We start from the raw sequence: 72,089 nt of genomic DNA, 5'->3' as shown, positions 1-72,089 counted from the left end.
ACTTCGTGAGTTCCTCGTCAGATATGATTAATTAGAAAAGAAAAATTATACATATTAATCAATTTATTATATATTTATTTTATTTAAAATTCATTCATTTTAGCCCAAACTTCCTCATCCCAGAGCTTTTCGTCCCCAAGATCGCGCTCATCCTGAAGCTCCCATTCATCTAGAAGTTGATGTTCATCCCGAAGCTCCCGCTCTGTTTGTTTTGATGGAGGATATGTGGAATGAATTGAGAAAATTTCAGGCGATCGTCTTGCAAGCTTTGAGTACGAACAGTCGTAGACTAGAGAGAATGAGGCGGGACCAAGTATGAATACTTTTACTATAAATTTTTCTTAGTCATTACTTTCTATAAATGATTAGTTTCTTAATAAAACATTTAGTGTCTTCAACTTATAGCTTGCCATGTAAGAGAGGGTCGGCTACATCTTTGAGGAAGTGATAGGTATACCTTCGGGGCCGTTACCAATAACACAAGCTGGCGTACGTCAACGTCAATTGCGTAGTCCTCCTCCTCCTCCCCCTTCCCAGCCGTCATCTTCTTCAAAGTTGACATCTTCTTCTCCGAAGAGTAGCTGTTCGTGACGCGAAGGTGTATAAAAAAAGCTACTCCAACTTACTAAGCCAATTATGAAGAAATACGGAAGTGACTCACAATGAACACTATATCACTGACCCGACGCGGCAAAAGTACTCAGGAGAGTGGATCTCGTCGTTCAAGCTCTTGAAGGTACCAAACTTTGTCGCTTTTAATGAGTTTGTCAAGTGGACACGTACTATGAAACATAATAGAAGATTAATGGAGAAAATTTACATCGCTGACGTTTCTACCGACTTCTTCAAGGTGCTTTTGGAGAATGGAAAATGGCAAACCGATGAGATACGTTGAATTAAGCTCTATTTTAATACGTATTTTAATTAAAAATTAATTAATATATTTGTTATTCCATACATGTTGACATCATATTGATGATATTCTGCATATGCTTTAGAGACGCCAAAGTCATTTCATTGAATATCGTCAAGACGTCCGCATCATGGATACTCGATGGGTCCAAAACGTATACGATCAATATACAAAGCAAGATGAGAACAAGAAAAGAGCCGTTGAAGAAGGCACATAGCTCGCAGTTTTGGAATGGGATCAGAGATCCGTGTTGACACCGATGACTGGGTATGAAAATTTGACAATCTTGCCATGAACGCGTGCGCGAGAAATATTGTCCGCAGTCAACTTTAAGAACCTTCATTGGTTAACCTTCCGGTCAACTTAGAAGAGTGTACCATTACCGTAATGGATTACCTAAGGAGTTTGTCGAGATGAAATCACATTCAAACGCTTTCACTGAGATGATGGATGTTAGTAAAATTCGAAATATTACTTAATCATGTTAACCAGTTATTGTTATTTACTTGCGTTACTTTAATAATGTAGAATCAGATTCGAGCTTTATCTTCGATTATGGTCTAGATTGGATTTTTTAGCGAGCATCATAGGTCATGTCGAGAGATAGAGGGCAGCGAAGTTACACTTCCACCATTCACATGAGGACGTTTAGGAAGAAATGATGTACCGACTTATTTTATTAGGAGACTCAGTGAGATCTTCTGTATCACATTTTGTTTTGGATATGATATATAAAAAAATTAGGATTTTTTTATATGATTCGTCAAGAAATCGGGATTTTGTTTTGGATATGTATGAATATAAAAGTTCTAAAATTCATAAAAAAAAAATCAAAATAAAAAGTTCTAACTTTGTAAAAATAAAAATTCAAAAGTTCTAAACTTCATAAAAAAAATATAAAAGTTCTAAACTTCATAAAAAAAAAACCACATTTTCCTCATTTTTGGTGGATAACAACTTTTTCGCCTTGAAATGGGTATCGATTGACCCTCGCCTTCCTTGTTTACTTTTCTTCGGTCGACTGGCTTGTTTCTTTTCAACCGGTACATCAATCGTCATATTTTTTTTTTATCTCATTCGAAACGTTCCACTATTCTTCATTCCCAACATGATACATGGCTTCCTTGTACATCTCAATATAAGTCTTCTTCAAATAGAAGTGACTACGTAACGAGCAAACATCGACACATATTTGTTGGGCAGATGCAATGGCATGCTCGCACGATATGCCCAAATGTTGTAGTAGTCTGCAAATGCATGTTTTAGCCATCAAATCTACATCCAAATCTCCTTTTATTTTACGTCTTTGATATGAGACTCATATAGACCAAGTCTATACGCATTGACGTATATGCCTTGTTATTTAGATTTGCGAGATCACTTTGCCACGTTGGTGTCAATTTTGTGTTCAATTTGTGAGCGATCTCTTCTTGATCGAAAGGCCAAGTTTGGAGTGTGAATTGAATGAACTCAAGCAACATCGTAATTGGACACATTCTAGCATTCATCTTTTTTTTTTTCGTTGAAGCTTTCTGCATTTTCGCTTGTTATTAGGTCGTACCCATAAAATAACAACTTCTGTATAGTTAACAAATTTATAAGATTAAGAAAAAAAATATATATTGACAAAGGTAGAGTAGAGTTTTACCGTTTTTAAAGGAAAGAATACTCTCACTCACCGATCAAAATTCACTTCCTCGAGATACTTTGCCATCTCAACATCTTTCCGTCTCAATTGTCTAAAGTGAGCTTCAAATTCTGTTTTTCTGAAGGCGTAAGCAGCGTCCTGGAGCTCAATGTGACAATGATCAGTCTTGTATATTATACATTCATTTGTAAATGATGGTAGCATGCCCCTTGAGGGATATAAGGGAACACAACTTCGACACCATGTCTAATACTAATCGGATATGAACGCCAAATCTGGTACGTCTTCACCGATAACTTCTCCCAACTTCCTCAAAAACTAAATCCACGAAGCATGACACTCGCTGTCTACAACCCCAAATGCAAGTGGATATAATTGTGAATCCGCATTCATTGCAATTGCACAGAGTAATTGTCCACCATATTTTGTCTTAAAAGATGCACCGTCCAATGATATGACCGGCCGATATGAGTTGAATCATCTACAACACGTCTCAATATAAAAGAAAGCGTACTTGAATTTGTCACCATCTTTTACAAAGTTAGTCAAAGTCCCATGATTCTTTTGCTGCAACATGTATATCCAAGATGGTAACTTCTGATAAGATTGTTCCGATGAACCCCTCACATACACAAAGCTTTCTCCCTTAATCTCCTAGCTTTCAGGTACGATATGCTAACATCTTATCTTGTCTTGATGGCCATTTGTTCGATGCCCATGGTGCAGCTCCTTGATGGCCATTTGTTCGAGCAAGAGTGTTTACTCTCATAAGACGTAATATGCCACATATCATATTACTGCACAACACCCCTCGGCTTCCACGTATCATTTCGAAGAAGATTTCACTTTAAATTCAAAATTATTTTCTTAGACTGCATAGGTGGATCACTTTAAATCATCAGATTTTTTCCTTTAGCTACTCCTTGTTATGCACTTGACGCTATGATTTCTTTCAATACCAAGCTTACATAAGGTAGAAATCTCTTATGATTTTTATGCTTCATATAATACGAAATGTCGTCATCATTCTTCAAAATAACATGAGCATCGAAAGCGTACTCAGTGCGTATGAGACTTCAAGATTTAAGTCGAACGTGAATCTATCTACATCGATCGTCTCGTACACTAACACTAACTTAGTGTAGGTTATGTCTTTCGAAACATCAATAACAAATGTAGCTGCATACTGAACAACCATAAGTGTTCTTCTTTCTCCCACGTGCCGTTAAAAAAGATAAAAAAAAAATGCAAAAACACAAAAAACTCATCAAAATCATAAAACATTTGGAATTCATCTGAACTTGTCAGAAACTATCGGAACTAATCGGAATTAATATGAAATTATCGAAATCAATCAGAAATAATCGATTTTTTTTCTTTTCTATTTCTACACGATTGTCATCACATGTAATAGTTAAATTTCATCATAAACTATCGAATTTCATCATAAATAACATGAAATTCCATAACGTTTTTTCATAGATCTACCATCTTATTTGATTTCCCTCAAAACATATCACTAAATAGATTTAAAATAATTAAATATGTGAACTTACTCATTTTTCAGCGAATTCTACCAAATAGATTGAGGATTTGAAAGTAGAGATACAGAGAGAACACAGAAAATTAGAGAAAATGAGAGAAATATGGTTAAATGGGCTTAAATGACATTTTTGTTCGAAATTGGGTCAAAAATCCAATCTTGGATATTTTTGAACTAGTGAGTTTAGCTTTGTTATTCACTTTTGAGGTCTACAAAATTAAATTTCTCCTTTAAATCACATGCTTTAAAAACGGACGGTTGACTACAAATTTAATTATTCGTTAATATTTTTTTTCCGAAAAATAATATGATTATTTAAATAAAGGGAAAAATAAAAAGCAAGTGTTTGGTTTAATAACCACATCATTAGAATAGGTTATTTAAACAACAAAAAAAAAATTTGAACCGTTGACTATATTGCAATTCCAACGTTTCAAATGGCTTATGTCATACAATGTTATAGGAAAAAAATAAGAATAAATTTCACTTTTTCCCCCTGAACTATGACCTCGGTAACAATTTGCCCCTGCTATTCTGATTTGTGTCAACTGTTTACCTTGAACTTATGTTTTTTATCATAAGTAATCCTTCCGTTAATTTTTGCACTCGTCTGTTAGTTTTTTGATGACGTGGACAGTATACTTCCATTATAAAAAAATTAATAAATAAAAACAACTGAAAGGATTAATGTCCACGTCATTGCGGGCGTGTTGTGTGCCATTGTCTCTCATCCCGTCGATAATCTCGTGTGTGTCCTTCCTCAACAACGCCAAAGGAGCTACTGTCGGCGATGTAAGTGCATTATCACAGCGTCGTGTTTGATCTGCGCATGTAATGATGGGTTTTTTTTTTTGCAAACTAAGAAGGCTGTAAAGAATACTCATTCTACGTGCATTCCAGAGAATGCTCGTTACTTCAATTTCATTCCACCACACTATGGATACAATGACCATTCCAGGATACAATGAACAACCCTCTGTCGCGATGTCAAACAGAACTCTCCGTCGCCTCGGCGGCAGTGAGGAATGATCGGGCGCACCGGCGGAGAGGGCCCATGTTGGAAGTTTTTTTTTTTTTTTTTTTTTTTTTCTGATATGGTGGAGGTGTATTGGTCTGTGTTTTTTATTCAAAAGTGTTTTGGTCTGTTATAAACGAAGAAGAAGAGAGTGACAATATTTTGAAAATTTGAAAACATAACAAGGGTCTTTTCGTCAAATCCACTTTGATTCTTTTCCACGTTTTTTTTTTATTTAAAATACCAAACCAAACAATTGAAATACATTGCCAATATACTGTCCACGTCATCAAAAAACTAACAGACCAGTGCAAAATTAACGGAAGGATTACTTCTGATATAAAACATAAGTTCAAGGTAAAAAGTTGACACAAATCATAATAGCAGGAGCAAATTGTTACCGAGGTAATAGTTCAGGGGGAAAAAGTGAAATTTATTCAAAAAATAATTAAAAATTCTATTTGAGATATTATTAAAATAGCAATCCAGTTATGATATTTTACTATTTTGAAGTTATAAACTTATAGTAATATGAAATTTCTCAAACAAAAACTATCCAATATAAAGAGCATTTTATAATATTAAGTTGGTTTAAAAAAAAAATTGATATTATTAATTGTGTTTAATTTTGGCCAGTAAAATAAAATTGTAAAATTAGAGTAGGGGACAGAGTTTACAAACCCCAGAGCCACAACTCACAACACTAGCAGGAAAGCAACAAAAGCAGGAAAGCTTTAAGCTGATTGGGTCAGATTGTTTTCTTGAGCTCTGTGTCAGATTAAACGTTTTCAGTTCACATCCCAATATCACAAACGAATATATCAAATACGTACATAATCCAACGACTAGGATTTTTTGCGTTTTTATCTTCTTCTGATTTCTGAATATCTCTCTCTCTCTCTCTCTCTGTCTCGTGTCGTTTGCAACTTTGTTCTGCCATTGAGAGAGACAAGATCATGGTATCTGCATGTTTTCATTGTTTTGCCTTCTTTATTACTATAACATAATAAAATAAAACGATTATCCTCTGCAAGCAAATTGCCCATCTCACATCATGCAAATCCCCTCTCCCACCCTCGCTGTTGTATACGTTACTATTTAAAACAGGGCAGGTCAGGTATCTAGCATAAATTGACTATCATTTTTAAAATTCTAGCCAAACTATCACAAAATTTAAGTAACTAGCCCAATTCACAACCAAACATTATAATATTCCAATACTACCCTTCGTTCAAATAATACACCGTCAAACACAATTTCGTTACCCTCATTCGAAACTCAAACCACTCCGCCAAATAGAATTTCTTTTCCCCTCATTCGCGGACACTGAAACCTTCAATCCCTCAGTCGATTTTGAATCCGTCGATCTCTCCCCTTTTGAGCCGACGAAGAAAAAATGGTGAGTAACTCAACCTTCAATCTCTGTCAATTTCAAATCCTTCAATCTCTCCACTTCCGGCGCCGACGAAGTAAATATGTTAGTAAATATTATTAACAATTCTTTGCAATCACATAAAACACCTAAACTGAAACCCTAGACCTCATCCCCGTTCACTTTTGTGTTAGATTAACCATTAAATTGTAAGTAAATATTATTAACTGAACCCTAGACGTCATCTCCGAACGATTTTGGGTTAGATTATTCATAAAAATGATAAGTAAATATTATTTACAAATCGCCGTTCGATAGTAAATAATATTTACAAATCGCCGTTTGATAGTAAATAATATTTACAAATCGCCGTTCGATAGTAAATAATATTTACCATTTGAAAAAACCAACATACCTGTCTCAGATCGACGACCTAGGAATTCTGGCGGAGAGAGCGTAGACGGCGGCGATTATGCAATTGAAGAGCGTGAAGATGAAGAGGTGGCTCCGGAAGATCGCGACGGTCTCGCGGAGGAGATCGGCGAAAATCGGGATAAAGTAATCGGAGGACTGAGCGAGGACGAAGCTACGTTCTGTTGCTGGAGGTTCTGATGGCGGTCGGAGCGAGCGTCGGCGGAGAGACGATGGAAACGTCGACGGCTCTGGCGGCGGAGTGGCAGAGGAAGATGGACGCGGCGGACGAGGACAAAAGCTTGTGATGGGAGGAGAATCGTCATTGCAGCTCCATCTATGGTGTCTGTGAACTTTCCTTCACGAAGATGGCCATCGAAGATTTGGGCAAAATGGATACGGTTATGTAGGGATGAGGGCATTTTTGGTAACCTAATTTCACTTTGGCTATTCTTTTAAATAAGTTAATAGATTGGCTATAATTTTAAATTACCCCTTATAAACAGGTTAGTTGTTAACAAATCTAAATAAGGTAAAATTACATGTACATATATATATACAATATATTTTAGTAAAATATCGAGGTTAACTTTTAGTTTTCAATAATGTCGGATTAATACCATTTGTTTAATTAAAATGATGAAATTATATCATGAAATAGATAACAATGTTATAAATTTTCATTTAATTCTTATATAAGAAAAACAAATCAAATCCAAACCAATACCTGGACTTCCAAATTCCCAATTTTGAAATAAAAAATAGCCTTAATCAAAATTAAATAATGAAATTCATATCTCCCAAGAGATTACTTCATTCTGTGTTCGAATTGCAACTCTGAATCTTGGATTCTGTGTTCGAATCTGTAATGTTAATAACTATCAACTGTCGATTTTTACCTCTTACCTCTTTCTATGTTCTCAAATTCAGAGACTATTGTTTGTTTTTTTCGTTTATAAATAAATTACATATATGTCGCGAATGAATAAAGATAATTGGTGTTTACATATAAATATTATAGTCAACGCTACTGAAAAATCAATAAAAAGAAGATTTGTGGCACTGTTATCTATTTCAAATTATAATTTCGTCAGTTTAGTTTAGGAGAGGGTATAAACTCGACATTTCACTAAAACACATGATATATATGTGTGTCATTTTCCCTAAATAAATCCGTGTGAACTGTAAGATAATCAAAGATGCAGAGATTAAAACTCAATCCCTAACAGCATCTCGAATTCATTAACTCAAAACTCTATGAATAAAATAAAATATCTCCAATGTTAAAAACTTCAAAACTTCAAATATTAGTTTACTGTTTTAACTCTACTTAACTTTATTTATTATTTTATAAATGTTACACTTATAAAATATTAATGCTTGAAATGATGTAAAACACACACTATTTTATAAAGGGAAAATATCAAGAGTATCCCTCGTGTTTAATCGAAATGCGAGATTTATTCCCTCTATTTCTAGAAATATCAGACATATCATTCAGTTTAATATAAATGACATATACATCGCCTAAAAAAATGTTATATCACCCTTTTTCGTTTATTTTTTACAAAAAAATAATTTGAACTCCCCAAAATACCAGAAATAATTTTTTATTTTCTATTCTATATACAAAAAAATTAAATTAAAAAATTTCTCTATAAAAAGTTATGGATTTTTTTTATAAAGAGAGATTTTGATTTTTCTTTATAATAAAATAGTAAATAAATATTTATTATATTAAGGGTATTTTGGGGAGTTCAAATTATTTTTTTGTAAAAAAATAAACGAAAATGGTGATATTTGTAATATAACATTTTTTTTAGGGGAGGTATATGTCATTTATATTAAACTGAATGGATATGTCTGATATTTCTATAAATAAATGGGATAAATCTCGCATTTCGATTAAATACGAGAGATACTCTTAATATTTTCCCTTTTATAAATGTTACACTTATAAAATACTATTATGTAATTTTCCGTTCTCACAACACAATTAACCCATATAAAAGGTTAAAAGAGAAAAAAAAATATGTTATGCATTGATATAAGATCGGTTCTGGAAGTAACTTACTATTTCATTCCAAATCGAAACATGTTGGAAATTGAGCTAAATAATTAGGTGTTTTAATTATTTAAAGTTTAATTTAATTCGTTCACTAAAAGACGAAATAGTGTGTTGTTGATTGAGAGAATTTATTTTTGTGTGGGAAAGAGTCTCACATGGATTAAACACTAAAGTGAAGAGCACCTTATATATATGTTGCACTCAATTACCATGAGTAAACAAGTGGATGAGAGGAGAGTGTACCATGTGGATGTGAGGTGGAGGTGAGGTGGCGGACCTATGCTTCATTTCATGTTCACACCCGCCCTCGCCGGTGTCGCCACCGGCGTCCAACTCCGGCTCGTGCGTAGAGGCGTTAGTGGCGCTTTGAAGGCGCACTTTGGCACTTCGGCACGCCGGTCACGTGTCGAGTCCGACGAAACGGGGCGGACTTCTCGCGGTGATTCTCGCCATCGGTCGCGCTTCTCTATTCGGTGGTTATTTTTTGTTAACGTTCGAGTAGACAGTCACGTCGTTTCGGAAACGAACGGTCGTTTGGGGCTGTAACTGTCGTTTGAACGAAACAGTACGTCTGTTCGTCGAACCTCTTCACGAACGGGTAAAATTTCTTATGTAGTCCAACTTCGGATTCAGAAATTAACACAGGTTTTCTAACCTACATTCTCTGTTCCCGAAACACTGATCCAGAAGCACCGTTCTTGCTTTTATTCGGATTTCACTCTGTCTTGGTGCAGTCTGAATTTAGGCTTGTCGTATCCTGCGGTATTCTTGTACAGAACCTTAAGACAATTACAGGGTACTCGAAATACTACAAGGAACGCGTTTTCATGCGTGATTCAAGCCTGAAAGTGATGAGCCAGGACTTCGTCAAGTTGGATCGCTTGGACGGCACCAACTTCACCCGCTGGTAGGATAAGATGCGGTTCTTTCTCACCGCCATGAAGATCTTATACGTGCTAGACCCGACGTTGGAGCCCATCCCGGAGCCAACGGACAATGATGATGAAGAACTCTAGGCGGACCGGAAGAAGCGTCAAGATGACGAGTTGCTGTGCCGGGGACACATTCCGAACACACTGTCGGACCGACTCTACGATCTCTACACCGACAATCTATCGGCGGTCGAGATATGGAAGGCTCTCGAGTACAAGTTCAAGGCGGAAGAAGAAGCTACCAAAAATTTCCTTATCTCAAGTTACTTTGATTTCAAGATGTTTGATGACAAGTCTATACTCGCTCAAGTTCATGAATTGCAAGTTATCGTCAACAAATTGAGGACATTGAAGATAGATGTTCCAGAGACTTTCCAAGTTGGTGCGATTATTGCGAAGTTACCCATTTTGTGGAAAGGCTATCGGAAGAAACTTCTTCACAACACCGAGGACTTCTCTTTGGAGCAAATCCAGAAACATCTTCGAATCGAGGAGGAATCGAGGACGAGAGAGAAGACGACGGATGCCGGTACTTCCAAAGCCAATGCGGTGAGCGCTAAAGGCAAGAGGAAGAAGAATGACAAGGAAGGATCTTCGGGTTCCAAAAAAGACTCGAAGAAATTCAAGCATTCCGGCAAATCCACGTCCGGTAACAAGCCCGTGTCCAAGGGGTCCAAAGGGGGTTGCTATGTGTGTGGCAAACCCGGTCACTATGCTCGAGATTGTCAACACCTCAAGACGGATGAGAAAGAAGTCGACGCCACTATGACCAATGCTAACATAGTCGCTACGTTGAGCGAACTCATGGCGGTCAACGGCAAGGTTCAAGGGTGGTGGTACGACACTTGTGCTACCATTCACGTCACCTATGATAGGGCTGCCTTCAAAACCTATTCTGATGTCAACGATGGACAAGCGGTTCAGATGGGAAATGAGCATCACTCTCAAGTTGTCGGCATCGGAAACGTGGATCTCAACTTCACCTCCGGGAAGACGGTCACTTTGACCAATGTTCTCCATGTTCCGGAAATGTGTAGAAACCTAGTTAGTGGTGATCTCCTATGCAAACCGGGGATCAAATCTGTGTATGAGTCGGGCAAGCTTATCTTGACCCGTAATGATGTATTTGTTGGCAAATGCTATTCCATTGAAGAGATGGTCAAACTATGTATTATTGACAATGTTATTAATGAAATTTCTCCTTCCGCTTATATGCTTGATTCCGTTTCTTTATGGCATAGTAGATTAGCATATATTGGTTTTAGCACTATGGAAAGATTAATTAAATGTGGTTTAATTTCGTGCAAATCTGACAAATTAGATAAATGTGAAATATGTGTGAAATCTAAAATGATAAAGAAACCGTTTTATAGTATAGAAAGAAATTATAAGTTGTTAGATCTTATACACTCTGATTTATGTGAATTTAATGGCATGTTAACCCGAGGGGGAAATAGGTACTTTATTACCTTTATTGATGACTGCTCTAGATTTACATATGTGTATTTATTGAAACATAAAGATGATGCTTTTAATGCTTTTAAGGTGTATAAGGCCGAAGTAGAAAATCATTTAGGAATTGATATTAAAGTCCTTAGAAGTGATAGGGGTGGTGAATATTTTCCTAGTGATTTTAATGCGTTTTGTGAAGAAAATGGTATTGTTCATGAATGTTCTGCACCTAGAACACCACAACAAAACGATTTAGCCGAACGTAAAAATAGGACACTTCAAGAGATGATAAATGCCATGTTAATGCATTCTGAATTACATTTTAGTTTGTGGGGTGAATATTTACTTTCCGCATGTCATATTTCAAACCGTATTCCTTTAAAGAAAACCCAAATATCTCCGTACGAGGTATGGAAAGGGCGAAAACTGAATATTGGGTATTTCAAAGTGTGGGGGTGTCTAGCCTACTACAAAAACATGGATCATAAAGGGACCAAGTTGGGTCCTCGAGGGATACAAGGTGTTTTTGTTGGCTATGCTACCAATAGCAAGGCATATAGTCTTCTAAACTTAGATTCTAATGTCAGAGTAGAATCCCGAGATGTGGAATTCTTTAAGAATCTAAACTCGAAAGAAAAAGAATCTCAAAATTCCACTAATGAAGAACCTCGAGAGGAAAGGTCTTCTAGGGTAGTTGTAGAACAACCCGAACTTCGGATAAGCAAAAGAGTCCATAAGACTAAGGATTTAGGACCTAACGAAATAGATTCTCGACTTATTTCTTTTTACATAGTAGAAGAAAATATAGAGAGTTTTGCTCGAAAGATTTCTATTATTCTTCTTGTTGAAGATGATCCTAAGACTTATAATGAAGCCGTGACTTCTCGAGACTCCGCCTTTTGGAAGGATGCTATCCAAGATGAAATGGATTCTATTATGTCAAACCACACTTGGGAGATTGTCGATCTGCCCAAAGGGTCGAGACCTATTGGGTGTAAGTGGGTGTTCCGAAAGAAGTACCATAGTCATGGTACTCTTAACACTTACAAGGCTAGATTAGTAGCCAAAGGATTTCGACAACGGGAAGGAATTGATTACTTTGACACAGATGCACCGGTAGCAAGGACAACAACAATTAGAGTGTCGTTTGCCTTGGCTTCTTTGTATAACCTCAATGTTCATCAAATGGATGTCAAGACGACATTCTTAAATGGAGATCTTGATAATGAGATTTACATGGAGAAGCCGGAAGGTTATGTGCTTCCGGGTAATGAACAAAAGGTTTGCAAACTTGTTAAATCCTTATATGGATTAAAACAAGCACCCAAACAATGGCATCAAAAGTTTGACCCAGTCATACTTTCGAATGGATTTGTTCCTAACGTTTGTGACAAGTGTTTGTACACAAAAGTGCGTGGTAACCTTGTGATCTTCCTATGTCTCTATGTTGATGATATGTTGATCATTAGCAATGAGATGAAAGGAATATTAGAAATGAAGAGGTTTCTATCTTCCACTTTCAAAATGAAAGATCTTGGACAAGTTGATACTATTTTGGGTATCAAGGTTCGTAGAACCAGTGGGGGTTATGAACTTAGTCAATCACACTATGTTGAAAAAGTGCTTGATAAGTTCAAACATTTAAAGTTCAAAGAGGTGAACACCCCATTTGATCCAGGTGTAAAACTTGAAAAGAATGATGGAAGGGCTGTGGCTCAATTGGAATATGCTAGTGCTGTTGGTTGCCTTATGTACTCGACCAGACATAGCATTCGCCGTTAGTAAAATGAGTAGATTTACTAGCAATCCAAGTGCCGAGCATTGGAAGGCCATTATGAGAATTTTTAGATTTCTTTTGAAAACCAATCAATACGGTCAGTTTCCTGCCGTACTAGAAGGATATACTGACGCAAGTTGGATATCGAGTGTCGGAGATAACAAGTCTACGACAGGATGGGCGTTTACCCTTACTGGTGAGGCAGTTTCTTGGAAATCAAAGAAACAAACTTGTATCACTCATTCGACCATTGAATCAGAGTTCGTGGCTCTGGCTTCCGCAAGTCAAGAGGCTGAATGGTTGAGGGATCTTCTTTTAGAAGTTCCATTGGCTAAAGACAATATATCAACCGTGTCGATACATTGTGATAGTCAATCAACTTTAGCTAGAGCATACAGTGAAGTGTATAATGGAAAGTATAGACATATTAGTCTTAGACATGACTATGTGAGGAAATTGATCAAAGATGGAATCATTTCGCTCACATATGTGAGATCAAGCTTTAATATTGCTGATCCGTTCACTAAACTTCTTGCAAGAGATTTGGTGAAATCAACCTCGAGAGGTATGAGTCTTAAACTCCTTGAGTAGTTATCTGACAATGATGGCAACCCAACCTAAGGTTAGGAAATGACTAACATTAGCTTCAATGGGTACGAACAAGACATTGATTTGGATATTCGTAACATTATATAATAATGTTGACTGTTACAATCGGGAGGTTGAGTTTCTTAACTCCTAATGAAGTTCAGTCTTGAGGACAAGTATCTATAAGTAACAGAGATGCTGTAAGAACTTCACCTATGTGAATTTCGGGATGGTGTCGTTCCAAAGTGAGAGTTGGAGTTTCTCTCATGAAAAATTCACGAGACAGGATGAGCACATGGCCATTAACGGTGCTAAGCGTGTGATATAAGCAAAGAACACTAAAGGGTGTGTGTTGAGTAACACCGATTTTATCACAAGGAAAATAGGTTCAAAGCCTAGCTACCTAATTTCCGATAAAGTCTTGTGTTGCTTATACTAAGGATAAGTTCAAATCGAAAGATACTTATCTGTACTAACACTCTTTATTTCTTTTCTGGATTCTATTTTGTATTTTCTAAACAAGTGGGGGATTGTTGGAAATTGAGCTAAATAATTAGGAGTTTTAATTATTTAAAGCTTAATTTAATTTGTTCACTAAAAGACGAAATAGTGTGTTGTTGATTGAGAGAGTTTGTTTTTGTGTGGGAAAGAGTCTCACATGGAACAAACACTAAGGTGAAGAGCACCTTATATATGTTGCACTCAATTACCATGAGTAAACAAGTGGATGAGAGGAGAGTGTACCATGTGGATGTGAGGTGGAGGTGAGGTGGCGGACCTATGCTTCATTTCATGTTCACACCCGCCCTCGCCGGTGTCGCCACCGGCGTCCGACTCGGGCTCGGGCTCGGGCGTAGAGGCGTTAGTGGCGCTTTGTAGGCGCACTTTGGCACTTCGGCACGCCGGTCACGTGGCGAGTCCGGCGAAATGGCGTGGACTTCTCGCGGCGATTCTCGCCATCGGTCGCGCCTCCTCATTCGGTGGTTATTTTTGCTTACCGTTCGAGTAGACAATCACGTCGTTTTGGAAACGAACGGTCGTTTGGCCAACGGTCGTGTCGTTTGGGGCTGTAACTGTCGTTTGAACGAAACAGTGCGTCTGTTCGTCGAACCTCTTCACGAACGGGTACAATTTCTTAGGCTTGTCGTATCCTGCGGTATTCTTGTACAGAACCTTAAGACAATTCTGGGGTACTCGAAATACTATAAGGAAAACGTTTCCATGTGTGATTCAAATCTCGACGTCTTCAATTTCGAAGAATTCTCAAACAAAACATTTATATCATTTGTACAATGGTGGAACATAATTTTTGTTCCATCCGATGACTGTTATGAAAATGTTAACAAAATAAAAATGTTGAGCATATTTAATTTTTATTTATTTTTATAATAACACCCAAAATATAATTATACTTTGATATTGGCCAAAATTCTGGCCATCTGCGGAATTAGAACATTTTGTTATGTTACGAACTTGGTATAATATTAATGTGTATGTCCCCTACTTAATAGAAGTAAAAGAATAATGCAATTATTATTCTATTCAATAATCTAACTAATTATTATACCATTATTGTTTCTCTAATTATTCTCTATTCAATATCTTATTCAACAACAACTCCATTTTCATCCATATTATTGAAGAATATATTGAATTTTAGTATGATTTAATTAGATTTCATCTCATCTCATCTCATTGCATCATATTTAGTTAAATTACTAGCTCGGGCTTCCTAGTTGCATATTTACAAAACATGATTTTGACATGTTTTTTGTATGAAAATATTTGTTTCTTCATAAAATCTCCCCCTCTTTTTTGTTTTTTTGTTTTTTTTTTTTTTTTGTTTTTTTGTTTTTTTTTTTTTTGTTTTTTTGTTTTTTTGTTTTTTTGTTTTTTTTTTTTTTCATTTTCATCTATATTATTAAAGAAGATGTTGAATATCATGATGATATTTGAGCCTTAAATTTTAATTCGGCGAGTTGTGATAAAATCCGATGAGTTTCGATGAAATTCAAATTTGTTAAAAAAATAAATAAGGATAATTAATTCTAAAACACGCAAAAATTCTAATTTTGCAACTACCAAGCCTAGGTAATTAGTTTAGCAAACAATGAGGTCTAGAAAGTAAACTTTCATTATTTTCTATGCTCATGTTCCTTCGCAACTCATTTATTTACGTTCATAATTTTGGAGTATATTTTTAACACGCTTTGAACATCGATTTCTCATTCATTAACTATGATTTTTATCAAATAAGTACTATAGAAGAAATAATAATCTGCTATAAAATTTTAGTTTTGATTCACATGAATATTTGCTAAAAAGACCACTCAATTTTATATTAAATATTATTTTTTATTGATGTTGTGAGGAATTTTCCTTTACAAAAAAAGTGAAGGTACAACTTAAGAAACGGGAAAAGAGGATCACTGAGTCCGGCCCAATAAGAGTTCATGCATCTTAACGGAGCATGTCCGAAGAAAAAGTCGGGGAGATGAGGAGGACATGGGCTACCCTCGTCGTGACCTTTCGCCTACAAGACCGTCCGTCCCCAGACGGGTCGTCCCTTCGACATGATCGCTCGACAACGTCGCCCCCTCCCCCCTCGGCGAGGTCGTCCATGCGGCAGGACCACTCGGCGACGGCACCTTCCTCTCTACGCAGTCATCCCTTTGACAGGTCTGCCTGGCGACGTCGAGCTCCCTCGATGGGGTCGCCCTTTTGACAGGATCGCCCGACGATGGCGCCCCGAATCGACAGAGACTTACCTTCGACAGGATTGCCCTACGACGTCGCCCCCCCTTGACGGGGTCGTCTCATCAACAGGATCGTCTGGCGAGGTCACCCCCCTTCGACGAGGTCGTACCTTCGACAAGACCGCCTGGCAACGTCGGCCCCCCTCGATGGGATCGTCCTTTCAATAGTATTGTCCGACGACAGCGCCCCCACTCAACGTAGACGTCCCTTCAATAGGACCACCCTGTGACGTCGCCCCGTCCTCGACGTGATTGTCCCTTCAACATGACCGACTGCCGATGTCACCCCCATTCAACGGGGTCGTCCCTTCAACAAGACAACTTGGCAACGTCGCCCCCCCTCGATGGGGTCGCTCTTTTGATAGGATCGCCTCTGACAAAGGTGCCCCCACTTGACGAAGATGTCCCTTCGACATGACTGCCATGTGACGTTGCGCCCCTCGACTGGACTGGCTGGCAAAAACAAAGAAGCGTGGCAAGTCCGACCCAAGAAACAAAAGAAAAAGTTCAAAGACTTAACCGAAGGGCTGAAGGAGGGAGCGTAACTCGCCTTCACCCCCGTAATAGGCAACGCCCATTCCATCTCAACAAATCAGGCTTGCCTTCAACCCTGCAAAAGGCAATGCTCATTCAATATCAACAATCAGGCTCGCATTCATTCCCGCAAAAGGCGACGCCCTTTCCATCTCGACAACATAGGTCGCTCTCTAGCCCACTTCCATCTCGACAAAAGGGGTCGACCTCTACCCCCATTCCATCTCGACAACATGAGCCGACCTCTACCCCCATTCCATCTAGGCGACGGGATCGATCTCTACCCCCATTCCATCTTGGCAACAGGGGCCGAACTCTAACCCATTCCATCTATCTTGGCAACAAGGGATGACGTCTACCCCCATTCCATCTCGGCGACATGGGTCGACCTCTACCCATTTTTCTATCTCGACAAGCAAGGTCCCTCTCTACCCCAAACTTGAAAAGAGGACTTAAGTAAATGACAATTTTACCCTGACTCATCACATCTGTAAAAAGAGAAGTTTTAGTTCCACTTCCGGATCAATTTCTGTTCAATAACAATTAGTTTGATAAAGTGACAAATAAAACTACAATAATATCTATCATGCACAGAATAAATATATATATATATATATATATATATATATATATATATATATATAGATATTCATAATTTTAAAATTCCGAGGGTCTATTAAAAAATATATGAAACAAAGTGATGATGGCATGATGCCAATCAAATAATATAGGGGAAAAAAACTATTATAACCATATCGTCACCGTGCTTTGCTTTGCTTCATCAGTTCAAGTTCAACAAAACAAACCTTGCGTTTATTTTATATTTTTTTTATAATTTTATCATCTGATTGCGTGTGTTACGCTCTAATTCCGTTCCTGTTTTGGGGCCCGGGCTTCTATGAGTGAAGTGGAATCTCTCGTTCTTTGGTTATTTTCTCTCTCTTCCAATTTATTTAATTTGACAATCTTTTTCACTTTAAGCTCAACTCTCTCATCTCAAGTTCAACCCCTCTTGCTCTCTTCACCTTGTAAAAACTCGAAAGCTCTCTCTTGTAAGTTGTAACTTGTTCATTTTCATCTTCAAAAGTGAGAAAAAAAGAGAGAAAGAAAAGGAAAGAAAAGAAAAACACAACAAGAAGCGTGCTCTTAAAAAGCACAACAACAAGGTCTTATCCTATATTATTTTTTTTCTTTCGTTTCCTTCCTCTTGGTGGGTTTCTTTTTGGGCACCAATACATCGTGTTTTTAAGGAACTTATTGGGTCATTTTTATATCATTTATTTTCTTCAAAAAAAGAAAAAAGAAATGCCGAGCTTAGAAGAAAGCAGGGAATATCTCTATATAATATATAAACAACATATATGACCCTTTCCTTTCCCTCATCTACCATCTCTCTCTTTCTCTCTCTCTTCTTCAACCCTTTTGCTTATCGAGCTTTGACTTTAAAATTTCTCTAGCGACTCACGGAAAAAGGAGAGGAAGAAATCAGTAGTTAGAAATTCGCATTGGAATGGAAGGAAACAGAGGAGAAAGAGGAGATGAGGTTGGTCCTCAGCTCCTGGATTTGATCCCCAAAGACTCTGAGTGGGTTTTCAACAGAAGAGACGACACGGTCGCCGGAGAGGCAAGGAAGCTCGAGCTCAGCCTGGGCCTGGGCCCACCAGGCTCTGCTCCCGCCACCAAAACGTCGTCGTTTCTTCACAGCACGACGACACAGGCCATGAACATTAAGAAGAAGCCAACGGCTTCACCACCACCACATGAAAACCCTCACAAAAGGTTTGTTTGTGGTCCATAAATATTTCTGCTTTTGTCCAAAATAGATGGCACCAGAAATGTTTTTGGTTTATTATTTAATTTTAATCGAGTAAAAAAAAATGTGCAGGAGCGGACAAGCACAAGTGGTGGGCTGGCCTCCAATCCGGTCATCGAGGAAGAATCTGTCGACAAGCTCTTCAAAGCCCATCTCAACCGAATCGCCACAGAATGTTAAAAACGACATTGTAAATAATAAAACTAATTATAATAATAAGAACGACAACAATAATAATGGTGGTGAGAAAAGAGGGATGTTTGTGAAGATCAATATGGAGGGTGTCCCGATCGGGAGGAAGTTGGATCTCAACGCGTACGACAACTATCACACCCTTGAAGATGTCGTTGATCACCTCTTCCGTGGCCTTCTTGCAGGTTGTTTGTTTATTCAATTGTATAATTGATTTTATTTAACTTTATTTTGTATAATTATACGGAGAATAAATATATGTAAATATTGTAGCGCAAAGGGATTCGAGTGAAGAGAAAGCCATAAGGGGATTACTGGACGGAAGTGGAGAATATACTCTTGTTTATGAAGATAACGAAGGTGACAGAATGCTTGTTGGTGATGTTCCTTGGAAGTAAGCAATTTATTCTTTTATTTATTATGTCCATAGTTTTTTTTTTTTTTTTTTTTTTTTTAAATTTAAATTGAAATCCTCATAAATTTTGTGTCCTTTTGTAGCATGTTTGTGTCCACTGTGAAGAGGCTGCGAGTGCTCAAGAGCTCTGAACTCTCCTCTCTTAGTCGTGAGTGTACTTAAGACATTAATAATTTGCTATTTTACTTCATTATTTACATAAATGTGGATTAACATGTTTTTAATTTTATTTAAACTCTTTTTGGCAGTTGTTAGCAAGGCGACAACATGAAGTGAAATGGAAATTTTTATCTGGAAAAATCTCCGACTTAAGCTAGAAACGAATTCTTCTTTTTGTTATTACTTAGTAATTTCACATTATGCTTTTGTAATATTATTTTTTTCTCTCTCTGTCGGAAAAAAAAAATCGTGTAATGATCCCGGATTGATTTTGTTGAATCTGTCTTCCTCCTTTTTTGTAGAAAAAAATGGTGTTTCTTCTTTGATATATATGCCTGTGATAATTGGAATGGCTTTAATGTGTAAAAAGGGTAATGAAGCAAATCTTTTTGTAAGATTCTTACGGTTATTTAAGACACTTTTAAATAATTAATAAAATTAACTTCTTGTTGGCTTGTAGTTTTGTACCTAAAAACTATTTTAGCCAATCGTATATTTTCTTTTTCTTTTTCTTTTTTTATGTTTTTTTTTTCTGATGCATGAACTAGCTAAAAAGCAAGCCGACCAATTATGCAATTCTATAATATATAACAGTTATCCACACCAGTAACCAGTGTACCTTTGATGAATTATAATGTTTGTGTTGTAACTTTATTTTATTCCGCACCACCTCTAAGTGAATTTATTGGTTTCACTTTAAAACTTGCACCAAAATAAGAAAGAGAAAACTACGCTTCTTGCGTTTTAGTGAAATATCGAGTTAACATTCGATTTTTAAAAATATCGAGTTTATTTTTGGTTTAATTAAATAACGAAATTATACCATAATATAGATAATAGTGTCACCAATATTCTTTTATTAACTTTTCATTGGATAAAATACTCTAAATACAAATAGAGAAAATGGATAAAAAATCGAGAATCGAAAGTCATCAAAATCAATGATTCGTGCATGGAGTTCAGAGTTGCAATTCGAACACGGATGAAAGTCATCCCTTGGGAGGTATAAATTTTATTAGTCTATTCCAATTTAGCGCTATTTTTTTTTTTATTTCAAAATGAAAATTGAGGGTTAGAGTAGTAGTTTGGAGTTTGATTCGGTTTCTTATATAAGAGTCAATATATATGAAATTTAATAAAAGGAAGATTCGTAACATTATTACTTATTTTAGGGTATAATTATGTCATTTTAATCAAACAGAAAATGTGGTAGCTAGTTTGGTCTAGTGACAATCTCATCCATACCTCGATTGAGAAGTCTTGAGTTCGAACTCTTTGGGCTGCGAAAATTCATGTCCCTTATATTAAATTATCAAATCTTGATCAATAGTGCGACATGCGCTTGCACTGTTATAATATATGACATAATTTTGGCTTATAGTGTCCTTTAAAAAAATCAAACCAGAAAATATAAATTCGACATTTTTTAAAACTAAAGTTAAATTCGATATTTTACTAAAATACATAGTATATATGTGTCATTTTCTCACTATAAAATAATGTCGTCGAAGAAAATACAAAAAAGGGGAAAAAACATGCATTTAGTGGAGACTTTTTGACGTTTTGTCCAGACAAGCTTCAACAAAAATGTTACTCATTTACCTAACTTATGCTTTGGATTTTCTTTTTCTTATGTATTTGATTGGCAAAACTTCACACTAAAATTAGACATTTTATTATTCAATAATTGAGGAGTTGGATTTAAAATTGACTGTTCACTCGCACACACTCTTATCAGTTCTCTTCTCACACCAAATTGTAAGAAGTATCAGAGCTGTAAAGAGCCTACACTTTCTTTCACTTTTTCACTTAAAAAAAAAAAAATTAAATACAAAAAAATAAGTATAATGTACAAGCACATGAGCACTGTAGAAAGAGGCTTTGGGTAGTGAGAAAGTAGATAGATATGCGTTTCCTTTCCCTTCTATTTGAAAGAACTCAAATCATCTACACAACCCTAACACTGACCTGATAGTGATCTCTCCTTTAGCCATTCACTCATAATTCAATAATCTCAACCCCAAAATTATATTTTTAACAGATAACAAATGTGGATCCCTCTAGCTTTTTGGGGTTACATTTCAAAGGTTAAATACTTACTAAATTAAAGCAAAACGCGGGTTCACACACAATAATAGAAATCACACAACAAATATCATGTAATTTAATTAATGTTATGTACTCTCCTTATTATAAGCATAATTTTGGTTATATTTTATATTGTATTTTTTTTGCTGATGTAGGATAGTATGTAATTTAATTAGTAGTATGTTATTTACTCTTATTTTAGTTAATGATATGTAATTTACTTTTAATAAACAACTAAGCTGAGGTCAAATTTGTGAATTATAATTTTAGGGGATGACGCGAATATCATAATTTTAAAATGTATGATATTTACATAAATTTACGTGTGTAAATACATGGACGTGATTATTTATCTAAGATTTACGAAACGTTGTCTATATAACAATGTTAAAAAATAAATATGACTATACCTAATGGACCATACTATTTATGATACATAACACGACATTAAATTTGGTGAAAATTATAGTGTTCGTTGGAGGACATTCGACGTCAAAAGCATCACATTTTACTCCAAATTGGTGAGCGTTAGAGAAGCTCAAACTCGTACATCAAAACTCATCAAATCAACCACAAAACATAGGTATTGTAAGCAAGGTTAAACTATACTTTCTCTCTCCTCTTTCTTTTTCTCTCTACAAAAAACTTTAGAGTTTCTTGGTTCTCAACCATCCTCCTCCCTCTAGGAAGTGCGACACAACTTTCTGGTATTTATGATCTAAAGAGAGATGGGGGTTTTGATTATCTTCTTTAAACCATCACTTTTGGAGCATTTAGCGCCATTCTCCCCGGATTCTGCCTCGTTCATCCCGTCGAACTCCACCTCCCCCATCTCGACGGTGCTCAGATTCAGTATCATCTTCACCGCTTTCATCTTCAACCCTCTCGGCGACGTCCTTACGGTCTTCCTCTCCCTCCGCCTCCCCCGACTCTGTGACCCATTCTGGTGCGATCCCCCGGTGCGTTTGTGGTGTTTGTTGTTTCATGTGGCGTATTTTTTTATAGAGAAAATGTTAGTTTTAGCTTAGTTTATCTTTTGCATTATTTAAGATGTTTAAGCTTTGATGCTTTGTCCACTACACTAGATTGGTTTTTGTGTTCCAAAGATTACTTAGTCATCTATTTGGTACTTAGCTCGAGTTTTTTTTTGTTAGGCTTTTGACGGTACAAACACTCGAACGTCTTTTTCCACAGTTTGTGGTCCTCGAGCACTTTAGTTCGTTCACTAACCTTTGAGAGTTTTTTGAAAGAGCCAATGAGTTACTTGAATTTAGTGTGATCTATATTCCAGTCATCGAAAGTTCCCCACACAACGAGCTTTCATCCGATTCTAGAATTGAATCATTGTTATCTTGAGGTCTCATTATATTCTGTTAAGATATGTAAGATGTTTGTACTTTTGAGTTTCATACCCATTATCTATTGAAAGGCTTTGAAAACTTTTATATAAAAAAAGAAGCACGGTTAAACTCTCAGTGTTGACAATTAGATTTTATGAAAATGATGCTCGTTGATTAAATTGACCCAATTTTTTTTAGAAAAATATGAAACGAAAAAAAGTTTTCGGCTGAGAATAACGTCATAGAAAATGTTGATTACTTCCCTAAATGTCGAAATATTAATTGATAAAGTTGATTATTAAATGAGTAAATGGCGGCAAAAGTCCCTAAAGTTTCCAGAAACAGCTAAGTTAGTCCCTATTCTTTTTTTTACGGTGAAAGTCCTTCATGTTTAGTTTTCGTCATGCCGTTGATCCCCAACCCCATTTTGACGTTAATAAGTAACGATTTTAGGTCAAAAACGTTATTTTTGACTGAAAACATATTTTAAGTTAGAAATTAAACCACTAAAGGAAATAAAAACAAATAGAACAGCAGGTAAAGACCCGACAATGGCTCCGCCGAAGCAGTCGGCGGCGATGGACCACTCCTTGGCCGCCGGAGAGAAAGAGACTTTCCACACGCTCCTTCCGACAGCGCCGATGGCGTCCGCAAGGTCCTCGCCGAGCGAGATTGGTTGACAACGACCTTCGTCGCAGGTACCCGAAGGAGCCGGGTCCGGGCATGGTTGATCTTCACCAGACAACCACGGGGAGATCAAGCGAGAAGATGTCGAACCCAAGCGGGGGCGACCTTCAGCGCGCGGCCACGAAGAACCCGGGCGAGGGAGAAGATCCGGTGGACCCGGGTTGGCGCTTTCCACCAAGCCGGGCGCGACCTCCGAGCGGTCGGGATCTACGAGCTTGTCCCCGCTGGCGCTCCTGTCTCGGCCGAGTCCTGCGCGAAGGAAGCTTGCGCCCCCGTCCCTGCTGGTGCTCCCGTCCTGGCCAAAGCTCCCGTCCCAGCCGAAGCCCTCGTCCCGACCGAGCCCAGTGCAAAGGAAGCTCGCACCCCCGTCTCGGCCGAAGCTTCCGTCCTGGTCGAAGCCCTCATCCTGGCCGAGCCCAGCGCGAAGTTATTTCCTTTATTTGTTTAATTTCTAACTTAAAATATGTTTTCAGTCAAAACTAACGTTTTTGACCTAAAATCGTTACTTATTAACGTCAAAATGGGGTTGGGGATCAACGGCATGACGAAAACTAAACATGAAGGACTTTCACCGTAAAAAAAAAAGAATAGAGACTAACTTAGCTGTTTCTGGAAACTTTAGGGACTTTTGCCGCCATTTACTCTTATTATATCATACAAAGTTACTAAACGATAGATTAATCTAAGGGCATGTAACGTCTTATTTAAAAATTTCTTTACAGTCTCAATATCATGGACAACTGGACTTAATTAAGTACTGCATATACCAAACGCACCTCACAATCTACAAAAACAAATTCACCAAAAAATTTATTTGTGAATAATTTAGGCTGTGAGAATATATAATATCTTCTATATACCATAATTATATGATTTACATGTGACACGAGTTCTCATTTGGTATACTGAATTGACAAAAGTGATGAATTTATATAACATGTTCACCACCTAAAAAAATTCCCATACCATAAAGGTGTCTGAAAACGAGAAAGCAACCAAACTATTTTCGTAGCGAATATATGCATAAAATAGAAATAAGGAGACAATTTTACAAGAGGCTAACCGGCGTCGTGATGTAAGGTTCAGATTTATTTGCTTGTTTGTTGGTTGGTGTGGCTTTTTATTTTTATTTCTCTCCCTCAAAGCATAGTCAATGTCCATGATAATTTGATGGTCCAAATAAAGAAAGAAAAAAAAATTGGTGTGTTTGAGAGAGAGAGAGAGAGAGAGAGAGAGAGAGATGGTTGGGACGGACTGAAGGGTCATTATCGTTAAGAGTTGCCTAACTCTGAAGCGAAAAATAAGACGAGTCTTTGATTCAAAAAAGGAATTTTGCTATTATGATTCTCTTGTTTTGGAGCTCAAAATTAAGCTCTTGTCTACTTTATATTTTTGCCGTCTTTAGTCCCACCCACATACATTGTTTGATGTTAATGTATTTATTATTATTATTATTATTATTATTATTATTATTATTATTATTATTAATATTATTATTATTATTATTATAAACAAGTTTCAATGAAATATAACACGGTAGGAAGTCATGGATTCGAAAGATCAAAATACATAAAAACATACGTAACAATAATCGAAAAAACAGTTGGGGAGTTTGTTCATGGATTTTTGTGTGCATAATTCTATTAATAACTATTAACAAGTCAACAAATTCGAGATATTCCTCTTATCGAATGAAGAACGAGAGAATTGATTTCTCAAGTTCTTGGACACGATCGTAGAGGGAATATAATTTGGCTCGGGAGCCTCGGGTTTTGAAAGAGAGTGAACCTATCTCTCCCACTCTAGAGAGAATGGAAGGAGATCGTTCCTCGTTTTTGTGTGAAAATGTATGAGTGGAGTGGCTTTGATTCTCTTTGTTCTTGATTTTGGGCTCAAAGGTGTTTCTAGTGAGAGAAATAGCTGAATAGAGGTTTTGACACAGTCTAGTTAGAGAGAGATAAAGCCAACCCTTGACAAGTGTTTGTCTCAGGTATTTATAGTAGAGTTGTGACGGTCGGGGTAGTCTCGTCATTTGGCTGTTATTGGAGGGACGGTTCTGTTTGGGAGGGGACGGACGAGATCTACCGAAGGGGCACGAGACGTACCCATGAGCCATGGGACCTGCTAAGGGATCATGAGACGAATCCACGAGTCACGAGACCTGCCAGGGGGGTCATGAGACCTATCAGGGGGTCATGAGACCCGCCAGTCATGAGACTTACTCATGGGTCATGAGACCTGCTAGGGGGTCATGAGACTCGCCCAGGGGGTCACGAGACGTACCCATGAGTCATGAGACCTGCCAAGGGGTCGTGAGACTTGCCAGGGGGTCATGAGACTTACCCATGGGTCACGAGACGTACCCATGAGTTGTGGGACCTGCCAAGGGGTCATGAGACTCGTCGGACGGGGGGGGGGGGGGGGGGGGGGGGGCAGTCGCGAGACGTACCCATGAGTCATGAGACCTGCCAGGAGGTCATGAGACTCGCCAGGGGGGTCACGGAACGTACCCATGAGTCATGAGACCTGCCAGGAGGTTATGAGACTCGTCGGGGGGAGGGGGGTCGCGAGACGTACCCATGAGTCATGGTACCCGCCAGGGGGTCATGAGACTCACCAGGGGGGTCACGAGACGTACCCATAAGTCATGAGACCTACCAGGAGGTCATGAGATTTGTCGGGGGGTCGCGAGACGTACCCATGAGTCATGGGACCTGCCAGAGGGTCATGAGACTCGCCAGGGGGGTCACGAGACGTATCCATGAGTCATGAGACCTGCCAGTAGGTCATGAGACTCGTCGGGGGGGGATCGCGAGAAGTACCCATGAGTCATGAGACCTGCCAGGGGGTCATGAGACTCGCCAGGGGATCACGGGACGTACCCATGAGTCATGAGACCTGCCAACAGGTCATGAGACTCGTCGGGGGGGGGGGGGTTGCGAGACGTGCCCATGAGTCATGAGACCTGCCAGGGGGTCATGAGGCATAAAACTGCTGATGACGTGGCCCCTTGCCTTGTTATGATTCCCTTTGGGCCGGGCCTCGTGTACATCTTTTTTTGGTTGGGCCGCATCGTTTCTTGTGAAGGAAAAATGACCCATAACACAAATGATACCATATATCAAACTCAGTGCATACTATTTTATTTTCCGAATATGTTATCTCTGTTTGAGAAACAAAAAGTGAATCTGATGAACTGAGACAAAGAGATAAATAGACCTACAAGAAGTTCATAGTCAACTTTGCATAAGCCTAAAATCTTATAAATTAGTTATTTACTATGTTGTTTGCTTTATGATGGTTAGACTAATCTTATAGCTTTGTTTTACCATAAAAAACAACATTCTAACTCAAGAAAGAATGAGGACCCAGAAGCGACGTATCGGGCATACAATGACAAAGTCTGAAGCCGAGTCCAAGCCCATCATACGAGAATTATCCAAGAAAGACGATGAGGCAATGCGCGCCTCGGAACAAAGTTTCACAGAGGTGCCTTGACACACATACTGTTGGCATTGGTGCCCACAAGAAGAGTAATAGTCATAACTTATATACATTGGACGTAATAAAATCTTACGAAAACTCTTGCTTGTAACTGCTGAATAATTAATAAAGAGTTGAAACTTTCATTCATTCTTCCTTGTTTGTTTGAAGCTTTATGATAAACCTTAGTCTTTAGTCCTTAAACGAACCTAACAACAAATGAAGAGTCAAATATAGATTTGCATGAACAAACTCTTCATGGTTTGAGACATGGAGAGTTGGAGACTCTATAGTTCTTCCTAGGTATCTTCTGAAGATACTGAATTGACTAGTGCACTTCTAGAGACATTGTAAGAACAAACCATTTAACCTCTTCTGTCTCAGAGTCACTATGTATGAATTGCATCATGCTTACCTCAATCCTGAAATGAGACCTGTCATTTCATAGCTTACGTATTCTCATTTGAGAAAGTCTGAGTTCTAGATTCACTATGTGATATAGACAAGACTTATTGGTGAAGTACTACGTTATGAAGATGTCATGAACAACTTTGTGAAGATCTCATAGGTATGGAATTCATGTACAAGATTGCTGAAATGCAATGTATATCACCTCATGCTTTGTTGCTTGAAATGTGAATAAATGAATTTGCCAGTATCCAAATTGAGTCATGACTCTTTTGGATGAATCAATGTGACTTGTTAGCTCCTCGTCAATACATTGTTTCTAACTTATTCACAAGTGACAAAGGAGATGAGAAAATAACAATTAGAAGGGTAAAATGGTAATTTCGTAAATCCCATCTAGTTGATGATATTCATGAAGGGTAAACATAGATAATATTCAATGGATCCACTCATCACAATTAAGTAGAATTCTTGAGTAGAAAATATATTTATTTGAACTGAGAGATTTCAGTGTCAACTCTTCAGTGGAGTCAGTTGACATTAAGCTAAAGCTTGGAAAATGTTTTTGAACTTTTGATTCCAAGTATGCTAGCTCAAGCTTTGTTCATTTGGATCCATGAGATCACTACCACAAGTAATTAGAGTAGGATTAGTTACACTAGAAGCTAAGCCAAAACAAGTTCACATGTTGAACTAGACGAGTTTTACGAAAATTTTTTAAAGGGTAATTTTGTCCATTAGGACATAAGATGGTATGAATGTCAATAAATAAGTTTTTTGACATTGTCATATGAAGACAATGAAATAAGTCACACGGCCAACATTAGTGTATTGTGCCTTGAGGATTGAATTTCATTTCATGGAATTTTATGTGAAAATTCTACATGGGCTTTTCTTATATTGTCATGAACAAATAAAGAAACACCTAGAAGCATGTTCTAGATGCTCTAATTTCGTGCACCATCAAGAGAGAAAGGGAAATTATTTTTTGCACTGATGTATGAAGAAACTTGTTAAAAGGAAAAAGAGGAAACAATTTAATAGCATGATGCTATGTAAAGTGAGCGGCCAAGCTACGTAGAAAAAGGGAAACTACTTCCAACCTTGGTGTTTTGATAAGAATGGGAAATAAAGATTGTGCTCATGAATATGTGATATTCAATAGAAAAGAGGAAACTACCTCTTCAAGGCAATCCCTCCTCCTATAAATACCACACCTCATTCACAATGTTGAATACACAAGTTTTAGAGATTGCGAGCTTCTCTCTCTAGCCTTACCGCCTCCCCCCCCCCTCTCTCTCTCTCTCTCTTCTTGCTCTTTTGTTTTGGCACCTAGGTCCTCATTAGACCTAGCGTTTTGTATTAGCTCTTTGGCTCTAAGACTAGTTCTTGAGTCATTGTGTTTAATAGTGGCCACACACTAAATCCTAACCAAACTCGAAAGACTCTAGAGGTAGAAACGTTCGTGGTTACTTATAGGTTCAAGAAGACTCGATGGAGGCAAGCTTAGTGGGGAGACGAGCAATTCAACCTTTCTGAAAGCTGCTCAATGCTCAAGGTTCAATGAAGGTTGGTACCTAGTGAAAACTCATAGTAGTTTTAAATTTTAAATTATACGCTCATGCATTTTGTCTAGGTAGTAAAATCGTTTTACGTGTTTTAATTTTTTTTTTATATTCCGCCGCTTGTTAGAAGCGATAATCTTTTCTTAATCCTAGATCTATTTCAACAAATGATATCAGAGATATGGTCAAAGTTTACGCATGTGCATGTAGTTTAAACTATGAGTTTGAAAATCGTTTTCTGAATTTTACTTGGGTAATGAATTTGCTAGAATTGTTTTTTAGATTTTTTTTAATTTATTGCTCGTGCCTTTAAATTAAAATGCATGTTGATTTTCTACACTATTGGGATGATATTAAAACACATTAGATTCAGTTCTAAAAGTTTATAATTTTTTCACGATCAAAATCACGTTTTGATAAGTTTGAGAAATTTCGGGTAATTTCATGAACAAGTAATATCGTCTTGGTTGCTTTGTTTATTTACTCGCTTGTTTTATCTTTTTTCTTATTTTCTTTTGTGTTATACTATTACCTTGTTAATAAGACACATCTAAAAGACTTAACAACTCAATAAAACGCTTCGTTACACCCAAATCTTTTGCACTTAAGTCCTCGGCCAAATTTTTGTCCAGAATTCATTGGGCTTAAGAATATATATTGTAAAATGAGCGTATCTCTCTGCTCGGAATTGGATTTGAATGGTTCTTGAACCAAATTAAATTCTTGTGAGTCTACTTTCCAAAATAGTTGGAATTGACTCAATTGGACATTGGAGTCGCCGTCTACGACATTTTTACTCTGAGGGGTTTGTTGCCCGGGATTCCAAGATTTCTAAATTTTTTTCCGAATCCCGGATCCCACTCTAAGAGTTCTAGAACTCAAATGGAAAAGTTTCCTTCAGCAAAAATATTTTTCAAAGTATCATAAACATAATGTGTATGATTGAAAAGTTTTAATTTTTTGAATATTAACTTGAAATTGAGATTTTATAAAAACTAGTTTGAATTTAAAAAAAATTGTTTTCACTTTCAAACTTGAAATTTTTTTGTCATCCAAATCAAATAGGTTTTCAAAATGTTTTCAAAATTATATCTATATCACTTATGATCAAAATTTATTGCTCATGAAAATTTAAGTGGGAGTTCTCTTCGAAGACCAGTTGGCAAGAAGATGTGTAATCTCAAACTTCAAGTGTTCAACTGAGTTAGAAGTTCACACTTGTCTCATGCACTTTCCCTAGTAGATGTTGTCGGTCGTTTTTGGAAAACTCGAAACGCCGAGAAGACACGCCATTCAAAGGGCCGATTGTCAGGCCGGAGGTCCAGAAGAGCGGCAAGCCTTCCGTCACGAGTCGATTGGCAAGTCCTCGTGCCGAAACTTTCAGCTCCGCCAGTCGAGTCACTCTCCTCGAGTCGAGCCTTGCTCCTTGAATCGAGTCACTCTCCTCGAGTCGAGCCTTGCTCCTTGAATCGAGTCACTCTCCTCGAGTCGAGCCTTGCTCCTCGAATCGAGTAACTCTCCTCGAGTTGAGCCTTGCTCTTCGAGTCGAGTCACCCTCCTCGAGTCGAAATAACTCCTTGAGTAGAATTATGTGTCCACGAGTCGATTCACGAGTCCTCGTATCGACCTTAATTCCCCGAGTAGAGACTTTTATGTTTCACGCGACTTGCATGAAATCCAGGGCCCACAAAAGGCCGACAAATTAGGCGCACACGCATGCAGCAGGCCATGCGCTGTGCTAGTCAGGCACGCGCCGCGCCAAGCACTCCGCGCGTTGCGCGCCCCTCAAGGAGGCACGAGGCACGCACGTGCATCGAGCACGGAGCGACGTACCAGGCAGGCCGCGCACCGTACCAAGACGCGTATCCGCTGCACTTCTCTTCTTGGCGGAGCGCGCTCCTCCTCGATGGGATCGCGCTCTACAGTCCCACATGGACGAAATACAAGCCTCCTAGGCCCCTCTAACTACTATAAATACCCCCTCTCATTGAGAGGAAAGCCATCCCATTCATTCTCAAGAAACTTGAGACTTTTCTCTGCTTCTCTGGATGCTATCCTTGGCCTGAAGCGGATTCTCCTCGATTTCTCGTTCTCAGAGATCCCGAAGCGCTCCTGGAGACTCCCGAGCGCCGCCTCTCTCGATTGAACAATTAATCCCGAGCCCGCGAGTGCTCCTGCGGTTTTTGACTGAAAATTGCCTACGCATCTAGCACACTAGACGCGTCCACCATTTCTGACAGGAAATTGCCTACGCGTCCTGCATTTCCGACAGGAAATCGCCTACGCGTCTGAAACCTCCGCCACGACAAGAAACTCTTGACTTAGAGTCTCCTACGCCTCCAAAGGAGAGAAAACACACATTCTCTCCTGGGTCACTCGATCTCAGAGTTCTGAGGCGTCGCCGAGGACTCCTCCGCGCTCCGCCTCCTTAGTCGAGCACACCCTCTAGGCACCGTGCCTCATACTACGTTACATACACCTTGAAACATGTCGATCTAGGATTCAATTTCTAGAATTCCACTCTATCTCTTTATACACTAGGAAATGTGTTTCCGAACATATAAGAGACGCTGTTCAAAGGGCCGATGATCAGACCGGAGGTCCTGAAGAGCGGCAAGCCTTCCGTCATGAGTCGATTGGCAAGTCCTCGTGCCGAAACTTTCAGCTACTTGAGTCGAGTCACTCTCCTCGAGTCGAGCCTTGCTCCTCGAATCGAGTCACTCTCCTCGAGTCGAGCCTTGCTCCGCGAGTCGAGTCACCCTCCTCGAGTCGAAATAACTCCTCGAGTAGAATTACGTGTCCACGAGTCGATTGACGAGTCCTATCGACCTTAATTCCTCGAGTATAGACTTTTATGTTTCACGCGACTTGCATGATATCTTGGGCCCACAAAAGGCTGACAAGTCAGGCGTGGGCCCCTCAAGGAAAACGCGCGCGCGCAGCAAGCCATGTGCCACGCCAAGCACGCCGCGCATCGGGCGCCCCTCAAGGTGAGGGCGCGTGCGCGGTCCTGGAAGCGAGGCGCGCGCGCACATCACGCACGATGCGCCGTGCCAGGCAGGCCGCGCACCGTGCCAAGACGCGCTCGCACCGCGCGCGTGCTGTGCTTCCCTTCTTGGCGGAGCGCGCTCCTCCTCGAGGGGAGCGCGCTCTCCAGTTCCTCATGGACGAAATACAAGCCTTTTAGGCCATTTAAGCTACTATAAATACCCCCTCTCATTGAGGAGAAAACCATCCCATTCATTCTTAAGAAACTTGAGACTTCTCTCTGCTTCTCTGGATGCAATCCTTGGCCTGAAGCGGATTCTCCTTGATTTCTCGTTCTCAGAGATTCCGAAGCGCTCTTGGGAACTCCTGATCGCCGTCTCTCTCGATCGAACGACTAATCCCGAGCAAGCAAGTGCTCCTTCAGTTTTCGACAGGAAATTGCCTACGCATCTAGCATGCTAGACGTGTCCACCATTTCCGAGAGGAAATCGCCTACGCGTCCTGCATTTCTGACTAGAAATCGCCTACGCGTCCGAAACATTCGCCACGACAAGGAACTCTTGACTTAGAGTCTTCTACGCCTCTAAAGGAGAGAAAACACACATTCTCTCTCAGGTCACTTGATCCCAAAGTTCTGAGGCATCGCCGAGGACTCCTCCGTCCTCCGCCTCCTTTGTCGAGCACACCCTCTAGGCACTGTGCCTCATACTACGTTACATACACCTTGAACTACCATCTGACCTGATCCCACACACGGGTACATAGGCAGCCTACACAAAAAGGCATGGTCACTCCCCTTATTCACCCCTTTTCTCCACAGGGAAGCGCTTTGATTGGAAAAAACCCAGCTTGAGGCTTTCGAGTTCACATCTTTGGCTCGGGTGCGGCCACTTGGTCCGGCCTTGGGTCGAACCGTGTGAAGCTTTTAATAGCTGTTCATTTTTGTGCGACAACAGTAGAAAAATAGGAAATGTCCGAGTATGTACCTTGTGCCTTTATGCACTAACATTGCTCTCCTTGAAACATGTCGATCTTGGATTCAATTTCTAGAATTCCACTCTATCTCTTTATATACTAGGAAATGTGTTTCCGAACATATAAGAGACAATGTGACGACTCTAAAAACTAAGTGGGAGGATTATACTTGTTGTTTACAACCCACAATCCCCAACCCTAATGAAAAGTGCAATTGTCGCTAGACTAAGAGTCTTCCTCGTGGCCCTCTCTTAAATGAGAGTACTCAACGGTGCTTTGCTCTAACCATTGCTAGAAGAGATACGCCCGAGAGTGAAACGATGAGACAAGGCCTCCCCTCAATGGATTATTTTTCAAATTAGATCTCATGGACTAAGTGGTTGGTTACACACTTAGACTCAATCCCTTGTAATCCTCACTCGAGGCCCTGCGAAAGGATATGAGTGATCAAACTTTTTACAAGGTGGCTAGTCAAATCAATGTACTGACATCTTGGCTATGCATTAATGATGAGTCATTTACTTATGAAAGGAGACTCTTTTCGGCCTTCCCTCGAAGGAGGAAAGTGTCATTTCGTTCATAACACCTTTGGATTTTTCCTGTCTTGTTCATCCTAAAAACTTAAATAAACTTAAATCCTAAACCAAAAGACTAATCATAAACTTGTTTCAACTTAACTTAAGCAAGATGTCTCTCAACCCTCTCTCAACCATCTTTTCCTCAAACAAACTCGAAGGCGAAAACTGATTGGAAACGTAACCCAGACATCTTCCTTACCGTTGACAAGCACAAGCGGGTACTCACCACCCTATGTCCTCCTTAGACAAATGATGATTCGACTCTAAAGGACAAGGATGCCTTGACGGCCTGGCTCCGCTCCAATGAGATTGTGAGGTGCTATATTTTGGCATCTATGAACAATGTGCTCCAGCAGCAACATCGTGACATTGAGACAGCCGCCGACATGCTCTATAATCTCCATGTGATGTTTGGAGGGCAAGGGCGTCAGGCTAGACAGCAAGCAGTCCGACAGTTTATGAACTGTCGCATGAAGGCTGGGACTCCTGTCAGAGACCATATGATGCTGATCATTAGTTATCTGAATGAAATGGAAGACCTGGGACATGAGATTGATGGGGAGAATAAAATAGATATGATCTTGGAAACTCTCCACGAATCTTTTAATACCTTCAAGATGAAATACTCCATGAATAAGCTAGAGTACACTGTTACCGAGCTTATGAAGGGGCTTCACACTGCTGAAGGTCTCTGATGAGAATCGAGGAGCTAAAGTGGATGCAAGTGATCAAGGAGTTCAAATGGATACAAGTGGACCTGAGATGACTAAAAGAAAACTTTCAAGTGATCCATTAAGTTTGCCTAGTGGGCCTCTCACAAGGTTTAAGGCCAAACAATTCAAAGAGGCTCTAAATGGGCTGATTCAACAAGTTAGCTCATTTGGGCCTAAAGTTGAGGCAAATCTAAAGCAAGAGAGCCTAATTACAATGATTAAGGTTCTACAAGAGTAATCAGAATGCCTAGGTCGTTTTTAGGCATTGGATCCACATTTCTAACAATAAATAAGGCTGTTCACTCTTTTGGGAGTTACTTTTGTAACCACTCAGAATAGTTGGACGAATTTGGGGTGTTTATACCCATTTAGTGTGTTGTTTTGTGTGTTTTTATGTCAAAACTTTCAGTTTCAATGTTATAAGGGCTGAGAGTTATTTGCATTTAGATTTCAGCTTTTATTACTAGTGTCTTAAATGTTGTTTTTAGAGCTGTTGGAGCAAAACGTTTTTGGCTGATTGTAAAGCCTCTCCAAGGCTATAAATAAGTGTTTAGGAGAATGTAATCAGGGACAATTCCCCTTTGAATGAAATATATGTGAGTTTGTGTCTTTCTTGTTCTTGAAAAGACTTTTTGAACTTATCAAGTTTTCTTGTGGCGTTCAGCAACTTGACTTATCATCTTGATTCTTAAGTGATCATCTTGAGTATCTTGGTGTGGCGTCATATATATTGTAGGCTTGGTTCTTATCTCTCTAGATATTGGGTCAAGTCTCAACATTCTAGTCCTTTGCAGATCTTGGGGTCTTTTTCCAATCATTGTTATTGGGTCTTATCACATTTGTTGGTAAGGATCATATCATTTGGTATCAGAGCTTGGGTTCTAAGGAAAAGTTTGTCTATCATTTGTTTTAATTTTCGTTTGTGTCATTTCAAGTAAAAAAAAAAAACACAAAAAAACACAAAAAAAACACAAAAAAAAAAAACACAAAAAAGCACAAAAAGTAGGTTTTCCCCATTTTGTTTTTCGCACAACTTTCAGTTTTCTTTGTTTTCTTATCATTATAATTTAAAAAAAAAAGGCAAAAAAAAGGAAGAAAAAAAAAAGCAAAAAAAAAAAAAAGCAAAAAAAAAAAAAGCAAAAAAAAGAAAAGCAAAAAAAAGAAAAAAGCCAAATGAAGAAAGAATTCAGTCTATCGTTGTAGTATTTTTGTTTGTTTTGTTTTATGGTCTGATTCTAGAATTGGTAATTGAGCATTTTAGTTTACGTAGTGTGGGTTGTTTATCTCATATCTTATCCTTTGCTTTTGAGTCTCGTGATTTGTTGAGTTGTTTCACACATTGAATTGCTACTCGAAACACTTGTTGTTTACTTAGTCTGATTAAGAACAAAAGAAAACACTAGAGTGGAAAAAGGCAAGAGTGTGAGATTATTTGAGGGTAAAAGCCATTTAATTTCTAAACACGAGTGTTGAGCGGATACATTATTGAGAGAAACACGTGAGCGAGTGTTTGTGAGGTCCTCTAACAGATACGTTTTTTTTTTAATAAAAAAAAATATATATTTTAAATGTCAGGAAACGAATCTGATCGTGGGAGATACGTACAACCACCACTTAATCGAAATCTTCAAATGGAGGCATTCGTGGCGTTGATGACGGAGAAGTTTGAGCAACTAAATGCGAGGATTGATGGAATAGAAGGGATGGCAGCAAATCATGCACCAAATGTTCCCAATAGACGAGCACAAAGAGCTGAAGAAGAGGGTGATGTATCGGAAGGTGTTGAAGACGAGGTTGCTGAAGATGGTGGAGAAGAGCGTCAACATAACCGGGGCAGGTTTGGGCGTGGTAATGGGAATAGAGAAGCTAGGAGGGGAAGGCCTGGAAGGGATGATGATTTGGGGAGTATAAAGGTGACCATACCATCTTTTCAGGGGAGAAATGAACCTGAAGTCTATTTGGAGTGGGAGCAAAAGATAGAGATGGTGTTCGAGTGTCATAACTACTCGGAGATGAAGAAGGTGAAGCTCGCAGCGATTGAGTTCACTGATTATGCCATAATATGGTGGGATCAGCTGTTGAAAGAAAGGAGGAGAAATAGAGAGCGCACGGTGGAGACATGGGAGGAGATGAAAGCCATCATGAGGCGGCGATTCATTCCAAGTTATTACCATCGGGAGTTGTACAACAAATTGCAGCGTCTAACTCAAGGAATAAAGAGTGTAGATGAGTATTTCAAGGAGATGGAGGTGGCAATGATAAGGGCAAACGTGGTGGAGGACAGAGAAGCAACGATGGCCAGATTCTTGCATGGACTAAATCGTGAGATAGCGGATGTCGTGGAGATGCAACATCACGTGGAGTTGACCGATATGGTGCACCAAGCCGTCAAAGCGGAGCAGCAACTAAAGCGAAGGAACATGGCTAGGAGAGGACCAAGTATGTCGTCAACAAATTCGTGGAGGGCAGCCTCTAGACGAGATGAATTTCAAGCAAACAAGCCTAAATTTGACACTTCGAAAAACGTCGTACAACAACCAGGGGCTACACAAGGTAACAAAGAGGCTAATTCTACTAAAACACGTGATATAAAGTGTTTCAAATGTAGAGGTTCAGGACATATAGCCAGCGAGTGCCCAAACAAGAGGGTTATGGTGATAAACGCACAAGGTCAGCTTGAGTCGGAGGATGAGGAAGATGAAGTAGATGAGGACATGCCACCACTTGAGGATTGCAGCGATGGTGAATACCCAGTCGATGGAGAACTATTAGTGGCGAGGAGAGCTCTTAGTGCACAAGTGAAGAAAGAAGAAAATAATCAGCGCGAGAATTTGTTTCATACTCGATGCTTCGTGAACCGGAAAGTGTGTAGTGTGATTATTGATGGAGGAAGTTGCACGAATGTCGCGAGCAATGAACTTGTCGAGAAATTGGCGCTGCCTACCTTGAAGCATCCACGACCCTACCGTCTTCAATGGCTTAATGATAGTGGAAACATCAAGGTGACAAAACAAGTTCTTGTGGCATTTTCGATTGGCAAGTATGAAGATCAGGTGCTTTGTGATGTGGTACCGATGGAAGCTTGTCACATGCTTTTGGGAAGGCCATGGCAATATGATAGGAGGGTCTCACATGATGGTTTCACCAATCGATACTCTTTTACTCTTAAAGAGCAACCTGTTACACTTGTACCATTAAGTCCCAATCAAGTTCTTGCTAATCAATTGAAATTACAAACAAAAAGAGAAAAAGAAAAAGAAAAAGAAAAAGAAAAAGAAAAAGAAAGAGAAAAAGAAAAGGAAAGAGAAAAAGATGAAAAAAAGGAATTTGAAAAGAAAGAGAGAAACATGAGTGAAAAAGTTAGTCTCATGGCAAAAAAAAGTGAGATCAAGAGGGCATTATTCACCCATCAGCCCCTTATAGTACTCATGTACAAGGAGGCCTTTTTATGTACTGATGATCTTGCCGGATCTTTGCCGAGCAACGTTTTCTCTCTTTTGCAGGAATTTGTAGATGTGTTTCCGGAAGAGGTACCTCCTGGTTTACCTCCTATTCGAGGGATCGAACATCAAATCGACTTTGTTCCTGGCTCCACAATTCCAAATCGACCAGCCTATAGAAGTAATCCGGAGGAGACTAAGGAACTTGAGCGGCAAGTCAGTGAGCTAATGGAGAAGGGACATGTGAGAGAAAGCATGAGTCCGTGTGCTGTTCCGGTGATTCTAGTGCCGAAGAAGGATGGGACATGGAGAATGTGTGTTGATTGTCGAGCCATCAACAACATCACGGTAAAGTATCGACATCCTATTCCTCGTTTAGATGATATGCTGGATGAATTGCATGGATCGTGTGTGTTTTCTAAAATTGATCTTAAGAGTGGATATCATCAGATTAGAATGAAAGAAGGAGATGAGTGGAAAACTGCATTTAAGACAAAATATGGATTGTATGAATGGTTAGTTATGCCTTTTGGGTTAACCAATGCCTCGAGTACATTCATGAGACTTATGAACCATGTTTTACGTACTTTCCTTGGACATTTTGTTGTTGTCTACTTTGATGATATTCTGATTTATAGTAAAAACCTTGAGGATCATGTTGCACATCTAAAATTGGTTTTAGAAGTTTTGAGGAAAGAAAGCTTATTTGGAAATCTTAAGAAATGTACATTTTGCACGGATAAGCTTGTGTTTCTTGGTTTTGTTGTAAGTGCTAAAGGGATTGAAGTTGATGAGGAAAAGGTGAAGGCAATTCACGATTGGCCAACGCCTACTTCGGTAAGTCAGGTAAGAAGTTTTCATGGTTTGGCTAGTTTTTATCGACGATTTGTTCGAGACTTTAGTAGCCTTGCAGCGCCGCTAACCGAAGTCATCAAGAAGAACATCCCATTTAAATGGGGAGCTGAGCAAGAAAAGGCATTCAGACTGATCAAGAAAAAATTAACTAATGCTCCTTTGCTTATTTTGCCTAACTTCACTAAAACGTTTGAAATTGAGTGTGATGCTTCAGGTTTAGGAATTGGTGGAGTTTTGATGCAAGAAGGAAGACCAATTGCGTATTTTAGTGAAAAGTTGAGTGGGGCAGCCCTGAACTATCCTACTTATGATAAGGAATTATATGCATTGGTGAGGACTTTGGAAAATTGGCAGCACTATCTTTGGCCTAAAGAATTTGTGATACATACGGATCATGAGTCGTTGAAGCATTTGAAGGGCCAACACAAATTGAATAGACGACATGCGAAATGGGTGGAGTTCATTGAAACATTTCCGTATGTGATCAAATATAAGCAAGGTAAGGAGAATGTTGTGGCAGATGCATTATCTCGCAGGTACGTTCTACTCTCTACTCTAGATTCTAAGTTGCTTGGATTTGAGTACATTAAGGAATTGTATGCTTCTGATTCTGATTTTGGGGCAGCCTTTGAATGTTGTTCTAATGGGGCGAATGGAAAATTTTTTATTCATGATGGTTTTCTATTTCGTGAAAATAAATTATGCATTCCTCATTCTTCATTACGTGAACTACTTGTTAGAGAAGCACATTCTGGTGGTTTGATGGGTCATTTTGGGGTAGCTAAGACATTGGGTATGTTGCATGAACATTTCTATTGGCCCCATATGAAACGAGATGTTGAAAAGATTTGTGAGCGATGCATAACTTGTAAACAGGCCAAGTCTAAACAACAACCACATGGTTTGTATACACCACTTCCGATTCCTAGTGCACCTTGGGTTGATATTTCAATGGACTTCGTTTTGGGATTACCAAGGACTAAGAGGGGGAGAGATTATGTTTTTGTGGTCGTTGATCGATTTTCTAAAATGGCACATTTTATTGCATGTCACAAAACTGATAACGCATCAAACATTGCTGACCTGTTTTTCAAAGAGATTGTTAGGTTGCATGGCATGCCTCGCACAATTGTTTCTGATAGAGATGCGAGATTCTTGAGCTATTTTTGGAAAACGTTGTGGGGAAAGCTGGGAACAAAACTATTGTTTTCTACTACTTGTCATCCACAAACCGATGGGCAAACTGAAGTGGTAAATAGATCATTATCCACTTTGTTGCGTTCTATCATTCAAAAGAACCTGAAAGCTTGGGAAGATTGTTTGCCACATGTTGAATTTGCATATAATCGTAGTGTTCACTCTGCAACTAAGTTCTCTCCTTTTGAAATTGTTTATGGTTTTAATCCAATAACACCTTTGGATTTGATTCCTTTAACTATTGGTGAGCAAGTTAACTTGGATGGGAAAAAGAAGGCAGATCTTGTGAAACAGATTCATGAGAAGACAAGGAAAAACATAGAGCGACGGACTGAGCAATACGCAAAGAATGCCAACAAGAGCCGCAAGAAAGTGATTTTTGAGCCAGGGGACTGGGTTTGGTTGCACATGAGAAAGGAGCGATTCCCTGAGCACAGGCGTTCCAAATTACTTCCAAGGGGTGACGGACCATTCCAGGTTTTGGAGCGCATCAATGACAATGCCTACAAGCTTGACTTACCTGGTGAGTATGGTGTTAGTGCAAGCTTTAATGTTTCTGATCTATCATATTTTGATGTAGGTGATGATTTGAGGACAAATCGCTGTCAAGAGGGGGAGAATGATGAGAATCGAGGAGCTAAAGTGGATGCAAGTGATCAAGGAGTTCAAATGGATACAAGTGGACCTGAGATGACTAAAAGAAAACTTTCAAGTGATCCATTAAGTTTGCCTAGTGGGCCTCTCACAAGGTTTAAGGCCAAACAATTCAAAGAGGCTCTAAATGGGCTGATTCAACAAGTTAGCTCATTTGGGCCCAAAGTTGAGGCAAATCTAAAGCAAGAGAGCCTAATTACAATGATTAAGGTTCTACAAGAGTAATCAGAATGCCTAGGTCGTTTTTAGGCATTGGATCCACATTTCTAACAATAAATAAGGCTGTTCACTCTTTTGGGAGTTACTTTTGTAACCACTCAGAATAGTTGGACGAATTTGGGGTGTTTATACCCATTTAGTGTGTTGTTTTGTGTGTTTTTATGTCAAAACTTTCAGTTTCAATGTTATAAGGGCTGAGAGTTATTTGCATTTAGATTTCAGCTTTTATTACTAGTGTCTTAAATGTTGTTTTTAGAGCTGTTGGAGCAAAACGTTTTTGGCTGATTGTAAAGCCTCTCCAAGGCTATAAATAAGTGTTTAGGAGAATGTAATCAGGGACAATTCCCCTTTGAATGAAATATATGTGAGTTTGTGTCTTTCTTGTTCTTGAAAAGACTTTTTGAACTTATCAAGTTTTCTTGGGGCGTTCAGCAACTTGACTTATCATCTTGATTCTTAAGTGATCATCTTGAGTATCTTGGTGTGGCGTCATATATATTGTAGGCTTGGTTCTTATCTCTCTAGATATTGGGTCAAGTCTCAACATTCTAGTCCTTTGCAGATCTTGGGGTCTTTTTCCAATCATTGTTATTGGGTCTTATCACATTTGTTGGTAAGGATCATATCATTTGGTATCAGAGCTTGGGTTCTAAGGAAAAGTTTGTCTATCATTTGTTTTAATTTTCGTTTGTGTCATTTCAAGTAAAAAAAAAAAAAAAAACACAAAAAAACACAAAAAAAACACAAAAAAAAAACACAAAAAAAGCACAAAAAGTAGGTTTTCCCCATTTTGTTTTTCGCACAACTTTCAGTTTTCTTTGTTTTCTTATCATTATAATTTAAAAAAAAAAGGCAAAAAAAAGGAAGAAAAAAAAAGCAAAAAAAAAAAAAAAAGCAAAAAAAAAAAAAAAAGCAAAAAAAAGAAAAAAGCCAAATGAAGAAAGAATTCAGTCTATCGTTGTAGTATTTTTGTTTGTTTTGTTTTATGGTCTGATTCTAGAATTGGTAATTGAGCATTTTAGTTTACGTAGTGTGGGTTGTTTATCTCATATCTTATCCTTTGCTTTTGAGTCTCGTGATTTGTTGAGTTGTTTCACACATTGAATTGCTACTCGAAACACTTGTTGTTTACTTAGTCTGATTAAGAACAAAAGAAAACACTAGAGTGGAAAAAGGCAAGAGTGTGAGATTATTTGAGGGTAAAAGCCATTTAATTTCTAAACACGAGTGTTGAGCGGATACATTATTGAGAGAAACACGTGAGCGAGTGTTTGTGAGGTCCTCTAACAGATACGTTTTTTTTTTAATAAAAAAAAATATATATTTTAAATGTCAGGAAACGAATCTGATCGTGGGAGATACGTACAACCACCACTTAATCGAAATCTTCAAATGGAGGCATTCGTGGCGTTGATGACGGAGAAGTTTGAGCAACTAAATGCGAGGATTGATGGAATAGAAGGGATGGCAGCAAATCATGCACCAAATGTTCCCAATAGACGAGCACAAAGAGCTGAAGAAGAGGGTGATGTATCGGAAGGTGTTGAAGACGAGGTTGCTGAAGATGGTGGAGAAGAGCGTCAACATAACCGGGGCAGGTTTGGGCGTGGTAATGGGAATAGAGAAGCTAGGAGGGGAAGGCCTGGAAGGGATGATGATTTGGGGAGTATAAAGGTGACCATACCATCTTTTCAGGGGAGAAATGAACCTGAAGTCTATTTGGAGTGGGAGCAAAAGATAGAGATGGTGTTCGAGTGTCATAACTACTCGGAGATGAAGAAGGTGAAGCTCGCAGCGATTGAGTTCACTGATTATGCCATAATATGGTGGGATCAGCTGTTGAAAGAAAGGAGGAGAAATAGAGAGCGCACGGTGGAGACATGGGAGGAGATGAAAGCCATCATGAGGCGGCGATTCATTCCAAGTTATTACCATCGGGAGTTGTACAACAAATTGCAGCGTCTAACTCAAGGAATAAAGAGTGTAGATGAGTATTTCAAGGAGATGGAGGTGGCAATGATAAGGGCAAACGTGGTGGAGGACAGAGAAGCAACGATGGCCAGATTCTTGCATGGACTAAATCGTGAGATAGCGGATGTCGTGGAGATGCAACATCACGTGGAGTTGACCGATATGGTGCACCAAGCCGTCAAAGCGGAGCAGCAACTAAAGCGAAGGAACATGGCTAGGAGAGGACCAAGTATGTCGTCAACAAATTCGTGGAGGGCAGCCTCTAGACGAGATGAATTTCAAGCAAACAAGCCTAAATTTGACACTTCGAAAAACGTCGTACAACAACCAGGGGCTACACAAGGTAACAAAGAGGCTAATTCTACTAAAACACGTGATATAAAGTGTTTCAAATGTAGAGGTTCAGGACATATAGCCAGCGAGTGCCCAAACAAGAGGGTTATGGTGATAAACGCACAAGGTCAGCTTGAGTCGGAGGATGAGGAAGATGAAGTAGATGAGGACATGCCACCACTTGAGGATTGCAGCGATGGTGAATACCCAGTCGATGGAGAACTATTAGTGGCGAGGAGAGCTCTTAGTGCACAAGTGAAGAAAGAAGAAAATAATCAGCGCGAGAATTTGTTTCATACTCGATGCTTCGTGAACCGGAAAGTGTGTAGTGTGATTATTGATGGAGGAAGTTGCACGAATGTCGCGAGCAATGAACTTGTCGAGAAATTGGCGCTGCCTACCTTGAAGCATCCACGACCCTACCGTCTTCAATGGCTTAATGATAGTGGAAACATCAAGGTGACAAAACAAGTTCTTGTGGCATTTTCGATTGGCAAGTATGAAGATCAGGTGCTTTGTGATGTGGTACCGATGGAAGCTTGTCACATGCTTTTGGGAAGGCCATGGCAATATGATAGGAGGGTCTCACATGATGGTTTCACCAATCGATACTCTTTTACTCTTAAAGAGCAACCTGTTACACTTGTACCATTAAGTCCCAATCAAGTTCTTGCTAATCAATTGAAATTACAAACAAAAAGAGAAAAAGAAAAAGAAAAAGAAAAAGAAAAAGAAAAAGAAAGAGAAAAAGAAAAGGAAAGAGAAAAAGATGAAAAAAAGGAATTTGAAAAGAAAGAGAGAAACATGAGTGAAAAAGTTAGTCTCATGGCAAAAAAAAGTGAGATCAAGAGGGCATTATTCACCCATCAGCCCCTTATAGTACTCATGTACAAGGAGGCCTTTTTATGTACTGATGATCTTGCCGGATCTTTGCCGAGCAACGTTTTCTCTCTTTTGCAGGAATTTGTAGATGTGTTTCCGGAAGAGGTACCTCCTGGTTTACCTCCTATTCGAGGGATCGAACATCAAATCGACTTTGTTCCTGGCTCCACAATTCCAAATCGACCAGCCTATAGAAGTAATCCGGAGGAGACTAAGGAACTTGAGCGGCAAGTCAGTGAGCTAATGGAGAAGGGACATGTGAGAGAAAGCATGAGTCCGTGTGCTGTTCCGGTGATTCTAGTGCCGAAGAAGGATGGGACATGGAGAATGTGTGTTGATTGTCGAGCCATCAACAACATCACGGTAAAGTATCGACATCCTATTCCTCGTTTAGATGATATGCTGGATGAATTGCATGGATCGTGTGTGTTTTCTAAAATTGATCTTAAGAGTGGATATCATCAGATTAGAATGAAAGAAGGAGATGAGTGGAAAACTGCATTTAAGACAAAATATGGATTGTATGAATGGTTAGTTATGCCTTTTGGGTTAACCAATGCCTCGAGTACATTCATGAGACTTATGAACCATGTTTTACGTACTTTCCTTGGACATTTTGTTGTTGTCTACTTTGATGATATTCTGATTTATAGTAAAAACCTTGAGGATCATGTTGCACATCTAAAATTGGTTTTAGAAGTTTTGAGGAAAGAAAGCTTATTTGGAAATCTTAAGAAATGTACATTTTGCACGGATAAGCTTGTGTTTCTTGGTTTTGTTGTAAGTGCTAAAGGGATTGAAGTTGATGAGGAAAAGGTGAAGGCAATTCACGATTGGCCAACGCCTACTTCGGTAAGTCAGGTAAGAAGTTTTCATGGTTTGGCTAGTTTTTATCGACGATTTGTTCGAGACTTTAGTAGCCTTGCAGCGCCGCTAACCGAAGTCATCAAGAAGAACATCCCATTTAAATGGGGAGCTGAGCAAGAAAAGGCATTCAGACTGATCAAGAAAAAATTAACTAATGCTCCTTTGCTTATTTTGCCTAACTTCACTAAAACGTTTGAAATTGAGTGTGATGCTTCAGGTTTAGGAATTGGTGGAGTTTTGATGCAAGAAGGAAGACCAATTGCGTATTTTAGTGAAAAGTTGAGTGGGGCAGCCCTGAACTATCCTACTTATGATAAGGAATTATATGCATTGGTGAGGACTTTGGAAAATTGGCAGCACTATCTTTGGCCTAAAGAATTTGTGATACATACGGATCATGAGTCGTTGAAGCATTTGAAGGGCCAACACAAATTGAATAGACGACATGCGAAATGGGTGGAGTTCATTGAAACATTTCCGTATGTGATCAAATATAAGCAAGGTAAGGAGAATGTTGTGGCAGATGCATTATCTCGCAGGTACGTTCTACTCTCTACTCTAGATTCTAAGTTGCTTGGATTTGAGTACATTAAGGAATTGTATGCTTCTGATTCTGATTTTGGGGCAGCCTTTGAATGTTGTTCTAATGGGGCGAATGGAAATTTTTTTATTCATGATGGTTTTCTATTTCGTGAAAATAAATTATGCATTCCTCATTCTTCATTACGTGAACTACTTGTTAGAGAAGCACATTCTGGTGGTTTGATGGGTCATTTTGGGGTAGCTAAGACATTGGGTATGTTGCATGAACATTTCTATTGGCCCCATATGAAACGAGATGTTGAAAAGATTTGTGAGCGATGCATAACTTGTAAACAGGCCAAGTCTAAACAACAACCACATGGTTTGTATACACCACTTCCGATTCCTAGTGCACCTTGGGTTGATATTTCAATGGACTTCGTTTTGGGATTACCAAGGACTAAGAGGGGGAGAGATTATGTTTTTGTGGTCGTTGATCGATTTTCTAAAATGGCACATTTTATTGCATGTCACAAAACTGATAACGCATCAAACATTGCTGACCTGTTTTTCAAAGAGATTGTTAGGTTGCATGGCATGCCTCGCACAATTGTTTCTGATAGAGATGCGAGATTCTTGAGCTATTTTTGGAAAACGTTGTGGGGAAAGCTGGGAACAAAACTATTGTTTTCTACTACTTGTCATCCACAAACCGATGGGCAAACTGAAGTGGTAAATAGATCATTATCCACTTTGTTGCGTTCTATCATTCAAAAGAACCTGAAAGCTTGGGAAGATTGTTTGCCACATGTTGAATTTGCATATAATCGTAGTGTTCACTCTGCAACTAAGTTCTCTCCTTTTGAAATTGTTTATGGTTTTAATCCAATAACACCTTTGGATTTGATTCCTTTAACTATTGGTGAGCAAGTTAACTTGGATGGGAAAAAGAAGGCAGATCTTGTGAAACAGATTCATGAGAAGACAAGGAAAAACATAGAGCGACGGACTGAGCAATACGCAAAGAATGCCAACAAGAGCCGCAAGAAAGTGATTTTTGAGCCAGGGGACTGGGTTTGGTTGCACATGAGAAAGGAGCGATTCCCTGAGCACAGGCGTTCCAAATTACTTCCAAGGGGTGACGGACCATTCCAGGTTTTGGAGCGCATCAATGACAATGCCTACAAGCTTGACTTACCTGGTGAGTATGGTGTTAGTGCAAGCTTTAATGTTTCTGATCTATCATATTTTGATGTAGGTGATGATTTGAGGACAAATCGCTGTCAAGAGGGGGAGAATGATGAGAATCGAGGAGCTAAAGTGGATGCAAGTGATCAAGGAGTTCAAATGGATACAAGTGGACCTGAGATGACTAAAAGAAAACTTTCAAGTGATCCATTAAGTTTGCCTAGTGGGCCTCTCACAAGGTTTAAGGCCAAACAATTCAAAGAGGCTCTAAATGGGCTGATTCAACAAGTTAGCTCATTTGGGCTCAAAGTTGAGGCAAATCTAAAGCAAGAGAGCCTAATTACAATGATTAAGGTTCTACAAGAGTAATCAGAATGCCTAGGTCGTTTTTAGGCATTGGATCCACATTTCTAACAATAAATAAGGCTGTTCACTCTTTTGGGAGTTACTTTTGTAACCACTCAGAATAGTTGGACGAATTTGGGGTGTTTATACCCATTTAGTGTGTTGTTTTGTGTGTTTTTATGTCAAAACTTTCAGTTTCAATGTTATAAGGGCTGAGAGTTATTTGCATTTAGATTTCAGCTTTTATTACTAGTGTCTTAAATGTTGTTTTTAGAGCTGTTGGAGCAAAACGTTTTTGGCTGATTGTAAAGCCTCTCCAAGGCTATAAATAAGTGTTTAGGAGAATGTAATCAGGGACAATTCCCCTTTGAATGAAATATATGTGAGTTTGTGTCTTTCTTGTTCTTGAAAAGACTTTTTGAACTTATCAAGTTTTCTTGTGGCGTTCAGCAACTTGATTTATCATCTTGATTCTTAAGTGATCATCTTGAGTATCTTGGTGTGGCGTCATATATATTGTAGGCTTGGTTCTTATCTCTCTAGATATTGGGTCAAGTCTCAACATTCTAGTCCTTTGCAGATCTTGGGGTCTTTTTCCAATCATTGTTATTGGGTCTTATCACATTTGTTGGTAAGGATCATATCAGTCTCACTAAAAGAAAGAGGAACCAAGGAGAGGCACATGCTACTGAGCACAAAGTCTCCACCTGTGGATCTAAGAAGAGACCTAACAAGGCCGAGAAGAAGAACTGTCCTGCCTACCTCAAAGCAAAGGAAAATAGTAATGTACTTATTACCGAAGCATGCTTAGTAGCTGATAATGTATCAACGTGGATTCTTGACTCCGCTGCTACTAACCATATTTGTTTTTCCTTGACTTGTTTCAAGAAAACCAAAAGCTTAGAGGAAGCTGACTTATCGTTCAGATGGGGTGATGGGAGCTCGGTGTCAGCAAAGGCCGTGGGATCAATGATGCTATCTTTTGAAGATCGAACTTTAAATTTGAATAATGTTTATTTTGTTCCTTCCTTCGGGAAGAACTTGATATCCGTTGCTTGTCTTTATGAGAAAGATCATTGTTTAAAGTTTATCAAGAATGGAATTCGAATTTCTCGTTCCAATAATTCTTTCGTCACTGATGCATGTATGAAGAATGCTCTCGTTTACATTTATCCCACGCAACCTTCGCTTTTAGACACTGAAATAGATAACGATCTAGTTAGGGAGCCAAAGAGGATTAAACTTTCTGATTCATTCGATCTAATAAAATCAACATATCTCTGGCACTTAAGACATTGTCATATCAGTCTCGACAGGATTAAGAGACTTGTGAGGGACGGTCCACTCCAAGCCTCTGCAATAGGTTCATTGCCTACTTGTGAATCTTATATATAAGGAAAAATGACTAAACGACCTTTCTCAGCTATGGGTCAAAGAGCCACTGAGTTGTTGGAACTCGTACATTCTGATGTATCTAATCCGCTCAGTACACATGCACGGAGAGGATACGAATACTTTGTTACCTTCACCGATGATTACTCAAGATACGGTTTTGTCTATTTGCTCAAACACAAATCCGAGACCTTTGACGTATTTAAGGTCTTTCGGGCTTTAGTGAAAAAGCAAACTGGCAAACAGATCAAAATCCTTCAATCCAATCGAGGTGGTGAGTATATGTCTGGAGAGTTCGATGACTTTCTTAAAGAAGAGGTATTGCTTCTCAGCTTACATATCCTAACATACCTCAACAAAACGGAGTGTCAAAGAGAAGGAACCGAACTCTAATGGAGATGGTTATATCAATGATGAGTTACTCATCACTCCTTCTTTCCTTTTGGGGATATGCCCTCGAAACTACAGCTTACATTCTGAACCAAGTCCCGTCTAAAACGGTTCTTGGTACTCCTTATGAACGATGGACTAGCCGTAAAGTAAATCTAGGCCACATCAGAATTTGGGGTTGCCCTGCACATATGTTAAGGTTAAAGACTAGCAAGTTGGTTAGCAGGTCAGAATTATGTCTGTTTGTTGGATATCCGAAGGAAACCTAAGGTTTCACATTCTATAGTCCCGAGTGTTGTCAATGGTGCCCACAAGAAGAGTAGTAGTGTCTATTTGTGTACATTTGATGTAATATAGTCTTACGAAGACTCTTGCTTGTATTTGCCTATTCATTTAATAATAAAGTTGAAACGTTCATTCATTCTTTCTTTGTTTGAAGTTTTATGATAAAACCTTAGTCTTTTAGTCCATTAACAAACTTAACAACTTACGAAGAGACAAATGTAGATTTGCATGAACAAACTCTTCGTAGTTTGCTTAAAACAATATATTCGCAATCTTAGGGTCAAAGGACTATTGACCTCAGTACGATTGTTAGAAGAATCTATGATGTCTGGTTATGAGGCATTGAGAGTTGGAGACTCTATAGTTCTTCTAGGTATCTTTCGAAGGTACTGAATTGACCAGTGCACTTCTAGAGACAAGATAAGAACAAACCATTTAACCTCTTATGTCTCGAAGTCACTATGTACGAATTGCATCATGCTTACCTTAATCCTGAAATGAGACATGCCATTTCACACCTTAGTATTCTCATTTGAGAAAGTCAGAGTTCGGACTCACTATGTGATTCCGAACAGGGCCAATTGGTGAAGTACTAAGTTGTGAGAATGTCATGAGTAACTTTGTGAAATTCTCATAGATATGGAATTCATGTACAAGATTGCTGAAATGCAATGTATGTCACCTCATGCTTTGTTCCTTGGAGTGTGAATAAATGAACTGGCCAGTGTCCAAATTGAGTCCTGACTCTTTTGGATGAAACAATGTGACTTGTTAGCTCCTCGTCAAATACATTGTTTCTAACTTATTCACAAGCGACAAAGGAGTTGAGGAAATAACAGCTAGAAGGGTAAAATGGTAATTTAGTAAATCCCGACTAGCTGATGACATTCATGAAGGGTAGCATAGATAATATTCAGTGGATCCGCTCATTATAATTAGGTGAATTCTTGAGTAGAAAATAAATTCATTTGAACCGAGAGATTTTCAGTGTCAACTCTTTAGTGGAGTCAGTTGTCATTAAGCTAAACTTGGAAAAGGTTTGTGAACTTTTGAGTCCAAGTGTTTAGCTCAAGCTTTGTTCATTTGGGTCCATGAGGTCACTGTCACGAATCACATCGATAGGAATAGTTAAACTGGAAGCTAAGTCAAAACAAGAACGAAAATAGTTAAAAGGGTATTTTTGTCTTTTGAGACAAAGGATGAAATGAATGTCAATAAATTTTTTGACAAGTTCATTTGATGACTTAATGTCACTCGGCCATAACTTGATTATTGGGCCTTGTGGATTAATTTCATTTCATAAGAATTTTATTGAAAATTCTAAATGGGCCTTTTCTTATGTTGTCATGAACAAGTGAAGAAAATTCTAGAAGCCTTTCTAGAAGATTTGGGCGCCTACTACCCAAGAGGAAAGAGAGTTTATTTTGTGCATAAATGTATTTAGATACTTGCCAAAAGAAAAAGAGGAAACAAATTTCCTATGCATGGCATAAGGGAATTTCGGCCATAAGGGTCAAGAGAGAAGCAAATAAAAGAGGAAACAAATCCAAGGACTTGCTTGGCAAGTCTTGGCCGTGTGCCTCATAGAAGAAAAGGGGAAATTGGCTCATTAATATGTGATATTCTATAGAAGAGGAAACTACCTTATTGAAGGTAAGACCTCTCCTATAAATAGGAGCCTCATTCCACACTTTTCATTCATCCAAGTTGAAGAGATTTGAGAGACTCTCTCTCTAGAACTTGTGGCCGAAACTCCTCTCTCTCTCTAGTTTATTTTCGATTATTCTTGTTTTGGCACCTAGGTCCTCACTCGACCTAGTGTTTAGCTCTGCGACTTCAAGACTTGTTCTTAAGTCGTAGTGTTTAAAAGTGCCCACTCACTAATTTCTTTATTTCGAGTGATTTAGTGATAGAAACTTTCGTGGTTGGTCGAGGTGCCGAGGAAAGAAAGAGAGACGTGCTGCGAGGGGAGACGAGCGTTGCAAACTTTCCAAAAGCTTCTTCAAAGTTCAAGCTTCAAGAAAGGTTAGTAAACTTCTAGCTCATATTAGTTTTTAATTACATGTACTTGCTCTTTGTCTAGGTTAGTAAAAACTGTTTTTACTTGTAAAGAAATTTTTTAAAATTCCGCCGCTTCCCGAAGCGTTTAATCTTTTTCTTAAACCCTAGATCAATTCCAACACCGAAGACATCAAACATTCTCTAGCACGAACGCTCGTTTCCTTGAGGATGACTTTATGAAAGATGTAAAACCTAGAAGCAAAATTGTGCTTGAAGAAAAGTTAGGAGAGGATGCTTCTACGTCATCTGTAAAAATTGTTCTTACCCCAACTGAAACATAGCCCAACTCATCAGAATCTCGTCAAGTACTTCGACGTAGTGGGAGGGCTTCTCAAAAGCCTGAAAGGTACATGTCTTACGGGGATACTCTCGTAGCAGTCTCTGACATGGATGACCCTGTTTCCTACAACCATGCAATGGCTGGATCTGAATCAAACCCCTGGTTTGACGCCATGAAATTTGAAATTCACTCAATGTACGTCAAAAAATTCTGGAAACTTGTAGACCTTCCCGAAGGGATTAAACCCGTAGGGTGTAAGTGGATATACAAGAAGAAAATGGGTCTGGATGGGAACGTTGAGATGTTCAAAGCACGACTAGTGGCTAAGGGTTATACCTTCTCGCCAGTTGCGATGCTTAAATCCATCCGCATACTTCTATCCAGTGCTGCAGCTCTTGATTATGAGATCTGGCAAATGGATGTTAAGACTGCCTTTCTGAACGACAATCTTGATGAGTGCATTTATATGGCTCAATCAGACGGTTTCGTGGAAGAACATCAAGAGACCAAAGTTTGTGAGTTGCTTAAGTCCATTTATGGGTTAAATCGACCATCTAGGTCATGGAATATTCGATTCGATGAAACTATGAAGAGCTTTAATTTTGAGCAGTAAATAGTGTTGTCAATGGTGCCCACAAGAAGAGTTGTAGTCCTTATTTTGTACATTTGATGTAATAAAGTCTCATGAAGACTCTTGCTTGTAATTGCTTATTCATAAATAAAAAGTTGAAACGTTCATTCATTCTTCCTTGTCTGTTTGAAGCTTTATGATAAAACATTAGTCTTTAGTCCATAAACAAACTAAACAACTTACGAAGAGACAAATGTAGATTTGCATGAACAAACTCTTCGTAGTTTGCTTAAAACGATATATTTGCAATCTAAGGGTCAAAGGACTATTGACCTCAGTATGATTGTTAGAAGAATCTATGATGTCTGGTTATGAGGCATTGAGAGTTAGAGACTCTATAGTTCTTCTAGGTATCTTCCGAAGGTACTGAATTGACCAGTGCACTTCTAGAGACAAGATAAGAACAAACCATTTAACCTCTTATGTCTCGAAGTCAATACGTATGAATTGCATCGTGCTTACCTTAATCCTGAAATGAGACATGCCATTTCACAACTTACGTATTCTCATTTGAGAAAGTCAGAGTTCGGACTCACTATGTGATTCCGAACATGGCCTATTGGTGAAGTACTAAGTTGTGAAGATGTCATGAGTAACTTTGTGAAGTTCTCATAGATATGGAATTCATGTACAAGATTGCTGAAATGCAATGTATATCACCTCATGCTTTGTTCCTTGGAGTGTGAATAAATGAACTGGCCAGTGTCCAAATTGAGTCCTGACTCTTTTGGATGAAACAATGTGACTTGTTAGCTCCTCGTCAATACATTGTTTCTGACTTATTCACAAGCGATAAAAGAGTTGAGGAAATAACAGCTAGAAGGGTAAAATGGTAATTTTGTAAATCCCGACTAGCTGATGATATTCATAAACACTGATAATATTCTGTGGATCCACTCATTACAATTAGGTTGAATTCTTGAGTAGAAAATAAATTCATTTGAACCGAGAGATTTTCAGTGTCAACTCTTTAGTGGAGTCAGTTGACATTAAGCTAAACTTGGAAAAGGTTTTGTGAAGTTTTGAGTCCAATTTTTCAGCTCAAGCTTTGTTCATTTGGATCCATGAGGTCACTGTCACGAATCACATCGAGTAGGAGTCGTTAAAATGGAAGCTAAGTCAAAACAAGAACGAAAATTGTCAAAAGGGTATTTTTGTCTTTTGAGACATAGGATGAAATGAATGTCAATAAATTTTTTGACATGGTCATTTGATGACAAGTAACACTCGGCCAAAATTAGATTTATTCGGCCTTGTGGATTAATTTCATTTCATAAGAATTTTATTGAAAATTCTTAATGGGCCTTTTTCATGTTGTCATGAACAAATGGAAAAGCTTCTAGAAGCCTTTTCTAGATGGTTTAGGCGCCCAACATACCCAAAGAAAGAGAGAATATTTTGTGCATAAATGTATCATGATACTTGCCAAAAGAAAAAGAGGAAACAAATTTCCGACACATGCATAGGGAATTTCGGCCAAGAGGAATCAAGGGAGAAGCAAATAAAAGAGGAAACAAATCCAAGGACTTGCTTGGCAAGTCTTGGCCGTGTACGTCATGAAAGAAAATGGGAAATTGGCTCATCAATATGTGATATTCTATGGAAGAGGAAACTACCTTATTGAATTTGAGACCTCTCCTATAAATAGGAGCCTCATTCCACACATTTCATTCATCCAAGTTTAAGAGATTTGAGAGACTCTCTCTCTAGAACTTGGCCGATCCTCTCTCTCTCTCTCTCTAGTTGATTTTCGGTTTTTGTTTTGGCACCTAGGTCCTCATTTGACCGGTGTTTAGCTCTGCGACTTCAAGACTCGTTCTTAAGTCGTAGTGTTTAAAAATGCCCATACACTAATTCCTTTTCTCTCGAGTGATTTAGTGATAGAAACTTTCGTGGTTGCTCGAGTTGCCGAGGAAGGAAGAGAGACGTGCTGCGATGGGAGACGAACGTTGCAACCTTTTTCCAAAAGCTTCTCAACGTTCAAGCGTCTAAAAGGGTTAGTAATCTTTTATGCTCATATTAGTTTTTATTTACATGTGCTTGCTCTTTGTCTAGGTTAGTAAAAACTGTTTTACTTGTAAAAGAAAATTTTTAAAATTCCGCCACTTACCGAAGCGTTAAACTTTTTCTTAAACCCTAGATCAATTCCAACAAATAGATGAGCCTTGTGTTTACAAGTTAATAAACGAGGGCAAAGTTGTGTTTCTGGTATTGTATGTCGATGATAAATTACTCATAGGCAATGATGTGGGTATATTATCTGAGGTTAAAATCTAGCTAGCAAATCAATTTGATATGAAGGATCTAGGACAAACCGCATACATTCTGGGGATTCAAATCTTTCGAGATCGGAAGAACCGCACTTTGTTGCCCTCTCAAGCATCTTATATTGATAAGGTGATAGATCGCTTCTTGATGCAAGACTCCAAGAAGGGCCAAACACCCTTCAGGCATGGAGTCTCACTCTCTAAGGACCAGTCTCCCAAGACTGCACAAGAGATTGAGGACATGAGAAAAATTCCTTACACCTCAGCCGTAGGAAGTCTCATGTATGCTATGCTTTGCATCAGGCCAGATATCTGCTTCGCATTAGGCGTAGATTTCTGTTAACCATGTTCTTAAGTATCTTCGGAGAACTAGGAACTTGATGCTTACATCCTAAATGGTGGATCTGTTGTTTGGAGGAGTATCACGTAATCTTGCATTGCTGACTCCACAATGGAAGCAGAATATGTGGCTGCTTGTGAAGCATCCAAAGAGGCTGTATGGCTTAGAAAATTCCGTAAGTATTTGGAAGTCGTTCCAAAATGTGAGGAGCCCATGACACTTTATTGTGATAACAGTGGAGCTGTCGCTAACTCAAAGAACCTCAAAGCCATAAGCTCTATAAGCATATTGAGAGGAAATACCATTTGATTCAAGAGATCGTGCAGCTCGGAGACGTGAAGGTGAAGAAGATCTCGACGGTGGACAACCTGACAGATCCATTTACTAAGGCTTTATCCACAAGGTCTTCGACTAGCATTGGGAGGGATTAGGCATGAAGGACTACTCACATCTTCTTTGAGTGAAGTGGGAGTTTGTTGGCATTGGTGCCCACAAGAAGAGTAGTAGTCATAACTTATATACATTTGATGTAATAAAGTCTTACGAAGACTCTTGCTTGTAACTGCTGAATAATTAATAAAGAGTTGAAACTTTAATTTATTCTTCCTTGTTTGTTTGAAGCTTTATGATAAACCTTAGTCTTTAGTCCTTAAACAAACCGAACAACAAATGAAGAGTCAAATATAGATTTGCATGAACAAAGTCTTCATGGTTTGCTTAAAATAGCATATTCACAATCTAAGGATCAAAGGGCTATTGATCTCAGTATGATTACTAGGAGAATCTATGATGTCTGGTTATGAGACATGGAGAGTTGGAGACTCTATAGTTCTTCATATGTATCTTCTGAAGATAATGAATTGACTAGTGCACTTCTAGAGACATTGTAAGAACAAACCATTTAACCTCTTTTGTCTCAGAGTCACTACGAATGAATTGCATCATGCTTACCTTAATCCTGAAATGAGACATGTCATTTCATAGCTTACGTATTCTCCTTTGAGAAAGTCAGAGTTCTAGATTCACTATGGAAGATTCATGTACAAGATTTCTGAAATGCAATGTATATCACCTCATGCTTTGTGCCTTGGAATGTGAATAAATGAACTGGCCAGTGTCCAAATGGAGTCATGACTCTTTTGGATGAATCAATGTGACTTGTTAGCTCCTCGTTTATACATTGTTTCTAACTTATTCACAAGCAACAAATGAGTTGAGAAAATAATAACTAGAAGGGTAAAATGGTAATTTTGTAAATCCCATCTTGTTGATGATATTCATGAAAGGTAAACATAGATAATATTCAATGGATCCACTCATCACAACTAAGTAGAATTCTTGAGTAGAAAATATATTCATTTGAACCGAGAGATTTCAAGGTCAACTCTTTAGTGGAGTCAGTTGACAATAAGCTAGAACTTGGAAAAGGTTTGTGAACTTTTTAGTCCAAGTATGCTAGCTCAAGCTTTGTTCATTTGGATCCATGAGGTAACTACCACAAGTCATTTGAGTAGGATTAGTTAAATTCGAAGCTAAGTCAAAACAAGTTCACATGTTGAACTAGAAAAATTTAACGAAAATTGTCTAAAGAGTAATTTTGTCCATTAGGATATAAGATGGTATGAATGCCAATAAATAAGTCTTTTTTTACATTGTCATATGATGACAATGAATTAAGTCACACCGCAAACATTAGTGTATTGGGCCTTGAGGATTGAATTTCATTTCATTAAATTTTATGTGAAAATTCTACATGGGCTTTTCTTATATTATCATGAACAAATAAAGAAACACCTAGAAGCATGTTCTAGAAGCTCTAATTTCGTGCACCATCAAGAGAGAAAGGGAAATTGTTTTGTGCATTGATGTATGAAGATAATTGCCAAAAGGAAAAAGAGAAAACAAATTAATAGCATGATGCTATGTAAAGTTGGCGGCCAAGCTAAGTAGAAAGAGGGAAACTATTTCCAACCTTGGTGTTTTGATAGGAATGGGCAATAAAGATTGTGCTCATGAATATTTGATAATCAATAGAAAAGAGGAAACTACCTCTTCAAGGAAATCTCTCATCCTATAAATACCACACCTCATTCGCAATGTTGAATACACAAGTTTTAGAGATTGAGAGCTTTTCTCTCTAGCCTTGCCACCCCCCATCTCTGTCTCTCTCTCTCTCTCTCTCTCTCTCTCTTTCTTTCTCTCTCTCTCTCTCTCTCTCTCTCTCTCTCTCTCTCTCTCTCTCTCTTTTGTTTTGGCACCAAGGTCCTCATTAGACCTAGCGTTTTGTACTAGCTCTTTGGCTCTAAGACTAGTTCCTGAGTCATGTGTTTAATAGTGGCCACACACTAAATCTTAACCAAACTCGTAAGATTCTAGTGGTAGAAACGTTCGTGGTTTTTCACAGGTTCAAGAAGACTCGAGGGAGGCAAGCTTAGTGGGGAGACGAGCGATTCGACCTTTCCAAAAGCTTCTCAACGCTCAAGCTTCAATCAACGTTGGTACCTAGTGAAAACTCAAAGTAGTTTTAAATTTTAAATTATACGCTCATGCCCTTTGTCTAAGTAGTAAAATCGTTTAACATGTTTTTCAAGAAATTTTTATATTTCGCCGCTTGCTAGAAGCGATAATCTTTCCTCAATCCTAGATCTATTCCAACAAATGGTATCAGAGCTATGGTAAAAGTTTAAGTATGTGCATGTAGTTTAAACTATGAGTTTGAAAATCGTTTTCTTAATTTTACTTGGGTAATGAATTTGCTAGAATTGTTTTTTAGATTTTTTTTAATTTATTGCTCGTGCCTTTAAATTAAAATGCATGTTGATTTTCTACACTATTGGGATGATATTAAAACACATTTGAATCAGTTCTAAAAGTTTTTAATTATTTCATAATCAAAATCACGTTTTGATAAGTTTGAGAAATTTCGGGTAATTTCATGAACAAGTAATATCGTCTTGCTTACTTTGTTTATTTACTCGTTTGTTTTATGTTTGTTGTTTTATACTTTTGTTCTATACTAATACCTTGTTAGTAAGACACATTTAAAAGACTTAACAACTCAATAAAACGTTCCGTTACACCCAAATCTTTTGCACTTAAGTCACCGGCCGAATTTTTGTCCAGAATTTATTGAGCTTAAGAAGGGGCATATCTCTCTGCTCGAAAATTTGATTTGAATGGTTCTTGAACCAAATTAAATTCCTGTGAGTCTACTTTCCAAAACAGTTGGAATTAGCTCAATTGGACATTGGAGTCACCGTCTACGACATTTTTACTCCGAGGTGTTCTCCTAAATATTCTAGAATATATTATTTCTTTTTATTGTGTTCACACTAATGGATTTAATCTCAGCTCTTGGATCTCATCTCATGAATCCTATTTTTTTCTCTCATCCATAAGATCAGTATCTAGGATTTTATTTTATATGATAATATAAAATATTTTATTTTTTGAGAGAATATAGGAAAATATTTCTCCTATATATTCAGTTAAATATGAGGAGAGAATATAGGACACTAACTAATTTCCTATATTTTCTCTCATTTATTTTAGGAATAAATAAAGAAAATAAACTGGTATCAAACTAGTATAAAAAATCGCCCACCTCCTGGTAGGAAGGTAGCGAATTTTTTCTTCAGCTCAAGGCCCGGCCCAAAAATCCAAAATTATTTATTTAATTGATCTAACAATAAATAAATTACTTATTAATTGATTATTTACTTGATCCAACAATAAATAAACAATTATACTATAAATAGTTATTTAATTCCGCAAATACCAGTTTTTCAGAATTAATGCTGTCAATCATAATTATAGCAAGCAAGTGAGACTATATTAATGAAACCATTATTATATGAGCATTCTTATCCGCCTTTATCGAAGCCGAATCGGGGACTCTTGACCTAGTATTTGAAGCTTAACAAACTCGATCAAAAGACGAAACAATCTTTTCTCTTTTACATATCGTTTTGTCTAATCTTAGTCAGTACTCCACCGTGTAAGCCAAGATTGAACTCTCCCATAATACTAGAAATATATTTTCTCATCGTGACGAGTATCCACTGATTTAGTCAGTACGTGATCATGACCCTCCAGGTTCAACCCGTATCGAGAGAGGTCAATTTGTTCATTTATACATTTCTCGTTACATATGTATCCTAAGCACAGTTGCTTCCCCAGTGAAAGATTATTCCAAACGTAAACCAACTTCGGAAGTGCTAGCAATCTATTGGTTCTGGAATCTACCCTTGGGTGAGAGAACATTTACCTTCTTTCAGGAAGGCTGGATTCTGTATCTGTAAATCACTTTCTTCTATGATCATGTCCCAACTTTCCAAAATACCTATTTAGTCAGCGTTTCATTAGCCTTTAACGTAGTGAATCAAAGAACCCGGTAACATGACCTAGAAGTCCATGATTACTTCAGGATTTAGATCAAGTGTCACTGTGACCATCATAAGCGACCTTGGCTAGTGCGTCGTAACGGTCGTTAAACGACACATCTATTTAAACCAAAGTCTGTCTGGGTCGTACACTTACCAAAAGTGTAGAATGCTCCCACTGAGTTATCAACCTTCACTCATGTTCTACATATATGATTTTAGATAAGGCTTTCCAGACGCATATCAGTCATTGACCTTGTTTTAGTTCACCGCCCGAACTCGGATGCGCAACATGCGACTCAGTTTGATACGGAGACTACGGATGATAGTTGTTATTGATTTTGAATTTTATCAGACATCAACCCACTAATCATATTATACTAATAAAGTAACTTCTTATCTTATTTAGTAATCATCATTTTCTAGTGGGAAATATTCCTAACACGTACGACCATGGTGGTGGTTAAAGGTTGGCCATACAGCTATTGTGGTGTTAAGATTTAGCTGTATAGTATGTTGGATGGGCGTACGACCAAGGTGGTGTTAAGAACTGGTCGTATGGAATGTTAGATGGTCATATGGACAAGGTGGCGCGGCCTTCGGAATAGGCGTACGACCATGGTAGGGTAGAGGGTGGCCGTAAGGCCTGGTCAGGTGATCGTACGACCATAGGTAATGTCAGCCTTGTCGTATGCTAGGTTGACCATGTTAAGAATTCTTGCCCACGAGAAGATGCTTTTGTAAATTCTCGCTGAAATATTAATAAAGTTTTGACATTTGTAAGTTATTTGAATCGAAATCGTTATTTCTTATATATTAAGATTTATCAAACGTTCATCAACCCATAGTCACTGTATCGAACTGAGTCACATGCACGATATCTGAGCTTGGGCGGTAAGCTAAAACTGCTCGATGATTGGTTTATGCATGGGTAGCTGAATATGAAATTATATATGTGGAATACAAGTAAAGGTTGATCGGTTAGTGGGAGCATTTTATACTTGTGGTAAATGTAAGACCCGGACACGTCTTGGATGTAGATGTGTCATTTAAGGACCGTTACGACACTCTTACCGAGGTCACAAATGATGGTCACAACGAGACTTGATCTAAATCCTGAAGCGATCATGGACACTTGATCCTATTACCGCACTCTTTGATTCATTCGCTAAAAGGCCACTATCATGCTAATCACAACTTATGTCTTGGGAGTTACAGAACATGGTTCGAGTGGGAAGTGATTTACAAATATTGAATCTAGCCTTCCTGAAAGAAGATAAATATTCTCTCACATAAGATTTGATTTCAGAACCGATAGATTGTGCGCACTTCCTGCCAAACAAATATGTAGGAAGCTCGAGAGAGCACAATTACCCCCTCTTTCAAAACTCCCATAAATTTTTCTGTATTGCCTATCACAAAATCAAACTAAGTTCATTTCGTTACTTAGTAGATTATCTTTTGGCCACTAATTAACCCTTCGGCAACCTCAGCGCGCTATAAGCCGAGCTCGTTTGCTCTCACTCCTCTAAGAGTAGTTCATACGCGCTCGCATATCTAAGAATATGAGCAAGAAAGGCTTCTGAGAATGGTTGCTCAGTTGTCAGGGGAGGGCTCAAACAAATTGTAGCGATAACATCGGCATCACGGTTTGCCATTGTTCCAAACTGGTCCACGATCTTGGGCACATACTGGTCATGATTCGCATTTAGAACAAAAGTCTCACTGTTGTCAATGGTGCCCACAAGAAGAGTTGTAGTGTGTATTTATGTAAATTTGATGTCATATAGTCTTACGAAGACTCTTGCTTGTAACTGCTTATTTATTAATAAAAGTTGAAACGTTCATTCAATCTTCCTTGTCTGAAGCTTTATGATAAAACCTTAGTCTTTTAGTCCATAAACAAACTTAACAACTTTCGAAGAGACAAATGTAGATTTGCATGAACAAACTCTTCGTAGTTTGCTTAAAACGATATATTCGCAATCTAAGGGTCAAAAGACTATTGACCCCAGTATGATTGTTAGAAGAATCTATGATGTCTGGTTATGAGGCATTGAGAGTTGGAGACTCTATAGTTCTTCTAGGTATCTTCCGAAGGTACTGAATTGACCAGTGCACTTCTAGAGACAAGATAAGAACAAACCATTTAACCTCTTATCTCTCGAAGTCACTACGTATGAATTTCATCGTGCTTACCTTAATCCTGAAATGAGACATGTAAATTCACACCTTAGTATTCTCATTTGAGAAAGTCAGAGTTCGGACTCACTATGTGATTCCGAACAAGGCCTATTGGTGAAGTACTAAGTTGTGAGAATGTCATGAGTAACTTTGTGAAGATCTCATAGATATGGAATTCATGTACAAGATTGCTGAAATGCAATGTATATCACCTCATGCTTTGTTCCTTGGAGTGTGAATAAATGAACTGGCCAGTGTCCAAATTGAGTCCTGACTCTTTTGGATGAAACAATGTGACTTGTTAGCTCCTCGTCAATACATTGCTTCTAACTTATTCACAAGCGACAAAGGAGTTGAGGAAATAACAGCTAGAAGGGTAAAATGGTAATTTTGTATATCCCAACTAGCTGATGATATTCATGAAGGGTAAACACTGATAATATTCTGTGGATCCACTCATTACAATTAGGTTGAATTCTTGAGTAGAAAATAAATTCATTTGAACCGAGAAATTTTCAGTGTCAACTCTTTAGTGGAGTCAGTTGACATTAAGCTAAACTTGGAAAAGGTTTTGTGAACTTTTGAGTCCAAGTGTTTAGCTCAAGCTTTGTTCATTTGGATCCATGAGGTCACTGTCACGAATCACATCGATTAGGAATAGTTAAACTGGAAGCTAAGTCAAAACAAGAACGAAAATTGTCAAAAGGGTATTTTTGTCTTTTGAGACATAGCATGAAATGAATGTCAATAAATTTTTTGACAAGGTCATTTGATGACTTATTAACACTCGGCCATGACTTGATCATTGGGCCTTGTGGATTAATTTCATTTCATAAGAATTTTATTGAAAATCCTTAATGAGCTTTTTTCATGTTGTCATGAACAAATGGAAAAGCTTCTAGAAGGCTTTTCTAGAATGAATATAGGCGCCCAACATACCCATAGGAAGAAATAATATTTTGTGCATAAATGTATCAAGATACTTGCCAAAAGAAAAAGAGGAAATAAATTTGCATATGGATGCATAAGGGATTCGGCCAAGAGAGAGTCAAAGGCAAGGCATGGAACAAAATAGGAAACAAATCCAAGGCTTAATGAAGCCTATGTTGGCCGAGTATCTCAAGAGAAAAAAGAGGAAATTGGCTCATGAATATGTGATATTCTATAGTAGAGGAAACTACCTTATTGAAAGTGAGACCTCTCCTATAAATAGGAGCCTTATTCCTCACATTTTATTCATCCAAAGTTTTAGAGATTGAGAGCTTCTCTCTCTAGACTTGGCCGATCCTCTCTCTCTCTCTATTCAATTTCGTTTTATTGTTTCAGCACCTAGGTCCTCATTTGACCTAGAGTTTAGCTCTGCGACTTCAAGACTCGTTCTCAAGTCGTAGTGTTTAAAAGTGCCCACTCACTAATTCCTTTTTTCTCGAGTGATTTAGTGATAGAAACTTTCGTTGTTGCTCGAGTTAACGAGGAAAGAAAGAGAGACGTGCTGCGAGGGAGACGAACGTTTTCAACCTTCCGAAGGTTCATCAACGTTCAAGCTTCAAAAGAGGTTAGTAAATTTATTATGCTCATATTAGTTTTATTTACATGTGCTTGCACTTTGTCTAGGTTAGTAAAAACTGTTTTACTTGAAAAGAAAACTTTTAAAATTCCGCCGCTTAACGAAGCGTTAAACTTTTTTTTAAACCCTAGATCAATTCCAACAAATGGTATCAGAGCTATGGACAAAGATATGCATGTACATGTATTTAAAATTATGAGCTTGAAAATCGTTTTTGAAAGTTTACTAATTTTGTGACAAGTTAGGATTGTTATATTAGATTTTTTTAATTTATTGCTCTTGCCTTTAAATTAAAAATCATGTTGATTTTCTATGAGTTTGGGATGTTATTAAAACACATTAGAATCAGTTCTAAAAGTTTTTAATTTTTTATATTGAAAAACGTGTTTTTAAGTTTGAGAAAATTTCGAGTAAATTTTGTGACTAATTTTCTTGTCTTACTAGTTTCTTTTATTTACTTGAATCGTTTTATGCTTGTTGTTATTTATTTTATACCATGTTATTACCTTGCTAATAAAACACAAATAAAAGCTTTAACAACCTCCTAAAACGTTCCGTTACACTCGATTCTTTTTCGCACCTAAAAAGACCGAACTTTAATTATTTCTTTTTCTTCGAGCTAGAATAAAACCCGCAGTAAGAGTGGCATAACTCTCTGCTCAGAAATCTAAATTTAATGATTCTTGAATCAAATTAAATCTCTGTCTGTCCTCTGTCCAATGCCACCAGTTTCAGATCAAAAGGACATCGGAGCCGCCAGATATGGCTATTTTACTCCGAGCTGCGCGGCTGGTCCGAAAGTCCAGTTTTTTAGAATTCCGGACTTTCAGCCCCACTACCATGAGTTATAGAACTCTAATGAGAAAAATTTCTTGAGCCAAAATGTTTTTCATAAGATTATAAACATGATGTGTAAGATTAAAATGTTTTGATTTTTGAAAGTTTAATTGAAATTGAATTTTTACAAAACTAGTTTGAATTTTGAAAAACCGTTTTCGCTTTCAAACTTGAAAAATATTTTGTCATCTAAATCAAATAAATTTTCAAAATGTTTTCAAAACTATATCTATATCACATATGTTCAAAATCTATATGCTCTTGAAAATTTTGAGTGAGAGGTCTCTTTGTAGACAAGCCGAAAAATAAAAAAGATGTGTAATCTCAAACTTTCAAGTGTTCGAGTGAGTTGAAGTTCACACTTCCCTCATGCACTTTCCCGAAATAGAAAATAGGAAAAGATCCGAGTATGTCCCTTGTGCCTTTATACACTAACACTACTCTGAACATGAAGATCTAGGATTCTTTTCTAGTTGTCCGCTCTATCGCTCTATAACTAGGAAAACCGTTTCCGAACTTATAAGAGTCGATAAACCAAGTCCAAAAACTAAGTGGGAGGGTTATACTTGTTGTTTGTAAGCCACGATCCCCAACACTAATGAAAGAAGCAATTAATGTGGGACTAAGAGCCGCTCTTGCGACCTTTTCTTAAATGGGAGTACTCCAAGGCGTTTTTGCTTCGATCATTGCTCAATGAGTTACGTCCGAGAGTGAGACGATGATGACAAGGCCTCCCCTTGGGGGATTGTTTTTCAAAGTTGACCTTTTGGACTAAGTGGTTGGTTGCACACTTAGGCTCAATCCCTAGTAATCCTCCCTTGAGGCTCTGCGAAAGGATGTGAGTGATCAAACCAATTTAAAAGGTGGCTAGTCAAAATTGATGTATTGACATCTTGGCTAAGCATTAATGATGTGTCATTTACTTATAAAAATTTATCAGATAAGAATATTTCAAGTAATTAAATATAGTAAATAAAACAAGTAACTTACAAATTATGACTTCGCGAAGTCCGTCATCCACGATCCCTTAGCGTCATAGTATTTGTTGTCGCTGTTTTTCGGACAACTATTTAGAAGCCCCAAACGGTTCGAATCAAGGCCGGACCAAGTGATCGCGTTCAGGCTTGAGCGTGTTGGACTCGGTGTCCCGAGTCCTCCCTTAGCTGTGATTGGTGTTTGCTTCGTCCGTCGTTCGTCCTGCAAGAGAAGGTAACGATGAACTACAAAGGGGAAACAAAGGGGTTGCCTCTGTTTACCTCTCCGACGCTCAACATTAGTAGGGTTGAGGTAGATTGTAGAGGGTTTGAGTGTTTAGAGGCCGAGACTCGAGAGAAACGAGTGAGGTACGAGTTCGACAGCGTTTCAGTTCAAATTCGGATTACCTGAACCAGGGGAAGGACCCCCGGTATTTATAGGCGACCAAGGGGTGTTTTGGGCATCCCTTGGCCGAAGGCCGGCTCTGAGCCGGCCATGGAGGCGAAGGTCGGCCCTGGGTCGGCCGTGGAGGCGAAGGACGGCCTTGGGTCGGCCGTGGAGACGAATGCCGGCCCTGGGTCGGCCGTGGAGGCGAAGGCCGTCGTGGGTCGGCCGTGGAGGCGAAGGCCGGCCCTGGGTCGGCCGTGGAGGCGAAGGCTGGCCATGGGTCGGCCGTGCAGGCAAAGGCCGGCCCTGCGTCGGCCGTGGAGGCGAAGGCCGGCCCTGGGTCGGCCGTGGAGGCGAAGGCCGGCCCTGGGTCGGCCGTGGAGGCGAAGGCCGGCCCTGGGTCGTCCGTGGAGGCGAAGGCCGGCCCTGGGTCGGCCATGGAGGCGAAGGCCGACCCTGGGTCTGCCGTGTGCCGGGGTAATCCTAGGACGGCCGCTATTGCGGCAGTCGCCGCTTTACCGGGCCGAGACGGACCGGTAACATTAGCCCCCCGAGTTTATCATCGAGTGTAAGTCGCGTGGTAAACTCAAAGTTTGTCGTCGGCCCATCGGAGTAGCCCGTCGCCGAGAGGTATGTTCCGACGGCTTTTAATATTATTATTATTTTTTTTGTCGATCACTTTAGCCTCGTTATTTGCGCCCATGTACCCCATTGACCGCCTATCGGGGTGTGGGACCATTGAAGATGACTTGCTTCACTTGTTCGGGGATAACCACGTAGATTTAGATAATTTTTGAGCCCAACTTTCGCCTCCTTCAACGATCTCCGACATACGACACTCGTCGAACTCGAACCACGCGATCGAGATGACCGGGGAAGACCTTTCTTTGGTGGAGGCGTGGCTGACCGACGAGGGAGAGGACGCGCGTGCCGGAGAAGGCCAGCGCCGGCCGGTGGACGCTGGGGACGGCCCGCACGCCGAAGGAGGCGCCTTGGCCCGGAGCGGCGCCGGCGGTGTCGGGGAAGACCCACCCAGATCGAGGAACAACGCCCAACCACCCAGAGGCGGCCTGGGCGGCGCGCGCGTGCCAGCGGGAACCGCGCTGGGAGCGGCCGGTGCCGGGGGAGACGCACCGGGGGGAGCCGACGTCGGGGAGGGCGTCCTGTCCGAGGGCGGCACGATCTGGGTCGACCCCAGCGCCGGGGAAGCCCCCACCCGACCGTGCGGGGCCGTCTGGGCGACCACCACGCGCGCCAGCGAGGAGGAACACCCGGGCGGAGCGAACGAGTCCGAGGCGGCCGCGCACGGCGAAGCCGATGCCGAGAGGCGCGCGCCGGCCGGTGTCGACGTCCTCTGGGCCGGTCCCGACGCGGGGGAGGCCTTTGCTCGGCCGGGTGATGCCGTCAGGTGGCCTGTAGATCGCGCCCAGGAGGAGAGCCCCCCGGGCCTGGCCGCGCCGGCGATGACGCGTGCTGCCGGAGAGCCGCCGGCGTCGGGCGACGCTTCAAAATGGGGGGCCGGCGCCAGGCAGGAGGTGGCACGTCCAGGGGGAGGCGGCCTGCCCTACCCCTGGGCAAACCCTAGGCCCAACTGGGCCGGGCATGCGTAGTGAGGGCCCAGCCGGCCAGGAACCGGGCTGGGCTGCCGGTTCGGGCGCACGCGAGGAAGGCCCTATCGGGCAGGGGCCGGACGAGACCGCTGGGCCGGATGCGCGCGAGGAGGGCCCTGCCGGCCGGGAGCCGGGCCGGGCCGCTGGGCCGGACGCGTCTGGGGCGAGCGCTGGGACGCCCGGGCAGGGCTCGCGGGCCGGAGACCCTGCTGGCCGAGAACTGGGCCGAGCAGACGGGCCGGATGCGTGCGCCGAAGGCCGGGAGACGCCCGGGCTGGGCGTGCGCGTGGAGGAATCACCCAGCCAGGAGACGGGCTGGGTCCTCGGGCTGGATGCGCGCACATGAGGGGGCACGGCCGGCCATGGGCTGGGCCGGCCTGACGGCGGCGGGCCGGTCGGCCGGCAGCCGGGCGCGCGAGCGGGCAACCATGCCGAGGTCGAGAGGAGCCGCCCGGTCCGGGTGGGCGGCCGCGAGGGGGTCTCCCCCTTCCCGAGCAACGCTCCAGATGTCGAGCGATTGAGCGACTCGTCGAGCCGTCATGTCACACCTGCGGCGACACTTTCCTCAACCGCTCGGGAGGAAACGCGGGCCCTAACCTTCCCGATTGGAGAATCGGCCATACGGGGCGACCTTGACTGCTCGGGTGTTGACGTCCCGAGTTCGCTCTCGATTATCAGCTTTAAGAGCCTGAGGAAACGCTACAACATCCCGGAGTTCGTGTCGATCCTACGACCATTACCCGACGACCTTCCGACTCTCCCGGAAAGGGGATATGCCGCGGTCCACGAGGCGAGTCTTCGCAGATGATTAAGGTTGCCTTTCCAACCGGTCATCCAGGAGTTGCTGACTCGATTAGGGGTACATGCTTCGCAGATGTCCCAGTTCTTTTATCGAGTGGTTGCGGCGTGCCATATGATGCTCTATCGAGCAAAGAAGAGGGCCGTCACCGCGGACGACATTCAGGACCTCATAACGGTGCGAGGGGTCCCCAAGAGGCCGGACTCCTACCTAGTATCACATCGGAAGCGCCTAGCCATCATCACCAGGGTCACTTCGAAGCACAGGTACCCCTGGGTGTGGGTGTCCGAGTCGGCTTTCGGGGCGGCGCCTCGCACCTTTGGTCCCGCGGCCGATTTTCCACTGGTAAGCGACGTCTGTTGTCAATGGTGCCCACAAGAAGAGTTGTAGTGTGTATTTATCTACATTTGATGTCATATAGTCTTACGAAGACTCTTGCTTGTAATTCCTTATTCATTAATAAAAGGTTGAAACGTTAATTCAATCTTCCTTGTTTGAAGCTTTATGATAAAACATTAGTCTTTAGCCAATAAACAAACTAAACAACTTACGAAGAGACAAATGTAGATTTGCATGAACAAACTCTTCGTAGTTTGCTTAAAACGATATATTCGCAATCTAAGGGTCAAAGGACTATTGACCTCAGTACGATTATTAGGAGAATCTATGATGTCTGGTTATGGGGCATTGAGAGTTGGAGACTCTATAGTCCTTCTAGGTATCTTCCGAAGGTACTGAATTGACCAGTGCACTTCTAGAGACAAGATAAGAATAAACCATTTAACCTCTTATGTCTCGAAGTCACTACGTATGAATTGCGTCGTGCTTACCTTAATCCTGAAATGAGACATGTCATTTCACACCTTAGTATTCTCATTTGAGAAAGTCAGAGTTCGGACTCACTATGTGATTCCGAACAAGGCCTATTGGTGAAGTACTAAGTTGTGAGAATGTCATGAGTAACTTTGTGAAGTTCTCATAGATATGGAATTCATGTACAAGATTGCTGAAATGCAATGTATATCACCTCATGCTTTGTTCCTTGGAATGTGAATAAATGAACTGGCCAGTGTCCAAATTGAGTCCTGACTCTTTTGGATGAAACAATGTGACTTGTTAGCTCCTCGTCAATACATTGTTTCTAACTTAATCACAAGCGACAACGGAGTTGAGGAAATAACAGCTAGAAGGGTAAAATGGTAATTTTGTAAATCCCGACTAGCTGATGATATTCATGAAGGGTAAACACTGATAATATTCTGTGGATCCACTCATTACAATTAGGTTGAATTCTTGAGTAGAAAATAAATTCATTTGAACCGAGAGATTTTCAGTGTCAACTCTTTAGTGGAGTCAGTTGACATTAAGCTAAACTTGGAAAAGGTTTGTGAACTTTTGAGTCCAAGTATTTAGCTCAAGCTTTGTTCATTTGGATCCATGAGGTCACTGTCACGAATCACATCGATTAGGAATAGTTAAACTGGAAGCTAAGTCAAAACAAGAACGATAATTGTCAAAAGGGTAATTTTGTCTTTTGGACATAGGACGAAATGAATGTCAATAAATTTTTTTTGACATTGTCATATGATGACAAATGATTTAAACCACTCGGCCATATTGATGAATTTGGGCCTTGAAGATTAATTTCATTTCATAGAATTTTACTTGAAAATTCTTAATGGGCTTTTCTTATATTGTCATGAACAAATAAAGAAACATCTAGAAGCATGTTCTAGAAGGCCAATTTCGTGCATACCCTAGAGAGAAAGAGGAATTTATTTTGTGCATTGACATATGAAGATACTTGCCAAAAGAAAAAGATGAAACAAATTTCCTATACAAGGAAAGAGGATTTCGGCCAAATGGGTCAAGGGAGAAGCAAGATAAAAGAGGAAACAAATCAAAGGACTTGCTCCTATAGCTTGCACGTCCAAGATAGAGAAAGGGAAGTCAATATTTGCTCATGAATATGTGATATTCTATAGAAGAGGAAACTACCTTGTTGAAGGTAATCCCTCCCCTATAAATAGAGGCCTCATTCTCATTATTTTCTCATTCCAAAGTTTTAGAGATTGAGAGCTTCTCTCTCTAGACTTGGCCGATCCTCTCTCTCCCTCTCTCTTCAATTTTGTTTTATTGTTTGGCACCTAGGTCCTCATTTGACCTAGAGTTTAGCTCTGTGACTTCAAGACTCGTTCTTAAGTCGTAGTGTTTAAAAGTGCCCACACACTAATTCCTTTTATTTCGAGTGATTTAGTGATAGAAACTTTCGTGGTTGCTCGAGTTGCCGAGGAAGGAAGAGAGACGTGCTGCGAGGGGAGACGAACGTTGCAACCTTTTTCCAAAAGCTTCTCAACGTTCAAGCGTCCAAAAGGTTAGTAAACTACTATGCTCATAATAGTTTTTATTTATATGTACTTGCTCTTTGTCTAGGTTAGTAAAAAACTGTTTTTACTTGAAAAGAAAATTTTTAAAATTCCGCCGCTTAACGAAGCATTAAAATTTTTCTTAAACACTAGATCAATTCCAACAAATGGTATTAGTGCAATGGTCAAAGATATGCATGTACATGTATTTAAAAATATGAGCTTGAAAATCGTTTTCGAAAGTTTACTAATTTTGTGACAAGTTAGAATTGTTTTCTTAGTTTTTTTTTAATTTATTGCTCTTGCCTTTAAATTAAAAATCATGTTGATTTTCTATGAGTTTGGGATGTTAATAAAACACATTAGAATCAGTTCTAAAAGTTTTTAATTTTTTATATTGAAAAACGTGTTTTAAAGGTTTGAGAAATTTAGAGTAAATTTTGTGACTAGTTATATTGTCTTGCTAGTTTCTTTTTTTTTACTTGAATCATTTTATGCATGTTGTTTTTCCTTTTATACCATGTTATTACCTTGCTAATAAAACACAAATAAAATCTTTAACAACATCCTAAAACGTTCCGTTACACTCGATTCTTTTTCGCACCTAAAAAGGACCAAGCTTTAATTATTTCTTTTTCTTTGAGCTGGAGTGAAACCCGCAGTAAAAGTGGCATAACTCTCTGTTCCGAAATCGAAATTTAATTATTCTTTAATCAAATTAAAGCTCTATCTGTCCTCTGTCCAATACCACTGATTTCAGGTCAAAAGGACATCGGAGGCGCCAGTTATGACGATTTTACTCCGAGGTGCGCGGCTGTTCCGAAACTCCAGTTTTTTAGAATTCCGGATTTTCAGCCCCACTACCATGAGTTATAGAACTCTAATGAGAAAAATTTCTTGAGTAAAAATGTTTTTCATAAGATTATAAACATGATGTGTAAGATTAAAATGTTTTGATTTTTGAAAGTTTAATAGAAATTGAATTTTTACAAAACTAGTTTGAATTTTGAAAAACCGTTTTCACTTTCAAACTTGAAAAATATTTTGTCATCCAAATCAAATGAATTTTCAAAATGTTTTCAAAACTATATCTATATCACATATGTTCAAAATCTATATGCTCTTGAAAATTTAAGTAGGAGGTCTCCTTGTAGACAAGCCGAAAAATAAAAAGATGTGTAATCTCAAACTTTCAAGTGTTCGAGTGAGTTGAAGTTCACAATTCCCTTAAGCACTTTCCCGAAATAGAAAATAGGAAAAGATCGAGTATGTACCTTGTACCTTTATGCACTAATACTGCTCTGAACATGAATATCTAGGATTCTCTTGTAGTTGTCCGCTCTATCGCTCAATAACTAGGAAAACCGTTTCCGAACTCATAAGAGTCGATGAACCATCTTCAAAAACTAAGTGGGAGGGTTATACTTAATGTCTGTAACCCACGATCCCCAACACTAATGAAAGGTGCAATTTTCGCTAGACTAAGAGTCACCCTCGTGGCCCTCTCTTAAATGAGAGTACTCAAGGGCGCTTTGCACTTATCATTGCTCAATGAGCTAAATCCGAAAGTGAGACAATGAGACAAGACCTCCCCTCGGCGGATTGTTTTTCAAAGTCAATCTTTTGGACTAAGTGGATGGTTACACACTTAGACTCAATCCCTAGTAATCCTCCCTCGAGGCCCTGCGAAAGGATGTGAGTGATCAAACCAATTTAAAAGGTGGCTGGTCAAAATTGGTGTATTGACATCTTGGCTAAGCATTAATGATGTGTCATTTACTTATAAATGGAGATTTTTTGCGGCCTTCCCTCGAAGGAGTAAATTATCGTTTTGTTTATAACACCTTTGGATTTTATCAAGTCTTAAATAAAACTTAAATCATAAACCAAAGACTAATCATAAACTTGTTTCAACTTATATAGGCAATATGTCTCTCAACCTTCTCTCGTTCATCCTTTCCTCGAACAAACTCGAAAACAAAAACTGCGTAGATTCGAAACATAACCTCGACATAATTCTTACCAAGCACAAATGGGTACTCACCACCCCGTGTCCTCCTCTGACGAATAATGCTTCAACTCAAGAGGACAAAGACGCCTTGGCGGCCTGGCTCTGCTTCGATGAGATTGTGAGGTGCTATATCTTAGCATCAATGAACAATGTGTTGCAACAACAACATCGTGACATCGAGAATGCCGCCGACATGCTCACTAATCTCCATGAGATGTTTGGAGGGCAAAGGCGTCAAGCAAGGTAAAAAGCAGTCTGACAGTTTATGAACTATCGCATGAAGGCTAGGACTCCTGTTGGAGACTTTATGATATTGATGATTAGTCATCTGAGTAAAATGGAAATCCTAGGATCTGAGATTGATGGGAAGACTGTCATAGATGTGATCTTAGAAACTCTCCCCGCATCTCTTGATACCTCCAAGATGAACTACTCCATT

General features: G+C 39.4%; 2 protein-coding genes and 2 pseudogenes across 3 annotated transcripts; all 4 read left to right on the top strand.

The window, feature by feature from the left end:
- Nucleotides 1-9,887: 9,887 nt before the first annotated feature.
- LOC149384734 (uncharacterized) lies at nucleotides 9,888-13,136 on the top strand. Its single transcript, XM_089626145.1, has 5 exons — nucleotides 9,888-9,923; nucleotides 9,987-11,060; nucleotides 11,448-11,559; nucleotides 12,205-12,635; nucleotides 13,002-13,136. Exons 1-5 carry the CDS (start codon nucleotides 9,888-9,890, stop codon nucleotides 13,134-13,136), a joined length of 1,788 nt encoding a protein of 595 aa, XP_089482271.1.
- A 4,874-nt stretch (nucleotides 13,137-18,010) lies between these two features.
- Nucleotides 18,011-20,087, top strand: LOC149384733 (auxin-responsive protein IAA26-like). Of its 2 annotated transcripts, XM_089627108.1 has the most exons (6): nucleotides 18,011-18,175; nucleotides 18,467-18,788; nucleotides 18,895-19,199; nucleotides 19,288-19,408; nucleotides 19,513-19,577; nucleotides 19,678-20,087. In XM_089627108.1, the coding sequence occupies exons 2-6, from the start codon at nucleotides 18,520-18,522 to the stop codon at nucleotides 19,698-19,700; spliced, it is 783 nt and encodes a 260-aa protein (XP_089483234.1). In that variant the 5' UTR covers nucleotides 18,011-18,175; nucleotides 18,467-18,519; the 3' UTR covers nucleotides 19,701-20,087. The 2 variants fall into 2 exon arrangements, with proteins under 2 accessions (XP_089483234.1, XP_089483233.1); XM_089627107.1 differs by lacking the exon at nucleotides 18,011-18,175 and having other exon boundaries at nucleotides 18,255-18,788.
- Nucleotides 20,088-36,044: 15,957 nt separating this feature from the next.
- On the top strand, nucleotides 36,045-40,836 carry LOC149384732 (uncharacterized; annotated as a pseudogene).
- A 1,334-nt stretch (nucleotides 40,837-42,170) lies between these two features.
- On the top strand, nucleotides 42,171-46,910 carry LOC149384731 (uncharacterized; annotated as a pseudogene).
- The last annotated feature ends 25,179 nt before the right edge of the window (nucleotides 46,911-72,089 follow it).

Source organism: Urtica dioica, chromosome 9, assembly GCF_054948205.1.
Source record: "Urtica dioica subsp. dioica isolate 48M chromosome 9, U.dioica_male_clone48M_v1_H2, whole genome shotgun sequence".
In the NCBI taxonomy this organism is placed as follows: domain Eukaryota; kingdom Viridiplantae; phylum Streptophyta; class Magnoliopsida; order Rosales; family Urticaceae; genus Urtica; species Urtica dioica.
Note: the sequence above shows the minus strand (reverse complement) of the source record. Positions and strands in the feature narration are given on the sequence as shown.

Bases quoted from the DNA above. Each gene is read 5' to 3' on its own strand.
- LOC149384733 (XM_089627108.1), top strand. From the start codon at position 18,520: ATGGAAGGAAACAGAGGAGAAAGAGGAGATGAGGTTGGTCCTCAGCTC. The intron at 19,409-19,512 runs GTAAGCAATTTA...GTCCTTTTGTAG, and splicing joins GTTGGTGATGTTCCTTGGAA to CATGTTTGTGTCCACTGTGA. The intron at 19,578-19,677 runs GTGAGTGTACTT...TCTTTTTGGCAG, and splicing joins TGAACTCTCCTCTCTTAGTC to TTGTTAGCAAGGCGACAACA.
- LOC149384734 (XM_089626145.1), top strand. From the start codon at position 9,888: ATGCGGTTCTTTCTCACCGCCATGAAGATCTTATAC. The intron at 9,924-9,986 runs GTGCTAGACCCG...GAAGAACTCTAG, and splicing joins CCGCCATGAAGATCTTATAC to GCGGACCGGAAGAAGCGTCA. The intron at 11,560-12,204 runs GTATTGTTCATG...TTCTTGTTGAAG, and splicing joins TGCGTTTTGTGAAGAAAATG to ATGATCCTAAGACTTATAAT.